Genomic DNA, 61,717 nt, shown 5'->3' on the forward strand with positions numbered 1-61,717 from the left:
CAATTATACATACAAAATGATGGGGTCTAAATTAGCTGTTACCCATCAAGAAAGAGATTTTGGAGTCATTGTGGATAGTTCTCTGAAAATTTCTGCTTAATGTGCAGCAGCAGTCAAGAAAGCTGACAGTATTAGAATCCATTAGGAAAGGGAGAAGTAATAAGACAGAAGATATCATAATGGCACTATATAAAGTGATGGCATACCCACACCTTGAATATCGCAGACTGTTCTGGTCACCCTATCTCAAAAAAGATAGATTAGAATTGGAAAAGGTACAGAGACAGGCAAAATTGATTATGGGGTATGGAACAGCTGCCATATAATGTGAGATTAAACACTGTTAATCTTGTGACTGTTCATCTCGGAAAAGAGAAGACTAAGGGAGGATATGATAGAGGTCTGTAAAATCATGAATGGTGTGGAGAAAGTGAACAGGGAACTGCTATTTACCCCTTCACATAACATAAGAACCAGGGGTCACCTAATGAAATTAATAGCAGGTTGAAAACATACGGGAAGTACTTTTTCATACAACACATAGTCAACCTGTGGAACTCATTGCCAGGGGATGTTGTAAAGGCCAAAACTGTAACTTGGTTCAAAAAAAGAATTAGGTGAGTTCATGGAGAATAGGTCCATGAATGGCTATTAGCAGGGATGCAACCCCATGCTCTGGGTGTCCTAAGCCACTGAGTGCCAGAAGCTGGAATGGGATTACAGACTAGATCATTCAGTAATTGCCCTGTTCCGTTAATTCCCTCTGAAGCATCTGGCATTGACCACTGTTGAAAGGATACTGGGGTAGACAGACAATGGGGCTATCTGATGGTCTTAGGTGTCTGGATTTGAGGCATGATCCTGTAAGGCGGTGAGCACCTGCAGATATTTTCATTATAAGGACCTGGAGAGCACTCAGCACCTTAAATTGAACTTGCATTAAAATCAATAGCAAAACTCATAACTTCTGTGGAAGCAGGTGTGAGGCCTATGAGTGACTAATGTTTCTTGAGAGAGAAAATTAAGGGGGAATAAAGGACAACACTGCTGCTCACCATCTGCAATGTGTTACATGTACCATATATTATCATGATACTGTATTGGAACTTATTTGTTGTAGAATTTTTTGACAGTCACATACAAACTCTACCACAGTGTTGTACTACAACTCTAGTCAGTGTTATTTTGTGAGCAAACATCACTGACTCTGTTTAAGACTGAGTGGTCAGCCTGTTTTCTGCCTGGTCTGCAACAGGGAAGCTGAGTTCCTCCTGGGACTCAGTTTTGCTCAGGTTCTTCTCTAATGCCTCATACATAAAACTAAACTACATTATTATCATAGCATTCCCTCTCAGATCTGAACCTTAGAGTTCAGAAAATGAGATACTAGCACCTGAATCCTCTAAGCTTAATTACCAGCTTAGATCTGATAGCACTACCACCACCCAAAAATATAGTGTTTTGGGGCACTCTGACCTCCCCAACCTTCCCTGGGGACCCCAAGAACCCAGATCCCTTGGGTTCTTAAAACAAGGAGAAATAAACCATTCCCCCACCTTTCCCCCTCTCAGAATTTCTCCCCCTGGGCTATCCTGAGAGATGATGATCCAACCTCTTAAATCACCACAGAGAAGCATCTCCCTTCCCTTCCACGAAGAGGCAAACAGATTCAAGGAAAACAGAAAGAGATTCTATCTTTCCCCCGCCTCCCGTCTCCCCCACCCGTCCTGGTGAGTTATCCCAATCCCCTGGAATAAAACAAGGGAAACAAAAAAAAAATCAATCAGGTTCTCTAAAAATAAATCTTTTAATAAAAGAAAGGAAAAGATCAAGTATCTCTGTAACTTCAAGATGTAAATATTACAGAGTCCTATAGCTTACAGACACCAGCAAGAGATTTTCCCCCCAGTACCAATACAAATCAAAATATTCCCAGCAACTACACATATAAAAGTTAACCAGCCAGATCCACAACTGCAAATAGAGTAAAACAATCAAAAAAGCCTAAACTACCTATTTTAACTTACTATTTGAAAAGAAACTTAGAGAGCCTGTACTAATGTCTGGTTTCTCTCAGACCCTCCAAGAGAAGAACACACACAAAAGTTTCCCTCCACCCAAATTTAAAAGTATTTTGTCTTCTGATTGGTCTTCTGGTCAGGTGTCCAGTTCCCTGCTTGTAACCCTTTACAGGTAGAAGAGACATTAACCCTTAACAATCTGTTTATGACAATTATAATGAATTACAAAATGAGTATTAAATGCCTCCCATTCAGATGAAGTAATCTTGTTTTTATTTCACTGTACTAAAAGCAACCCATATGCTTCTCAGACTTCATAACTCTTTGTACTTTCTCTTTCCTTCAGCCATCTTTTTAGGAAGGGTCTTTGTCCAGAACTCCACTCGGTTCTCTTTCAATTTCTTTGCTGCTTTCTGCTTTATGTCTATTATAAGGTATTGTTCATCCACATTATACACTGGCCACGTCATCAAACCTTCACCATTAGGATTTCTAGAAAAAAAATACAGTGAAGAATCATCTTGCCACTTTTCTGTCATTGCGACCAAAACTGCACAACACAGTGTTTGTTCATTAATTGTCAAGAGTCAGAGTCCTTGGAGATGGGGAAGGACACAGCTGTGGTTAATTCAAGCTTTGCTCACAACCCCACAATCTCTGGATGTTTCTGCTAAAATGATCTGTTATTAGCAGTGAAACAGATAATGTTGACATTTACATTTTCTTCATTAGGCTTTAGCTCTAATGGTTCATTATATGAGTGTGATAGCTGAAATCCTTGAACCTAATTTTTCTGTTTATCTGCAGGTTCAGTGCGATGGTCCTGCAGTAAATCACATTTGGCATGTTTTCTTTGGAATTTAAAACTAGTTTGTTTTGAAATGAAATCTTAAACTCTGCAGAAATATGGGGCCCACCAGAAGAGTGCTGGCATAGTGTTTTCAGTAGCAATGACAAAATCCGTCCCCTAATGAATGTATTATAAGTCTCACCCTTTTCGAGCAAAATTAGCCCAGTATTTCATAATTGTTTTGCTGAGTTTACCCTCTTCTTCTGTAGCATCACCTGCAGGCAAGATATGAAATGTAATGTCAGCACAAAGATTATACTAATATAGGTGCACTCAGAATTGATTCCAATTAAAAAGTATCTATAGTTCACTACTATAAGACAGGAAACAAAGATCACATCTATATTTTTACAGCAGTGAGCCTGCAAACAGGGCTCAAATAATAATAATAATGTCACAGTTACTGGGCAAACTGCACCTCTGACCCTTTCCTGGTTCTCTGCCCAGGTCTCAGGCCTTTAACTGTCACCTGCTAAGGGGGAATCATGCAATTCTCAAACTCTGAGATCAGGTCCTCGGTAGCAGTCCTCTGGTACTAATTATGTTTGCTTCAGCAGGTCTAATCCAGGATCGGACTCTACAGTCCTGTTCCTGCAGGGGCAATTACAGTGGTAATCAATTACCAACCAGGTTCCTTAAAAAAAAACAACTAAGTATCATTAGAACAAAAAGCATTTTGGAGAAAACATACTTTAAAAACAATAAAACAGACTATATGCATACCTAAGTTTACAAGGTACCAAACTGCTTTTCACACTAGGACCCTGGTAGGACTAGTTCCTTCAGCAGAGCCTGACTCTACTAAGCTTGTTTCCTTGTCAGAGCTCACTCCTGAATTTACAGCACAGTTTTTATCATCTCTTTTCAAAGGAATCAAGTCACCTTTGAACTGTTTATAGCCCTTTGATCTGGTAACCTTCACCTCTGGCAAAACCAGGTTTTCAATTTGTTTTGAGACTGAACAGAGTCCGAGAAGCTAACAACTTGCCCCGTTGTCTTTCAAGTATGTGCTTGGGTGTTCTTATTTGGGAAGCCATAGTGCTGCCTTCATGCACAGACTGACCCCTATAAATTTGAGCATTATAGGCTAATAGTAAACATTCCACAACCCCCCCTATAAATTTGATCAATGCAGCCATACAGAAAATTCCAATAACCCAATATACAATAATTTCACCTCACTGACCCAGACACATACAGTGTTCATACAACTGTTACATTTCAGTATTCACAACATTATTAGACATCAGTTCCACGTGTCACAATAATGATGCTTTAATAAGAATTCTTTAGCAAGCATGGAGACATCACCAGCTAAGAAGGGCTTTCCAAAAACATAGCCAATTTCATCGCCGTGATCCCCTTTTACAAAGTCTGTTCTAACACCTTCGTATGAACTTGATCGATGATGAAAATGATAAACGTAGACTGGGTTCCCAGAATCTAATAGAAAACAAAGTTAAGAAGAATTCCAGTAGTAAAAATATATTCCGCACAGAACAATACATTTTAATCAAGAGCGACTTTGATAAGATGCTGGCAAAATGATAGCCATTTTATTGATTATTTATTTGATTATTAATACTAACTGGTATTCAGATGCAAACATACATTACCAAAGATTAATGGAAAATAGTCATCTGCAGCACAGTGAGCCCCCAGAGAGTCATAGAGTTGGTGCCAATAGAAAAAGTTCAGAAGTTCATCTGATACTAAACTATGCACTTGATTGTCCCTTAGACAGGACAATGTGAAGAGCAGTAACCCCCTATATTCACTTCCATGGGCTTTTACTCTGTCATACCTATTGCAGGAGGTATTGGCTTGCACCTTCCCTGCAAACAAGAATGGGGCTCAACCCCCGAAACCTGCTGCTCTTTAGCTTTCCTGTAAGCGACCATTTCTTCTACCGTGTGTTCAGCTCTCCTGGATTACATGGTTCTTTCAGGATCCATGAAAGACAGAGCCATGGTCATGCATTTTTCTAAATAAAGTTTCATGACAGCAGGAGATTCGGGCTGAAAAGCTGTTGAGATGATCCATTACAGACACAGGGATATAGACAGGAACCTACTTCCTGGTCAGGCTTTGAACAAGGATATTGGTAGGATGGAATTTAACCTATGTACTTCATTGGAAACTCACCTCTGTGATATCTAGCTGTTTGAATGCTTGGAACAACAAACATTGCATCTCCCATCAATTCAAAAAGCCTATCTCGTAGCTGGGTAGGCTCCTCTATATTGCTTAGATATTCATTAGTTAATAGATAAGTGAACTCAGCAGGAACATGCTAGAATAAACAATAAAGATATTTGTTATAATGATATTTATTGGAAACAACTGCAACATTTAGCAAGCTTCATTTTCCCTAGAACCCTTCAGCAGTCATAGACTCATAGACTTTAAGGTCACAATCCAGGCCACAGAATCTCACCCACTCACTCTTGTAACAAACCCCTAACCTATGTCTGAGTTATTGAAGTCCTCAAATCGTGGCTTAAAGACCTCAAGGTGCAGAGAATCCTCCAGCAAGTGACTCGTGCCCCACACTGCAGAGAAAGGCGAAAAACTTCCAGGGCCTCTGCCAATCTGCTTTGGAGGAAAATTCCTTTCCTACCCCAAATATGGCAATCAGTTAAACCTTGAACATGTGGTCAAGACTCATCAGCCAGCACCCAGGAAAGAATTCTCTGTAGTAACTCAGATCCCACCCCATCTAACATCCCATCACAGACCACTGGCCATATTTACCTGCTAATAATCAGAGATCAATTGCCAAATTAATTGCCAGAATTAGGCTATCCCATCATACCATCCCCTTACCATATACATTTAGGAGAGTTGGCAACATGGTATCTGCCACACACACACTGGGGACTTCAGAAAACTAAAGACAGACCAAAAATTACTATGTTCTCTTTAAAACAATCTGATGATTTTGGGGCCGATTACATGATTTTTGAACTTTTGATGTTCATGATACTCAATAGGGACCTATTCTCCTCCACATGGGAATAACCTATACAGGTGAGCAGAAATTTCATGAGTTTCCACAGATTTCTCCCACTGGGGAAGGGACCCAAGGTTTACCCCCACTCCTTTCTGTCAGAGGCCAAGAGTTTGAAACTTCAAATCTCTGATGGATGTAGGTGGACCTCAGAGATAAACTGGAGATATACTCCCTCTTCAAGTCCCTCACCTCTGTGCTGCTGCCTGGCTCTCCCAACTCCCTGCAGCCCCATGACAATGCAATACCTGCAGGAGCCATGCTGCCAAGGGCTTTCTGGCCTGCAGCTGCCCATCAAACCCCTGTTAAAGAATGGGACTCCACCTCATGCAAGAGGAGGGGGAGGAAGAAAAGCATAGGTTATAGGAGATTTTGTGGGATGTCTAATCTCAAGAGGGAGCAGGATTGTGCTTCACTTCCCCTTCTGCCTGTTTGGCACATTTCTGTCAGCAGTATGTCTTCCTCTGTTCAGAAGTTTTAGCTCAGAATGAATTCCCACCCCCCATGATATACACTTCTTCCCAAGATGAAGGTCCTAGCCCAGCAATAGAACAGTATGGTGTAAAATGTTCTTGCACACTGTATTGAAAGTTGGGGAGGGAGATCTCACCCAGGACTATACCCATCATATGTGAATTAATTTGAAATAGTCTCTTACTGTAAAGAACTCTGAGGCCAGTAGCAGTGAGGTTACTGTTTCTTTGTCCAACCCTTCAGTGAAAGCAGGATATTTGAACAGCTGCACAGTAAAAAGAACATGACATTGCCCATGAATTCCTCTATTTCTAAAGAGTTAACAGACTGGGCTATAAATAAAGCTATTACAATCACTTACATTAGGAAGTAGCCATCCAAATTCATGGTTATTTACTCCTATTATATATGGGACTGCATTGATTGCTTTTTCAGCCAGTAGCTCCTCAGGGCTCTTAAGAAAAAATACACCATCCAAAACTGCGGAGATTAACAGGGACTGCAGAAGGAAAAAAATTCCTTTGTTATTTATAAGTTACTTTTGCCAGTAGAAGATATTTCAAGATTCCCACTGCAGACCTCAACCAAGCCTAAACAAGTGTCCAGGTGAGCTCATGTGTTATTAGTGAAAGTGTAAGATGTGTACGTAAGAGATGAATACACGTTTCAAGTCATGTTCCGAGTTTCTCCTGCAGATTTTCTATCTGGCTTAACAATGTGTGTTTTGCCCTTTGTATGTCAAATGCTCTTGGCACATAGATAAGTCAGTCAAATTCCATCCTTGCTTAGACCATTCCAACCCTACTGGGTAGGGTGACCATATTTCCCTATGCGGAATATGGGACACCTGGTAAAATGACTCATATTCAAGCGAGTTCAACAACAATCAATCAGAACTATGCAGTACAAACATTCAAATTAACATCAAGTTAACTGAGCCTCCGTTAAAAAGAGACACTGCGTAGTTGGATTCTTTTTATTTGCCTTCTTATCTTTAAGGCTTTAGGGTTCACATAGGGTGGGGTGACACACACACAGGGAGAGGTGACACACACACACACTCCCATACACCTCTCTCACACAGTGGGGGTGATCAACCAACCGACCAGACCCTCCCTGCCTGACGCTCTCCACCCTCCATGTATGGTTGGGCCTCCAGGAGACTCCTCTCTTGGTACCTGGCACTGTGTCTTCCTGAGGTACTGTGTCTTCCGGGGGGGGCATGCATGGTCACATCCCCCACCCCCCTGATTTCTGCCACCACTTACACCAGAATGTGGCCAGCAGCAGCTTTTTGGCACTGTGCAGGAGGGAAGGGACGGGAGCTGCTTCCAGCCACAGGGAAGGAGGAGTGTGGGGAAGGGGTGACCTGGCATTTCTTTGCATAGTTAATCTCTTCTGCATTCCCTCCCCCACCCCTGTGGCTGGAAGCAGCTTGTCCCTTTCTGCCTGCGCAGCGTAAATAGGGAGCTAACACCGCCAGACTGCTGCTGGCCACTGACATAACCCAGCTACCTCCTGACTCCCTGGCTACAGTGCAGGCAGGAATAAGTTAAGCCCTAAAGATACATTGTGCACCAGGGCCCAGGGAACCTGACTGCAGGGGCTTCAGTGAACCTGGCCATAGAGGTGGCTCAGCAGGGAAGGGTGCCTAGGGGATGGAGCAGTCCCACACTCCCTGGAGGCAGGACCCAGAGCTGGGGTGTGAAGAGGATGCTAAGCCCATGTCCCAGGGGCTGCTATGGAGCCTGCAGGTGTTCTGACCAGTGGCTGGTTCTCCACACAGGGCTGGGAGTGGGATGCATCCCACCAGGAGGGATATGGAGGGGCAGTGGGACTGGGTGGGGCGAAGGGGCAAAGCAGGGAGAGGACAGCAAGAGGGGAAGCAGGTAAAGGGCTGATGGGTGGGCAACGCATAACTGGCTGCTGCCTGGCGCCTTCCTGCACTCACCAGCCACTGCAGTGCCCAGCCAGAGATGGCCGGAAATGGGATGGGGGGCAGAGCCTGGTTGGCTGAGAGTCTGCATGCAGCAGAAACTGTGCTGATGGACCAGCCAAGAGAGCGCACTGCATCTTTGCACCAGCCTGGCACACCCACCACCATCATCGGCCACCGGACCTGCCCCCAATCACTGCTGATGGGCGGGCGACTGGCGAGTAGGGATCTGGCCAGCAGCAGGACCCACCAGTAGTGACGAGGTGGGGAGATAGAAAATACGGGACAATTTGTCTTTTTTTAAGAAAAAGTTGGGACACCTGCAGGAGGGCTTAAAAACAGGACTGTCCCTATAAAACAGGACATCTGGTCACCACACTACGGGACATGCATATGTGTAAATAAGGGCAGAATTAACTTATGTTGGGGTACTGCAAAACAGTTCAGTAAGCTAATGTGGTAAACCAGGTAAGTGGGGCAATAAATTGCAATTCTGCAGAAAACAAAAATGTAAGATGTTCTATACTTTGTGCAGTTTTGATTAATCCTTAGTAAGATCCCCAAATATGTGGTGCTTACTTCCTGCATGCCAGGTTAGAAAGCCATCCATCCAGTCCCAGTGGATACATTTGGCTGATGACCATGGTGGCACTGGGAGCTGTGAAAAAATGGGCCATTTTCCTTTTGAACATTTTCTCATTTGCTTGAATTCTCAAGCCTACATTTTTTGTGTTTCTTCTCCCTGGGAAATTGTGAGTTTTGGTACATTCTTGCTATGATTCCATCTCCCTTTTGAAAATGGGTTCATGACAGGACACAAACAGTTCAAAGCCGAAACAGGAAATCAAAAAAAGTGTCACCTTGTCAGAGTCTCCAGATGATGTAGCATTTAACTTTACTGTTGTGAAGTCCTGCAAAAGGCAAGGAAGAGAAGAAAAGGATGAGTTCTGTGATGGCTGCCACTTTTTCTAATGTTACAGCATGCATTTTGTTTATTTTATTTCAGTAAAAGTTGCAGTGTCATTGCAGATACGAGCTACAGTGTCACCAATCATCTTCACCATTTCTGCCTGTCTTTTCCCTATGTCTGCATCTGCTCAACAACAAGCAGGGTTACCCCAGGACAGAGGTCGGCAACCTTTCAGGAGTGGTGTGCCGAGTCGTCATGTATTGACTCTAATTTAAGGTTTCATATGCCAGCAATACATTTTAATGTTTTTAGAAGGTCTCTTTCTATAAGTCTATAACATATAACTAAACTATTGTAAAGTAAATACTGTTTTAAAAATGTTTAAGAAGCTTCATTTAAAACTCAATTAAAATGCTTAGCCCCCCGGACCAGTGGCCAGAACCCGGTCAGTGTGAGTGCCACTGGAAATCAGCTCACGTGTGCCTTCAGCACACGTGCCATAGGTTGCCTACCCCTGCTCTAGGAACTTAGGAGCTGCCAAAGAAGAATAGATCAGTGGTTCCTCTTCTGACCTTCTGTGAGAATTCAATACAATAGAGGAAGATGCAATACATGAGAGGAAGGTGAATATCACTAATAAAGCATCCTATGCAATTATGTTACTTTATGGAGGAGGTGGCAGTTCAGTCCTGATCAGCTGAAGAATAAGGATAGGCAGGCCTTGACACGTTTATATTTTTCATTCTAATTTCAAATGCTACTCTTACTATATTCTAAGTAGGGGCTAGTCGTTTAGCATCACAAATTATATAAAAAAATAGCGTGGTCATGGTAAAACAAAATCTAAGGTCATGAATGTAGAGAAAAATGCCCCGGTCATGTTATTTATAGCCAGATGGTCTTTGTTTTGCAATACAATTTTTTAAAGTCATGCAATAACATTTAACAGATAGCTAGGATTGGGGTTTTTAAAGGAGTCCAAGGGTACCCAAGTTTACTAGGAGTTGGACATTGAACTCCCATAGGGTGATTTGAAAATATCATCCCCAAACTATTTGAAACTGCCATCCTAGTTCCTGCCAGTTCAGTCAAGGAAAGAACCCCTCTCTGGACTGCTTCCATGACTGTCTCTATCACAGCTGCAGGGACAATAGTGCTGCCCTGGTGCATCTCACATGTGCCCCATTACAGAAATCGTAGAGTCTGACACCTTTCCCCAGCACAACAACCTCTAGAGCTCCCACTTCCCATGGTAGGCAGGCTTTAATGTGATGACTCCTAAGATTCTCAGGGAAATGAGGTTAGTTGTTTACTATCATCTCTACCACATGGCAAAAACCTCAAATGTCAAAAGTTGTGAAAAAATCACAGAGGCCTTAATTCTGACAACAGCCATGACAGAAAATGTACCTTTAGTCAGACAAGTCTAATCTTCATTAGAAGCTTATTAAGATACTGTATTTGGCTCTGTGGTTTAATTAATATGCACCATGTAATAGCACTGCTTTTTATCTGTTACATTTGTTACTTTTAATAGCGAGTGCACTCGTGCTCTGGTTATCAGCGAAGGTAAACACAAATGGCCCACTGTCCTCTCTGTCACTTGTCACTTTATAAATGTCTGTCCCATCTCCTTTTACTCATTTTCTTTCCAAGGGCAATAACCCAAGTTATTAGGTATGGTTGATAAGAAGGTAGCACTCGGAGACCCCACTCACAGTCAGGGCTCCATTGTGCCAGGCAATACACATGCAGATGCATGGTTCCCTGTCCCAAAGCACCTATAATCTAGTGTCTTTAATTCCTCCTCTGATGCAAGCAGAAAGGGAAAATAAGCACACTCTTGGACCCAAGGTTGAAATCCTGTTTGTTTGCAGTAAAAGATGAACAGTCGCCACACAGTGAATTACAGTGCCACCTACCATCTTCAGCGTTATTTCCATCATTTCTTCCTCTGTCTTTTCCCTCAGACAATGAACCATTGCAGCAGAGCTGCTTGATTGGCAGCCAGATACCTTAGCAATTTTCTGCAATCAATTTAAAAAAAAAAGTCACTTTTAGTAGCTCTGTATGGAGAATAACAACAACAATATTTAGCTCTTAGATAGCACTTTATCCCTTCAGTGTGCTGTGTACACATTAAGTTTTGGGTGAGTCTGGGATTTTTCTCCACTGTAGGAGAAAGAGCTCTGCTGTACATTCTGGACTTTGTATGTTTCAAAAGCTTTTCAAGGGATGATGCTGCAAATAAATCATACAGCTCTGTGCACTTGCTGGTTTCATTTCCTTTCTTAGAGCTTTACAAACATTAACTCCTCATCACAAAACTCCTCCCTGGAAGGAAGATGGGAAAACAAAGGCACAGAGGTTAAATGACTTGAGCAAGACATGGAAGGTCTGTATCAGAGCCAGGATCACAACATATAAGTGTTTCAGTCAGTCGCGTGCTTAGAAAACTACATTAGCTTTTCTCACATTTTGCAGCAAGAGGTCACACTTGTTGCTCAGCAGTGCAGTCAGCTGAGCCAGGGCAGCGGAGCTATGGGCAGTTAGCTGGGAGGGAACCCATGGAAGTCCCTAAGAGGCCAGTCCCAGAGCACCTCAAACTGGCCTAGTGGAATCCTCCAAAAACTCAAGTGTCTACAAACTATAGATTTCATTGGTTCCAGTATTGGATACTAATTGTATAAGGTGATATTCTCTAGGACATTTCTGCCTCCAATAAGTTCAGTTCCAATTTTGCTGTAAACTCTTTCTAATTTGATTGTTGCAGGATGTAATAATAATACTTTGCATTTTTACAGGGTCTTCCATGTGAGGAAGTCAAATAGCTTCACAGACATTAATCAGCTAAGCCTCACACATATCTGTCAGGCAGTTGAGGAAGCACATGTTTCTTGGGGGGCAGGGCAAATTCCCATTCTGCTCCCTGTCCCTCCCTTCCCAGCAGTGACCCCATTCCAGTCCCCACACCGTCCATAGGGACCAAGTCACTCCCTCAGCTGCGGAGTTTCCCCTCTATTTTATCCGCACAGTGCATGAGGGCTTCCTTCTCAGTGGACGCTCCTACGCTGTGCTGTAGAGGAGCAGACTCCTTGTGTTCTAGGCTGCAACACCATTTGGCCCCACCATCCCTCCGTCTGGATAGAGGGGCAGCCAAGCCAAATTTAAATGGCACTGCAACCCAGCATGTCAGGTTGCAATGCCACCCACTGAAATTTGGCTTGGCTGCCCCGTCATCTTTACAGAGGGGCGATCAAGTCTAATTTCAGCGGTGTTATGACCAGGCATCCCGAGAACCACTCCTAACTGTTCTGGGAGCAGCTGTACTGATTTGGTACAGGTCTAGTGCTTAAAAGTGGTCAGGCCATGCTCCCTCCCAGCTCTGGTCTATGGAACTTGGAGTAAATGCAAAATTCAGTGAGAAGGGGACATTCATCCGTTCTCAAAACTGGTGCCACTGCTGTCAGGTAGGTAGGTATTATCCTCTCCCTTTTTAACAACTGATTAAATGGCACAACTGGGAATAGAACTCAGGTTTCCCACTGGCCAGTCCTGTAATACAGAGGTAATCAATTATTTTTTGACAAGGTCCAAATTTCTTGTTTAAGGTATAGTCAAGGTCCAGACTCCAGAGAAAATAAAACAAAATTAATAGCAGTAATGATAATAAATAAGTTAAAAGATTTTGCAATCTGTTCAAAAGCATCTGGAGGTCCAGATTTGGCCTGCGGTCTGCCTATTGACTACCCATGCTCAGGACCGGCGCCAGGGTTTCTCACGCCCTAGGTGCATGGCCATTTCACCGCCCCCCCGCCCTGATCCCGCCGCTCTGGTGGAGCTGCCGCAGGCATGCCAGTGAGAGGTCCACCGGAGCTATGCGAGCAGCCTACTGTCTGCAGGCACGACTGCGGCAGCTCCACCGGAGCCACGGACCAACGGACCCTCCGCAGGCATGCCTGCGGCAGGTCAACCGGAGCCGCCTGCCACCCTCGTGGCAAAATGCCGCCCCCTTAATAATCCTGGCATCCTAGGCGATTGCCTAGGCTGCCTAAATGGTAGCGCCGGCCCTGCCCCTGTTGTACTCTAATCACAAAAACCACACTAGCTTCCTTTACAATGGGATGCTGGGTGCCACTTTTTTTTAAAAAGTGAGAGTAAGACTAAGCCAAAAATATGTGCGTACATGTGCATCTGTGGGTTTGAACATGCCAATATGATAAGTGCACATATAAACAGGTATTTGAGTATTAAAATATCAAGTATGCACACAAGTTTTCTTATTTTCACACAAAAATGTCTACAGTTACTGTACATTTTTACAGGCGCAAGTCAGGTCCCAGCTTCTACAAATACAGTCTCGATACTACCAAGAACCTACATTAGCTTGTGCTTCAGGATGAGCAGTAAAAAATATCTTGATTGTAACTCCACTCTCTGAGATGGCCTTATGGAACAAGCCCTTTGCCAGAGGAGATAAGACCTGAAAAGCAGGAAAAGAGGGAGAGCACAAACAATCTATTTTGACCACTGAATCACAAACTGCAGTGTCGCAAATTATATTTTAACACCATTATTTCACTTTTAAAAGCAAATATTATTAAACTATATCAAATGCTCTGTAGACTCAAGGGCTGATTTATTTCCAAACTCACAGCCTGGTGCAGATGATTATCCTCTTGATTCCAAATATGCTGAGATAAAATAAAAAAGGGGGGGTATGCAATGCACCCCAAATAAATGTCTATCTGTTATGTGCTGTTACCATGGCTGCTCACCCAGATTGGGTGACTGTATGTGCAAGTGACCCTTAGTGCAGATCTTAAGTGGGGCAGAGGCACTAACTTGGAATTTTTACACCTTGGTTAATTTTACTCTCTCTGACCACAATTTTGTTCCCTACCACAGCTGTTTAAAATAATTCAGTACTCAAGTTAATTAAAGAGGAATCAACACTTGGGCTCCTAAAACAAATAGGCGATTGTATGAAAAGAAGAGTTTCATTATTCAGAAAATTCTTTAATACCAAACTCTCCCCTCAGAGAAGGTTGATGTACCACAGTTCCCAGCTGCTTCGGTCTCCAATTATACTCAATCCTGTCGTTATCTCCCTGACTTTTCGCTCACAAACTCACAATAAAAATAGAGGGGTGTTTTTAAAAACTCATTAGTGATCAGTATAAAACCTACAAGGGCAGAAACGCTGAATCCTCCTGCAGACTCTCCAAATATAGTGACAGATCCTGGATCTCCTCCAAAATGTTCAATATTTTCTTGAATCCACTGGAGAGCTGCCACTTGATCCAAATAACCCCAGTTTCCACGAGCATGTTCATCACCAGAGCTGAAAGCAAGAGCATATAAAGGGAAGTAGATAGCCTGGAGTTTTATAACATACATTGTGTTATATAAAATATAGCCAAGGATTGTATCAAAGCTGGTAATGGAGCAACACCTGAAAATGGAGCCCTTGGCAGTGTCAGAAAACAAGTGAGAAAACTCTGAAAAACTCAGGTCAGGACTAGCATCAGTTATCTAAATAGCACTCTTAGCCCTGGACACTAGTGAAGCACAATCCAAGGCTATGTCTACGCTGCCGTCAGAGGTGTGATTGCAGCTCTTACAGTTATACCTGCATTAGCTTTAATCTAGCTATCAAATTAGCTAAAAAGAACAGTGAAGACACAGCATGACCCTGATGTAGGTTAGCAGCACAAGTATGAGCCCAAGATTCCAAGAAGGGGCTTGTACAGCTGGGTTCCATGTCACCATGTCTTCACTGCTTAGCTGTGCTAGCTAAAATAAAGCTAATGCAGGTACGTCTACCTGAGCTGCTGCAGTCACACCTCCAGCTGCACTATAGATAATGACAATGGCTTTTGGTGCTCAGATACTACAGTGATGAGCACAGAATAAATGACAATAGCTCTAATGCCCCAATTCAGCAAAGAAGTAATGAACTTGGTGGGACTACTCATGGATTTAAAGTTAGGCACAAGCTTAAACATCCTGTTGAACTGAGGCTTGAATACATCAGTGCATAGTGCAAAAATAGATTAGATGAACCTGCCTAAGAATTAACCCAGACTCCTACAAGATGATATTTTTCAGGTCAGATTTTCCTCTCCTCTGAGAGAAGGGCTGATATTTTCTTCAGCCTCACCTGAATTAGAGTATTAAAAGAAAGCAGATAATCAAAGAGATCAGATTATAACTGTGTTCAAGATATAATTGAAAAATGGTAGTTTTCAGAGGGTTATTATTATTATGCTTACTGGTAAATTTCACAAACTTGGGATGCAGGTGTAAAATGTTGAAAAGAAGAATGGACACTGTTAAAGGAGAATTAAGCATGTGGCTTAAGGAGAGGTGGATGTGCGATCAATCACTAAATATCTTTGGAATTTCTGCTGTGTGGATGACATCTTTATAATGATCCTGTCCTATTGTGGCTTTCTGATCTTTTTTCCTTTCATGTACAACCCACTGTCTGAAGCCCTACAGACGGGCATCATGGTGGTTTTGTTTCCAGGTAAATATATCTGTTCTCCAATATTTATTTGGGTGCATTGGTGTTATCCTATACGTGTTTTCCTTGTCTTTGGGAGAGGGTATTTGCAGGTAATTTATTTGTATCCTTGATCTTTGGTACCCAGATCAATCCTATTGTGTAAAGAAACATGAATAGGCTGAAGTGTAAGTTCACACCCAAACTTTCCCAATGTTCAGGTAATGCTTAGCCAGACTATGGATCTGAACTCTCCCACAATTTTAGGGCACTTAGGTCCAGGTTGGTTATGGCCAACTCAAATTAACAATAAAACAAATATAAGTAAGAAACAAAAACGTATAGTCCTTTCTCTTTTAGGCTTCTGCCTATATGCAGCAGAATTCCTGAAACAGCTTATTGGTTAGGTGGCATTAGGTTTTCACTCAGGTTTCCCCACAGGAGGATGAGTTAATTAGTTATGGCTTGTGAGTTAAGACACTTTATACTGGATTGACATATGCTTGTCTTTTTCAGACTCAACCAATGGGAACATTATCCTGTGTGCGTTTAGGGTACAATGTCTTACCTAAAATATCCAAGGATCCCCAGTCTGTACTGAACTGTTACAACCACCACATTTTCAAAGGCTGACAGTGCTGACCCATCATATGTTGAAGCTGCACCAATCACTAATGCACCTCCGTGGATCCATACCATGACCTGAAAAAAGCAGGAAGAGTTAGTCACCTACATCTGTAACACCCTGATATTACCTAAGGTGTAAAATTCAAACCAGAGGGTTGCTACTTTTGCTGTGATAAAGTACTGTTTTGTGCTATTGCACAACACAACAATTCTTGCTCGCTCAGCTGCTTGAGAGTATAGTAAAAAAAGTGGTAAGACTTTTTTGAGTCTGTGCATCTCAGCTTTAAAGAGAAATGATTATTTTATTAAATATATATATTGTTATTATGCTGTTTTGTAGGACTTAAATCTAAAGATACAAACAGACAAAGGGTAGGGGATGGGAATAGAACCTGCAAGCAGAGAAATATGGGGAAAGATTGGCCCAGATTTGTTGGTTACAAATTGTAGGGAGTTTAGGTTTTTTATTTTTAATTGGGGGAAGGGATAGAGAAGAAGGGAGCAGGAAAAGGAAAGAAAAAGAAAGGGAATAGTTACCCCTGTTTCTTCAATTCCAAGTGTCCTTGCAGAGTACTTCATACACTAACAGAGATTCTATTTTCAAAGGACAATAAGGTTTTTCTTAGCTTACTTAGGAGAATAGCATGTACCCCTAGAAACTGGCATGATATAGCAGGCTCTTTGGATCTCAGATCTAAGAAAACTCACATATATGAAATATACAGAATGGCATGAAGAATAAAATAGATGTTCATGAAATGTGGAAAATAATTCTGAGTAACAGAAAATGGGAAATAAAATAAGAAACCACCAAACTGAGGTAGGTGCCTTCAAGTCATCAAGTTATGACAGGGCACATTTTTACTATTTACTTAGGTCCTCTATTTTCAGAGTTTTGTGAAGGAAAAGTGTGTCACATACACACTTATTTAACATTTCAGTAAATTAACTATTTACATAGTTAATTACAAAATATTAGAGGGTTTTTATGTGATAAGTCTTCGGCGGCACTCAAGGACCCATCGCCAAAGACCCAGAGTGAGTGAAGGGCCTGCTGCCGAAATGCCACCGAAGACCTGGAGCGCCGCCAGGTGAGTAAAAATTAAAAAGGCGCCAGCATGAGGCCCTCTTAAGCGCCGGCGCAGGGCCCTCTTAGGTACAGGGCCAGATTCCAGGGAATTGGGCGAATCGGCCTAAAGCCGGCCCGGGAGCCCTGCAGTGTGTAGGCACTGACCTCCCTTACTGGGAGTTGTGCCCACTTACACTAAGGTATAATTTGATCCACGGAGTTACACCAGGGCTGAACTCATGACACCGATTTTGCAGTAATGTTGCTTACAGGTAACATGTCCTTGTCTGAGCTGGCAGGCGTGTACACGTTTAGGAACAAACAGTCTTCGGAAACTTGGAAAGAAAGTTTTTCTTTTCTGTTAGTAAATGCATCCGATAGATGCTGCCCAGCCACTGAGTCCTGTAGGCACCTTAATAATTAAAAATATATCAATAATATTCAACAGAATCATAGTAACAAAAACATCAGATGCTCCATCCACAATAAATACAGCAAAACACCTGTGATTAGTTTCCAGATTGTTGGAAACAGAGACTCATATCACTGTTTTCCATTTTTAACATAAAAGCATTTTCTTCCCTGTGACTGCCAGCCAAAAGTGCATTAAGGAGTCATAGAGACAATGGCCACAGCCTCCAGCAGAACACACTTACTTGCAGACTTTTTTGAAACACCATAGCAGTCTGCCTGCAAATGGGCAGGAGCTAAGACATATAAGAGTCTCCTTGCAGTTGCTGTCATTCAGTGGAAATGCAACTGGATTCTTTTGCACCTTATATACCAAATCATGTAGCATATTATAGCTATTAATCATGTCACTTAATGCACTACTGGAAGGCATGTTGACGCTACAATGATGAGGGCAGAATAAGAACCGCAATAGAATAGACTGCCCTCAGTGTCATATATGTAGCACTGGGAATGTGATTCATACTGCATTTATCAGAAGGGTAGCTGTGTTAGTCTGGATCTATTAAAGCAGCAAAGAGTCCTGTGGCACCTTGTAGACTAACAAACGTTTTGGAGCATGAGCTTTCGTGGGTGAATACCCACTTCGTCGGTTGCATCCGACGAAGTGGGTATTCACCCACGAAAGCTCATGCTCCAATACTGGACTTAGTCCCTCCAATGTTTCTTAGCTCCTTTTCAGTTCTACTCCTGAGGTATATGTTTCAAAAACATTACTAATTGGAGAATCAAAAGCCTCCCAAGGGAAGACATCATTGATGAAGAATGGGAGTGGTACATTGCTAATGCCAAATAAATATCCTGAGATGTACCTTTAAAACTCACCTAAGTTAACAGTCTACAGGCATTAACAGACCCCAGATAAATGGTTCTACCAGAGCTCATTTTGCTAGATTTATTTTGCCGTAAGTGACAGTATTGTGTTCCTCCATATTACACATTCCTACCCATCCATATGTTCATGTCATTGTCTTACATGGGTGGGTAGATAGTTGCATTTCGGAGACCCTTCCACGGCTCAGGTGGCACTGGTGGGGAAAATCTCAAAGGTCCAACAGGCGGCTTGGCAAAGGGAATTCCCAGGAAAACATCTACATGTGTCTCAGCTCCATCCACTTTGATTCGCTGCCCTTGGAGTTTCCCATATTTGGTAACCACTTCTGGGGGTGCAGCATTTTGTCCTGTGAAACATATACGTACAATCAGATTATACATCGAGAGGTTCAAAATGACCTGACAAGTTTCTAAGTGCTTCAGATGTTTATGCATGTACCTTTGATTTCTTTTAAACATTTCATACAGAATATTTCAATAAATATTCACGAGCAAGTAAAAAAAAACCCCAAACTGTATCAACTTTTAAGTCTAACCATACTTATGAGAGCTCTGTGTTAGGGTTGCCAATTTTAGTTGGACGTATTCCTGGAGGTTTCATCACTTGGCATAATCTTTAATAAACTATTAATTTCTAATTCCTCGAGATTTCAGGAGAATCCTGGAAGATTGACAACCCTAGTCTGTATATTGCATTCATTTATTATCAAAATATATGTTGTTCTTAGAGGCAACTTGTTGCATAATAAATGTATGTCTGTAAGGTAGAAAGTTTTTTACTTTAAACTTGACCTCAAGGCATGTGTAATACAGAAATCATGTTGATTAATTGTTCGCTATGTGTTAAAGATATCAGTAGCAAATAGTTGCTTATGTGTCTTTCAATAGTATGACCATTGTGGTATTTTAACAACTGGAAGTATTATTAAGGAAATCCTGGCAGTCATGTTGTCATAAACGGATAGTTAAGAGTTAATGGAACAGAAGTACTTCATATCTCTTTTGCCTGTAAAGGGTTAACAAGATCAGTGAGCCAGGCTGTCACCTGACCAGATGACCAATCAGGGGACAGGATACTTTCAAATCTTGAGGGAGGGAAGTTTTTGTGTGTGCTGTTAGTTTTTGGTTGTTGTTCACTCTGGGGGCTCAGAGGGACCAGACTGCAACCAGGTTTCTCTCCAATCTCTCTGATACAGTCTCTTATATGTCCAGAATAGTGAGTACTAGGTAGATAAAGCGAGTTAGGCTTATGTTTGTTTTCTTTATTTGCAAATGTGTATTTGGCTGAAAGGATTTTAATTTGTACTTGTATACTTAGGCTGGGAGGGTATTCCCAGTGTCTATAGCTGAAAAACCCTGCACCTATTCCATCTTAAATTTACAAAGATAATTTTTACTGTTTTTCTTTCTTTAATTAAAAGCTTTTCTTGTTTAAGAACCTGATTGTTTTTTTATTCTGGTGAGACCCCAGGGGACTGGGTCTGGATCCACCAGGGAATTGGTGGGGAGAAAGGAGGGAAGGGGGAGAGAGAGGTTAATTTTCTCTCTCTGTGTTACGATTACTTTCTCTCTCAGGGACAGTCTGGGAGGAGGAGAGAGGAGGAGGGGGAAGGTGAATTTTCCTCTCTGTCTTAAGATTCAAGGAGTTTGAATCACAATGATCTTCCAGGGTAACCCAGGGAGGGGATGTCTGGGAGAGGCAACAGTGAGGGAAAGGGTTTACTTTCCCTGTGTTAAGATCCAGAGGGACTGGGTCTTGGGGGACCTCGACAAGGTTTTGGGGGGACCAGAGTGTACCAGGCACTGGAATTCCTGGTTGGTGGCAGCGCTACAGGTTCTAAGCTGGTAATTGAGCTTAGAGGAATTCATGCTGGTACCCCATCTCTTGGACGCTAACGTTCAGAGTGGGGGTTTATACCATGACACATGTTGATTGCCATGTAATGGCAACACCGCATTAATATTATTTTAAAAAAACAACAGTGTTTCTTTAATTATCTTGACAAGAAGTGAAGTGCTGGCCCTCTCTCCCCTTTACCCCTTCCTTGGGGCATCCTTTGTGCCTCTTTATCAGCTTTGGGCTGATGGGGGTGAGACATTAACTGACTAAAATAGACCATATAGATCATTGTTGCAACCACTGTTATATATTTGCAGCAAATATTGTACAAAGGTTGTCGAGTAAGGTGTCTATGAAAAGGTTATGATTGGCTGGTTATGATTGGCTGGTTATGATTATGCTATCTGTATGCATGTGTCATTTTTGTATGTGAAATTATAAGTATTGGCTCTATACTTGGATTTCAAATGTTTGCTCCTGGGGTAATGCCCACAAAGTAATTAGCCAGGACATCCTGGAGGGCCTATTCTAATTGGGTGGCCCATCGAAAGAACATTTAACTGACAATGACCCTGGGAGACGCCTATCTACACCTAATGAAATTTCCTGCTGTAACTAGGCGAAATGCATGGGCATGTGACTTTCCCATGTAAGTCCAAACTCCATCTTGTTGCTGTGATTTTCCACAGTAAAAACAGTGGCATGCCCTCCACATGGCAAAAACTATAAAAGGCCCTGGAAACACCTCCATTGCATCTTCAATCCTGCGTCTTACCTCTGGAGAAAACTTGCTACACACTGACGCTCTGAACAATGGACTGAATGACCCATCCAAGCTGTGGATGTACTCCAGAGACTTGACTTAAGCCAGCAGTTTATTCCATCACTGCTACAAGCCTGAACCAAGAACTTTGCCATTACTGTATGTAATTGATTCCTTTAACCAGTTTGAACTCTTTTTCTTTCTTTCTTTCTTTCTATTTATAAATAAAAACTTTTAGATTTTAGATACTAAAGGATTGGCAATGGTGTGATTTTTGGGTAAGATCTAAGTTATTTATTGACCTGTGTGTCTGGTTCTTTGGGATCAGAAGATCCTATTATTTGATGAGACGGGTTGTAAAAAACCACTCATCTCTGAATCCAGTGTTTCTGGTGGTGATACAAGAACTGAATGCCCAAGGAAATTGCCTTTATGTTTTCTTGTTAGCTAGTGTATTTTTAAAGTTTGTGTATTTAATGAAAGGAATTGAGCAGCCTTAAATCCATTTTGAGGCAGGTTTTTTAAAATTTTATTTTGGATAGTAGTTTGGCTAAGGCAGGAATGTTTACATCCATATTCAATGTAGGTTGAGATTTGGGTTAAAGACCAAAATGGAGCTTGGCTTTGAGTTCAGCAGCATTGAAATATCACAAGTTGTTCACATGAGATGTCAGCCCAAAATGGTTTAACATTTGCAAAATCAGTTGCTCGTTTAAGATTTCTGCCACTTTGGATGAACTTAAGTTGGATCCAGAAAATAGGACTCTTCCAGTTTTACATTCCACCTGGAACAGAAACCACAGAGAGAATTTACATCTAGGGATTTGACTCCACACCCTGAACTCCAAAATTGAAGGGACTGGATTTGAGGATTTGTTATACAGTTATATAATTCAGTTTATAGAACATTCCGTAATTATGAAAACTAAGAAATTAGGCTGAATTTTACTATTATTATTATTTATTAGTTATACTGCCATAGCATCTAGGAGCCTGAACATGGATCAGGATCTGATTGCATTCACCCATCCATAAACTGAGTATGGAAAATTTAATCTCCAGAGCCGGACAGCTTTATATACAGTGTAACAGGGAAAATTTAGGCAGTGGTTGGTAATATCAACAGTGAATTAATCACCCAGCATGCCCTGGATGTCACAGTGTCTCACTACGCAAGTTTGATACGCAGCCCTAATACAAATCTTAAATTTTACAAAAGGGTAAAAAGCAGCCAGGGCAGTGCTTAAAGCGAACTGAAAAAAGCGGGGGCAGGGGTGGCGCTATCATAATCTGGGAGCAGCCACTTTGATAAAACAGTGCTTATAGGGCAGGCTTCCGCAATATGGCTTATTTTTTTTCGGAGCCTGTGACCCCTTGCAATCCCTCTCAGTTTAAGCACGGGGCCAGGGAAAGCATTTTTAATGTGTGGGAAAGTGGCAGCAACTGGAAGTACTGCCACTGCAAGTTAGTCTGGTCTCGGGTCTGTTACCCTGAACTGAATCTAAACCAAGAGAATGCAAATGTCAATCCTGTATTGCACTGACGAAACAGAATTCTTTTAACTGTGCACATAGGGCCAGATTCATTTCCAACACAATATCAGTAAGATCCTGCCCGCACTACAAGAAGAACCACTCCTGGGAATTCAGTCACAGCCCTGCTTACACTAGTTGCTATTGCTACCATGGTTGCAGGGTGTTGTGCAGAGTGGACTTTCAAAACCTGCAATCAGACCAGGTTTGCAGTACAGAAAGCCCCGGTTGTGTCATTGTTCCTCCTGCTCCACAATGCCACCTGCCTCTGGCACAAGTGAGGGGAAAAGAACTTTCTGAGCCCTTTGAAAAAGTGCCCAGGGTATAATCCAGATGCAGTTGAAGTCCAGGTTTTTTGGAAAGGAAATGTAGCTCACTGTTTAGAAGGCTCTGTGTACATTTGTAGCACTAAAGAAGTAGTTTTGTTGCTGTTCAAGTAATACTATTTAATGAATATTAACGGAGCTGTACCTGTTCCACTAAGAAGTGTCCTTCACAATCACATGGGAGTAATGCAGACACTATAAGAACTAAAGTTGCAACAAACAGGCACATGCCTGAAAACAGGAAAATGAAAAGCAGTGAAGAACCTTCTGTTATTCAGACTGCCATATTTCTTCCCAACAATGTATGAGTGCCCAGCTCCTATGTTAAAACCACACACACACGCCATGGTGCTCCCAACAAACTGTACTTCAATTGTTCTGTTCGCACAGGAAAGGCAATAGTGTAAAATATTTTAAAATCTTACCGTTAACTGTAAGGGTTGTGAACCAGGCTACAAAAATCAGGGACAGCAGCAAGATATTCTCACCAGTTGACATTTTGCAGGGTGCTCTCATAGTCAAGGGGCCAGTTTCTTACTTTAAATAGTCAGTAACGTGCAAAGATTACATAAGAGTAACATCTGACATCTAACACAATTTCAGACATGGAAAATTTCCTGTTTAAAGTACACTGAAGTCACTAACCAGTAGCACTCTGGGGTTGTCCTGAAATAATGGCTTCACCTTCTTTGACAGTCAAGATAGAACTTGCTTGGATTATAAACTCAAACATTACAGTATAAAAAGGCGTGACATTCTGTAGACTGCCGGGATCATTTAACCCTATATAGAGATTAAGCGGCAAATTGATTTGGATGTTTTGCTTAAAAACTGGCAGCTATAACAGTCAAAAATTTTCTGATGGAACAGTTTTCCATTAGAAAATTTTGATTCAACTAAATCAAAACATTTTGCAGGGATGTATCAATTTAATTGAAATTTGCAGTGGGTAATTATGGAAATATTTTGTTTTATTGTCTAAAAGTATAGTTAATCATTAATTATTATGAATGTTTAAGAGACCAACTAATCAAACATAGCCAGTTTTTTTGTCTAGAGACCAACCAGTACAATACAAAAAACAGACACATGTACCCTCTTTCCAGAAAGCATGGTTTATTTTGTAATATGTTCACCACACAGAAGGTGTGCTTCCAAATACACCCCCACCCCCCATAAATTTATACCACAGTTGCTTATAGGTTAGAAAGCACTTTATAGTCAACTAAGAATACTTGAATATTGTTTCCCATGCTGGTTGCCCCATCTCATAAAGGAACTGGAAAAGGTTCAGAGAAGGGCAACAGAGATGATTAAGGGTATGGAACAATTTCCATACAAGGAGAGACTACAAAGATTAGGGTTGTTCAACTTAAAAAAGAGCTGACTAAGGGGTGGGGGAATATGATAAAGGTCTATAATATTATGGATGATGTGAAAAAAACGACTAGATACGTGTCATTTCCCCTTTCACACAATTAAAAAATCAGAGGTCACCCAATTCAATTAATTGACAGCAGGTTTAATATAAACAAAAGAAAGTATTTTTTTTACCCAATGCACAATTCACCTGGGGAACTCTTTGCCATGGGAAACTGGGATGGTCAAAAGTATAACTGGGTTCAAAAGAGAACTGGATAAGCTCGTGAAGGACAGGTCCATCAATGGCTATTAGCCAAGATGGTCAGGGACAAAAAGCCTCTGACTACCAGAAGCAGGGAGTGGACGACAGAGGTGGCTCATTCCATAGCTGCTTGTTCTGTACATTCCTCACAAAAAGCTAGATGGGCCAATCTTTGAGACAGAATACTGGGCAAGCTGGACCATGGCCTATCCAATATGGCAGTTCTTATGATCTTATGTTCCAAGAGCCAGCCCACCAATTGGTACTAGTCCCTTAACTTGTTTTATTATCTCTGTTTTGGCTACTACATTTTAAACCAGTTGCCTGGGAAGGCACCTGTATCAGGACATCGAACATATCTTGCCTTTGACAAGCTTTATATTCACTAATGCCAAAAGCTACAATTAACTTTGCAGACAATTGTGGGATAAATAAGTGAGCAAAGTGGACAGAGTTGTGGGAAGGACATAGTATAATTTGGTAAACATACCTGCCCATATAATGGTTATAATACAATATTAATATGGTAAGCCCTATGCCTAACATATGTATTGGCTAACAGTTTCAACGTTATTTTGACTTATGTTATATTGTATTATAATTTATAATATACATTAGACCCTCAGAGTTATGAACACCAGAGTTATGAAATGACTAGTTAACCACATACCTCATTTGGAACTGGAAGGCGCAGCGGCTCCAGCTGTTGCAGGCACAGAGGGTGCCTGAGGCAAGCAACAGTGGTTCGTGCCCGGAGTGCTTAGTGCCAATGAGCACACAGCAGGCTGGAGAAGCAAGCAAAGTTTATTTGAGATCCCAAAGTGGTGCTGGGAGACTTGACATGCCTCAGATCCAGCACAGCTACACAAGCGGCTTTTCCCTTTTTATAAGTTTTTTTTTTCATCTTTCTCCCCTCCCCCTCCCCGTAGCAGTTACGTAAGCGCAGGTGCACTAAGTAATCTTGGCCGCGGCAGCTCATTACTAAGTTTTCCTTCTGCAAGTTATCTTGTCCTTCTGCTAAAGGTGCACAGGCCTCATTATTTCTGCTTTAGACCAGTTAGAACTGTTGCAACTGATAACAGCTGTTACACCTGGCCTTTTAGGTCGATTCAAGTTCAAACATGGAGGGACTCTTGTCTGCTGAGGCCTAAAACCAGGAAGGCTCCATACCCTTGTGGTCTTCCACCCTCCCGAGTTACTTAGGGTTATGCTTAGTGACACCAACACAGCCACCAGCGCTCCAATGTCCCCAGCCAGGGCCAGCTCTACCATTTTTGCCACCCAAAGCTAAAAAAAAAAGTGGCCCGAACTGCCGAAGCTCGGGCTGTGTCACCCCCAAAATGGATGGAATGGTGCTTCTTAGCATGTGCCGCCCCAGGCACATGCTTCTTCCGCTGGTGCCTGGAGCCAGCCCTGTCCCCTGCTCCTTCTGCTTGCACCCCCTAGCACAGCCACAAGTTGCTGCTTCTGGTGTTTTATCCTGTTCAGGCTCCTAAATGAGAGGTGAGCAGTGAAGCCAGGTAGGAAAGGCGGGTCAGCATGTGCAGGAGACCCCCTTACAGATGGCCATAGCACACTTTAAGTTGACATAACATGCAGTCAGAAAGCAAGATGTTTCCATTTTCTTTACTTGGTTCCTAACAAATAAATCAGGCGTAACTTTCAGCCATACTAGCTGGCTGTATTCAGGGGGGATGTGTGTTGGGGAGGGGGCGGGACAAGAGGTCATGTTCATATTTGTTCAAAGTCCCTGTCATCCTTTGCAGTGTTTTGTGATCTCATGAGGACTGGAGTGCCTGGCGCCAGCTTACTGATGGCTAAGTACTAATTTCCTCCTGGAATATTTAGTATTTCCGTAGCTAATACTGGTTTCTAACATGGAGACATAGATAACCATGTATCAAGAGCTGGGTGAACAAGTGCACAGTATTGCGCAAATGGCTTGAAAACTTTGCACTATTGCTGAACAAGTATTATGCAAGCAGCTCTGGTCAGATCTCATCTCTGACTTGTTTGTGACATTTCACCCTGAGGTTATCGGATTGACTGATATAGTGGGACTACAGGACACTCAGCACTTTGCAGAGTTGGGCTTTGAGTGAACATTCAGCATAGTTTAGACCATTCCAGTCCTATAAGTGTATTATTAGAGAAATAACCGGGGTGAGGGGGAGAGAGAAGAAAGCAACGTGGCAATTTTCTTTGCATTAGTGGTGGCAGCACATTCCATCAACTAAGAGCTGCTTTTAGTTTGTTTAGTAGTTTTCAGTAGCTCATTTTGGGGTGTACAATAATTCCATGATATCAAAAACCCTCTTAAGACCAGTGAAATCAACAGTTGCTTCTGGCTTTGATTTTGTCCTCCAAGATAGTCTTTCCTCCTCACTAATTGTTGCGGCAGTGATTCATCAGGCCTTATCTCTAAAAGATCATTCATTCTGGAGCACTGATGTCAACAGATAATTTTCTACTTCCCAGGGCAGGCTTTCCATAAATGATTTGACTTCATGCACTTGTGTTTATTTAAGTGGGCCATCTCTTTCAGTACACTAGGAGAAGTAGATTCAGGTATTTTGAGAAGTTGGCAAACTGCCCTTGACTTTCTTTTGCCTTTCCCTAGATGGAATGGACTGATCCAGTGAGATTCCTCCTCAGGTACATTTAACAATTTAAAGGCCCAGTTTTCAAACACGTGTGCCCTGAGTTCATGGCCTACATCAGTACTTAGCTTCAAGTGCTGGGTCAGAAGTCAAAAGTTCCCCAGGCAAGGCACTTCAGCATGTGTATAAAATTAAACACAGAACTAGTCCTACGGATTATGTACCTACTCATATTTGTGCTGAATTGTGCCCTTAACCCACTGTTGCTCAGGCTCATTTAGATTTGCTGATTCATGTATTTTCCCAAATGTTCTTACAAAGGTTAGTACGCATGGTACATTTTTAGAATGGAAAAACACTGTAGATTTGAACTTTTGGAAAATAATGTTTTTGCATAATAGCTCAGTTATAGCAGATTTTTATGGTTATGTACACATTCTCCCTGAGAATTTTATTCCTCAGACTTTTGGAGAGGATTCTTGCTGACTTTGACAGTGGTGAAAATGATAAAGTTGCAATTAAGAAAACAGAGGGGTGATGTCCTTTTCTACTATTTCTGGATGGGCAAATAGACTGAACAGAGACGGTTGCCTTGAATAGCAGTAATAAATCAAGTTGCTATACCAGGCTATGGTGGCAAACAGAAAATATATGTATTGTTAGATTAGAAATTGTAAATAAACCTCAATGAATAATTCTTCTTTTATTTAAATGTCTCAAGTTCTGGCAGAGTTTTAGATTTTCAGTCATCAGCTTTTCCATTTTTTCTGGGATTGCATGCATCTATTATTGTTATCAAAGTTGTGCCCAGAGGTCCCAATGGAGACATGAGCCACATTGTGCTAGATCTGAAGGTTGATTTTATAGGGCGACTGTTCTCATTTACTTTACACATCTCATCTTGAGGGTCCCTCACTGAGTGCTATACAGTAAAGGTGGCCTCTCACAGCCCTGCATAGTATATAATAAAATCCTCCACCTCAATTTTACACAGCTGAATAAAAGCATCTCATGGTACCAATCCCTGCACTCACATTTTCAATACAGTGGCAGAAAGGAGAGGAGAGGGGCGTTACTTCCCCTACTCTGCACTGGACCCAAGAGCAGGACTGGTGAACAAAGAGGAGCAATCTGTTCCATCTTGATGCATGGAGCAGACTGTGCAGGTCCTGTGTGTCACATGCATCCTAGGAAAAATTGTGCGTCTAGCCTTGCACAGCTTAGTGCAAAAGAGCAAATTGGTGGAATGACTCAGCAGAAACAACACACAGTCAAACAAGTCTTTGCTCTGAACGGATGTTTGTAATCTGAAAAGGTGAACAAAAACATAAACGAAAATGAAATAAAATGCCCCCAAGATAGGGGTCCACCCATTTCCCAAGCACCCAATGTACTGTCCTTCCCAGGGGCAAGGGGAGGAGCTGAACTGATGTTAAGTCCTCCTCTACTGGGGACTCTGCACCATAGTTCACTCTTGAGCACCTTTGGTGATCCTCCTTCAGTGAGTTATTTTTCCAAAGAATGACTTTGAGGTCAAAAATCTATATTAGTGCCTTGTTTAACTTACCTGGAAGATCTCCCTGCTGGAGTGAGCAATGAATCCTATGGGTGTCAAAGCATTCTGCAAACTGATCCCTTCCACCAGATACATGAAACAGTATAAAAATAATCTCTGGATAAGACTCCAGAATTTGTTAGTTTTTCACATTTAAACCAATTGTATCTGATTTTATTTTGTGACACACATACATGCCCTTTCTGCCCCCACATTATGAATTATAATTCTGCATGCTCTCTCTTTTCCTTCATTTTCTTGATTTTTTCAGGCAGAGTCTTTGTCCAGAACTCCACTCTGTTCCCTTTCAGTTTCTTTGCTTCCTTCCGCTGTAAATTCAACTCCAGATATTGTTCATTCATGTCATATGCTGGCCATTCCACCAAACCTGCGCCATTGGGATTTCTACACACAATTGAATGAAAAGGTGATACAGAGGTGATATAGACTGGGAATGGGATAGTCCCTAACGTCTAGGCCTTCAGTTTTAATCCTGCCCAGACTAACAATGCCTCTTTCTTCTGACCGCTGTTCATTACCATGTGAAATAAGTTAATGGGCTCAGGTTAGTTTCTAATACAAACCCTTCCATAGCAAAGAAGTCATCACAATAATAGGCACTAAGAGGTGGTAGTGTGGTGTGTAGGATAGTGTGTAGAACTGGGACGCAGGAGACTTTGGGTATGTCTAAGCTACTGCAGCTATGATGCTGTAGCAAAGACACTTGCTATAGTCACAGAAGGGTTTTTTCCATTGATGTAGATATTCCACCTCTTTGAGAGGCAGTAGTTATGTCAAGGGAAGAATTCTTTCATTGAGCTAGCGGCGTCTACTTTGGGGATTAGGTTGACATAACTACGTCATATAGGGCACTAGTGTGAGATGTAAATTAGGCCATGGGTTCCATTCCCAGCTCTCAAGATGGTACCAGGTCATTATTGCGACACATTTTAGTGAGGCTCTGGGCGGCAGCTTGCACTGTCACTACATATGCTGTACCTGTTCTGTAATTAAGCAGAGGACTGAAGTCACTAGGGCTGTCCAGGAAGCTCCTTCAGAAACATGACAGGTTCTGCATAACTGGGCTTTTTAATTGGCTATACTTTCTAAAGGGCAAATTCTCTATTTGAAAACAAGCCATGAATCTCACCCATTTCGAGCAAAGTTAGCCCAATATTTCATTATTGTCCTGCTGAGGTGTTCCTCTTCCTCTGTAGCATCTCTGAAAGCTGGAAATATCAAAGGAGACTTTGTTTGCGTAGTGAAAACAGGTAGTAGATGTCGATTCAGAACCACCTTGCACCAACTACAGTTAACCTTTTGAATCTCAATATTTTATAGACTGCCAGTTAAACTATTACTTTGAGGGTCAATGTGAGTGTGTGGGGAGTGGATGCTAGAGAAAGGGAATGTATATGTCTATAGCCTCCAAAAAAGGGTTAAATCCATATATTGCTGGACAAAAAGGAATCCTGATGTAAATCCATGTTGTCAGGTGAGGACTGGGAAAAGTAGTGTCACAGACAAAAACTACCCATTACTTTCCTATGCCAAACAACCATCTTTACTTTGGGGAATCAAACAGAATAATCTGTGATGAGGGGAGCGAGAAGGAAATATATGTTTTTAATTTTACAAGTAGAATTTTGCAAGGCTGATTTAAATATGGTCAAATTCTACCTTCTCATACACCCACTTGTGCAAATCTACTGATTTTAGCATGTACCTGTTGGCCCATGATACCAAAGAGAACAACATATGGCTAATCTAGGGGTTCTCATAACAAAGTTTTTGGTTTTTTTGGGGGTGGGGTGGGGTGGGGTGGGGAAAGGGACTCAGAATGCGGCCACCATCTCTTGCTGGTGGCCACTCTGACAATTTTTCCTAAAATATTTAATTAACTTTAGGAGAAACTAATAAATATGCACATATCTATGCCCAAATCATTATTTATGTAGGATTTTTTTTCCAGACTAATAAAAATAATGTACAGTTGTCTCCACTCTTTACTGGACCTAAAGAGAATAGAAACACAAATAAGGTGCTTTGTACGTTCTTGGCTTTTCCTTTTTTTGGCTGCTTCCCCCTGCTCCCCCCAAAGACATGCTAGTTACTAAGTCTTCTGTAAAAAGCAATATTAACAAACATACAAATATATCACTTTTCACAGCAGACCTACTCAGCCACGGCAAGCCCTGGATGGGGAGATGGATATGGAAGCAGCGGGGGCCAGGGACACTGGAAGTGGAGGTGTGTGACCCTGGGGCCAGAGTCTGCCACCGTATGGCTGGGGAATGGAGCCTGAAGCCCCATGGCTGGAGCCTGCCACTCACCACCTAAGGGCTGAAGCCTGACCCCACCAGCCCTGGGAAGGTGGGGAACTCACTATCTGCCTGCTCCTCCAGCTTTTGTGTCTCCAGAGGTGGCAGGGCCCAACCACTGCTGGTAACCCTGAGAGAGGGGGGCCGCTTCTTTGCGCCCCCTATTACTGCTCAGGAGGCTGTGGCTGCAAGAAAAATCCCTGGTGGCTGCATGTGGCCACGGTGGCTGCATTTGAAAAACACTGGGCTAACCTGCAGTTCTACTGGAACAATAAACATACATCAGATTACAAAATTCCTTACCAAACAGTGACGTCTCATCAGTAAGAAATGCCCCTCCAAAGACAAAACTCATTTCATCTCCATGATCTGCTTTTACAAGATCTGGTTTGAAACTTGCTGAACTTGGACGATGTTGAAATTCATAAAAGTAGACAGGAGATCCAGAGGCTAACAGAAAACACCATTAAAATAAATAGAAAAACCTCTACAACACACAAAGGTACCAAGCCTATTCAGTGCTGCATGGGAATGAAAGCTGTCCTTTCTTAAAATTTTATTTTTTTAAATCTACAACATATTACATTTTATAGTGAGGAACTAAAACTGGAGACTGGAATCAACAGTTTCTGACTTGAGTTTCAGATGAGATATGATCTCCAAACATAAAAGGAAGGATATCAGGTTCAAAGCAGTTAATGGATCAAGCCCCAGATACATTAAAGACTTCATTTTGATCTATGAACCGTTAAGAAAGTTGTTCTCGTTTGGGACAATGCAGATGACAAACCAAAGGACAAAGAACATGAGCATTTAGAGCAACGCATTTTCAATCCCCCAGTCTTGCTATGGAACCAACTTCCAGAAGAAATCAGCTGAATCTAGAATCGGATCGCCTTTAGGTGACACTGTAGAACCTCTTGAAAAAGATTTTCCACCATAGTAAAAATGACACCACCAAAATCCCATTGACACAACTTCCCACTGAAATAAAACCAACCAAACAAAACAAACCACATATTCCAATAAGAGTTTTTACCCCACAAAAGGAGAACTAATGATGCCATGAAGTCCACTAGGGAGTTTGCTGTTGCTCTCCATTTTACATGGAAGACATTCAAATACTATGCTGGCAAGTGGCAGTGTAAAATCCTAAAATAGCTAAATCGGTAATGAGAGGGACCTGCTTTTCGGCTGCATCCACTACCAAAGCGGGAACAGTCTGGGCACAGTGACTGAAAAAGGTTAGGGAGATATTACAGAAGAAATAATTAAAGCCTGCTTAACACAAGGAATACTTGAGTTCTGTCTTTGAGAGTCAAAGTGCTTATACAAGTGAAAAGCGGAAATACACTCCCAGAAGTGCCCTGTCCCCAGTCCACTATTCAGTCACCAAGATTAGGAAGAGCGCTGTGGCATTACACCCCATATTCTTCATAGTAATAGTATAACATGATTATGGTATAACTATGATATATTTTATGCAAGATAGATGATGTGAGAGATCACTCAAAATGTTATGATTCACTGAATACAATTTTCCTACTTGTATGCATGTATCATTTTGGTATCTGAAGTTAGGAATATTGTCTATGCATTTATTACAAATGTGTTTACACCTGGGGAATGCCCACTAGACAGAATGCAAGCAGTCTAGATGGCTGCCTGAGAACGGACATTAGGGAGAACAACAGGTCTTAGAAGAAGCTAATCTCCCACCAGGAAGCCTTCCTGAGGACACTACAAACAGCCTCTTTATTATGGCTGCTATGACCCTACAGCAGGGGTAGGCAACCTATGGCACAGGTGCCGAAGGCAGCACGCGAGCTGATTTTCAGTGCCACTCACACTGTCTGGGTCCTGGCCATGGTCTGGGGGGCTCTGCATTTTAATTTAATTTTAAATTAAGTTTTTTAACATTTTAAAAACCTTATTTACTTTACATACAACAATCGTTTAGTTCTGTATTATAGACTTATAGAAAGAGATCTTGTAAAAACATTAAAATGTGTTACTGGCATGCAAAACCTTAAACTAGAGTAAATAAATGAAGACTTGGCACAGCACTTCCTGAAAAGTTGCCGACCCCTGCTCTACAGGGACATGTGACCAAGTCACCTGGTACTGGACTCCATCTTGGAATACCAGTGTTTTTCCACTGAAAAGCATAGGAACTAAGCCTGGAGACAAAGGGTTCCCACATAAGCAAAAGCTATTTAAGGCAGGAAAGTAACAACATCATGGTTTTTCACTGACTCCCTGCCCAAAGAGACTCCTGTAAATACCTGAGAAAGAAGGACTGAATTTCGGGGAGGAGGATTTCTAGCCTGTGAAAGGACTACCCGGGTTTTTAAACTGCAAGCTAGTGCAGTCTGCCCTTTAAGAATCTCTGCAACTAGCTTAAATGATCATTTAGGGTGAGAATTTGCTACTCATATCCAGTCTCTTGGTAGATTAAGTTTAGATTTCATTTTGTTTATTTGCTAGGTACTCTGCTTTTATCTGTTTGCTATCCCTTATAATCACTTAAAATCTATCTTTTGCTGTTAATAAACTTGTCTTTGTTTTGTCTAAAACTAGTTGTGTGGCAATCATAACTTGGGGCAGAAAGCTGTTGCATATCTCTCTCCACATTGCGGGAGAGGGTGAATTTTATGAGTTTACACTGTATAGTTCTCTGTGCAGAGCAAGACAGTAAAAATCCAGAGGGGTGTGTATGCCTGAAAAGCTGGTAAGTGTCCTAGCTGCATAGATTTCCCATGCAGGGGCTGGTCAGAAAGCCTGTCTGCATGTTATTACAGCTGGGTGTGTCCCTATCTGTGTGCTGGTTAAAGTGTGAGACCGGGAGCATTTCTGCAGCTTGTGACAGCATTATAGGGTGAGTGGGACCCCAAGCTGATGGGTCAGAGGACTCAGTGGTACTCCAGTTCCAGGCAGCGCCTTGGGGGAGACCTGTCACAAAGCACATTAAAAAGTGACCCAATAATCTTCAGTAATTAATACAACTGAGACTGCTTGGCTGCCACCTAACTAGAAAGAGCAGTGACCAAACTGAAGTCAGATCATGTGCGTATTAAGTGTGCCATCCGTAGTCAAGTGAGAATTGAGTCTTGGTAGGTTTGAACTTGTGACCTTTTATTTAACAAATGTTAAGTAGAAACTAACCTCTGTGATAATTAGATGTTTTTATAGCTGGAACTAAAAAGATTGCATCTTCCATCAAATCCAGAAACTGGTCCCGCAGGGCGACAGGGTTGTTTGTGTCTCCCAGATACTCATCTGTTATCAGAGACACAAATTCAGCTGGCACAGACTGGAAGGAGAAGGAGAAAAAATTAATCAAAAACCATTAAAAAGAAGTGCCAATCTCTAGAATTCCATGTCAGCAATTAGCTTGTAAATACTTTTTTTTTTATACCAGAACCTGACAGCCCAGCAATAAATGCAGCTTTTGAGAACACTACCTATTTGTGCCCAGCTTTGTGTTAAGTACATGCAGACAAGTAGGTGCCCAGCTGTCAAAAATGCACATAGGGCCTTCAACATCTGTGTGATTTTATAAAAAATGTATGTACTAAAACCCCCCCAAAACTCCTCCAAGTCCTAAATATTCAACACATCTGAAAAGAAAGAGAGAGACATGGGAAAATCTGTAGGTCTCTTACCAAGAGTGGGTGCAGCATTTGTAAGGTAGAGAGGATGGTTTCTTTATGCATGCCCTCCTTCAAGCCAGGTATGCTGGATGACTACACAGGAACATATTACAAATAATCGTTTATGTTTATATAGCCCAAGAGCCTTAACAACTACACAGAGATTTACATATAAACCCACAAACGAATGGTTCTGTATAACACAGGAACTGCCATTCTGGATCAGACCCAAGGTCCATCTACTACACTAGTAGGTCTTAAACAGTGGTAAAGACCATGTGATTCAGAAGAAGGTGTAGGAACCACACAATAGGCAGATATAGGTAATCTGCCCCCAACCTCCTGCTGCAAATCAAGTCTCATCCTGATCTCTAATAGTTAGAGACTGAATTAAGGCGTGAAGCATGAGATTTCATATACCTTCCAAAATGATGACAACAACTCTGGATACTCTTATCATATGTGTGTCCAATCCCTTGTTGAGTCTTGTTAGTTAAGGTTAGAAAAGTTGATACAAAATGTAGAATAAGTAAAGCTTTTGCCAAGTTTTTAGGGAAGGCAGATCTAGATATAAATCCCTAAAGTTCTGACTATAAGGTAAATCAAACTCAAGCTATGAGATTTCTCCTAGTACAGGAGGCTCTCAGTTTGGAGAAACCTGCAGCTGGTGATGTGGAGGGAGTGAGGTTGTAAACTCCTGAAGTTGAATTGCAAAGCAAAAAAAGTTGGTTTCTTTGTGTCACTACTCCTTTGTGATGTATGGATGCCTCAAAAGTTTTATTAATTAATTACAAAGACAGTGGTTTCCCCTGCTTGATTTAACATTTGAATATCAGCCTAAATTTACAAGAGAGGCTAGTGAGTTGGGGTGCCTTAATTTATTTTTGGATGTCCAGTCTGAGGTGGCCCCTTAAAGGCGTCTGATTGCCAGAGAGTGGCACTCAGTGCTTTCTAACAAACAAACAATCTGGGCATCCAAAATCACAAGTCAGTTATCAAAATTCAGACTATCAGATCTTCATTTCCCTCTCTTTGCTGGAGGACCATGGCAAAATACTTAGAGGACTTCTGCGGTGACATCAGATAGTCCTATAATCCGAGCTGCAGCTCCCACTGACCAGGTGTGTGTGTGTGTGTCAGGGGGGAGCCAGGTGAGGAATGTTGATCATTATTTCAATTTCCAGTCTTTTCTGATTCTTAGACTTAACTTTCCTCTACTCTACCCTCCATCCCAGAGGTGGTCTGTAATGACTTTGGGATCCTTCAGAATGAAAGGCCCTCTGTGAATGTAAAGTTATTTTTTGGAAAAGGTGAAAACTCCCATAAAATGTTCAGGGGGAGCCTGGGGAAGGGGGTGGGGGTAGGCCTAGCCTAGCCAAGCCAAAAATGGGTGACCAAACTTTGTTTTTAATAGAAGAGGAGGCTGGTGTCTTGCTATAAAAAGGTTTGAGAAACGTGCCACTAATATGCAGTTAATGCTGTAGAAGAGCCACTAGAAATTACTTACGAATGGAAGTATCCAGCCATATTCATGATTATTTATTCCTATTATATATGGGACAGCACTGAAGTCTTTGCCAGCCATTAGCTCTTCAGGGTTCTTCTGAATAAACACACCATCTGTAACTGCTGGGATAATTGAGACTTGCTGGAGGAGAAGAAAAGAACGCATTTTTAGAGCCCTGTGCAGATACAAAATTTGTATCTGATCTGCGACCTGCAAGAATGGTCCACGGATATCTGTGGATGTGCAGGGCTCTACACATTTTCAATTGTTATGCAGACTTACTGGATTTCCTGCAGATGGTATTGCAAAGTTTCAACTGAGACCAGACTAAGAAATCACACAAATATTAGCAACAGTGTGATGGGGTGGACTAGGTCCTGGGGCCCGCTGCTGGAGGCCTTATGGCCCAGCCACACCTCGCCCCAGAAAAGGGCAATGGAGAGGGTCCTCCGAGCTGCCTAGAGTGGCTGTGTGTGAAGCAACCAAGCAGAGCCCAGCAGCTAGTATAAGAAGAACTGCAGGGCTAGACTAAGAGCAGTTCGTTGCTTAAGTTGGAGGAGAGTGGATTGTAGTCTGAGCTGGCTGCTGGCACTCCACCAGGACATGCCCAGAGATAAGGGTGAAGAATGTGCTGGAACCACAGGGAAGTGGCCCAGGGAATTAAAGCAATAATGCAGATTATTTAAAGAGTACCTCGAGTAGAGGGCGGGCCCAGGTTCCCCCGGCCCAACCACTGGGAAAGCAGCCTGGACTGTGAGGCACCCCAAAAGGGGAACTGAGCTGTAGTGGCCCAGCTGAAGAGCTGGGGCCAGAAAGGCCCTGAGAGGGCAAACACACTGCCTCCAGGGGAGGAGTCCTGGGGCACTGCTCTATTCTGGAGCAGGGAAAACTTGAAGGTGAGTGCGACCCCATTACAAACAGTTATAAGAAAACAGAAAAAAATAGATTACGATGCTGGGCCCAGTTCAGCCCAGAGACACCTCTGTGGATGTCAGTGCTATTATAACTGTGCACTGTGGCTGCATTTGATATCTCACAGTTAGCCTCACCCACCTGTTGTAGTTGAAAGTTCAAAATCATTTCTTCTTCTGGTTTTTTCCTTAGGCAAAGAACCATGGCAGCCGAACTGGAGGAGTCGCAGCCAGTTATGTTAGTGACTACCTGCAATTATTTACAAAAAAAAGTTAGAACTTTTAAAATCTTTTAGGTTCCAGGGAGATTATGTTAAACAGTAAAAATAAAGTGTTACAAGGAATAGAATGTGGAATTTGTGAAGCTAACATAGCACACACACTTACAAGTCCATCTTTAATGAGCACCAATTTTTCCATGATAACATGCACTTGAAGACATAGGGTGGGACTGTCAAAACTGCTCATTGTTAGCCCAACTAATTTAGTCCTAGGCTGGATGCTTTTGAAAAATCTCACCCATAGCATAGAATACTAGCTGAATGTGCTTACAAATCAGCTCAGTAGGTCTGGAATCTAAACAAGAGACCAAATGATAAGTGTAAAAACATGTTATTTTAAAGGGACATTTATAAACCTCACAAGAAATGAACAAAGCCAAGACCATTACTCTAGTTTCACATAACTGATCATCTTGTCTAATCACTGACATGAGTTCAGAACAAAGTATCACACATCTCTTTCTGAACTTCTTGGTTGCTTTTGGTTTATGGAACATATTCAAAAAAATATTTTAGTTTGGGCCAATAAAACAGCAATCAATCTCTAGAGTTCTCATATTCCACTGAAGCAGACTCACTTTCCCCAGCATGAGCCCTCCATGAGCACATATGTAGGGGTATAAGGAAAAAGGAAGACACAAAAAGTTTTAAGTCAAAAACAGAATCTGAGTGGGAATCATCGATTCAATAGAATCACTGAATATCAGGGTTGGAAGGGACCTCAGCAGGTCATCTAGTCCAACCCCCTGCTCAAAGCAGGACCAGTCCCCAACTAAATCATCCAGGAAGGGAAGGAGGAAACTTGCAAAAGAGGCAGATGACAGTTTCCACCTAGGAAAAACACTATGTAACATTTGAAGGATGAAATCTGATCAATGCACATGCCCCATGATGAAGCTTCAAAGAATCTAGCTGAACAAAGAAAACAATGTTAACTCCTCTGCAATGAGACACAGAACCGAGAGAGCAGATGATGTGTCATCATAACTTTGCTGCTCCATTAACATAGCCAGTAAGAATGGGTATATCAGAACCTTAGCAATCACTTCAGGATGTGAACTGAACATGGCAGAAAGAAGTGCAACTCCACTCTCAGAGATGGCTTTATGGAACAAGCCTTTGGCCAAGGGAGATAGAACCTGGAAGAGATGGAAAAAAAGTAGAATTCAAACATTATAGTCAGTTTACAGTAGAGATGGACCCAAGCTTCCAATTTCAGGTGGACATGCAACCTTTCCCAGAGTTTGGGGTGGTTGTTCCTATTGGGAGACTGGTTCAGTTGTCAGACTTAATGCGATATAGGACTGATACTCATTGTTATTCCCAACATAAAGTAAAACCAGGAGTTTGAGATTATGTGGGGGTGGGGTGGGGTTCAAAGCCTCATCAATATCCATTAAAGCATTTGAGGGGAAGGGTGGCCTTGTGACTAAAGGGAAGTCAGGAGACAGGAGCTCTGTTTTTGGCTCTGCCACTGGCCTGCTATGTCCCTCAACCTTTCTATAACTCAGTTACCCCATCTGTAGAATAGGGATAATACTTCCCAATTTCTTAGCAGCATTATGAGACTCAATCAATCAATGTTTGTAACACGCACTGAAACCCATAGCTGGAAGGCAGCATAGAAATGCAAAGTATTGTATTAGTCACTATAAAACCTACTAGGACAGAAACGCTGACTCCTCCTGCAGACTCTCCAAATATAGTGACAGATCCTGGATCTCCTCCAAAATGTTTGATATTCTCTTGAATCCACTGGAGAGCTGCCACTTGATCCAAAAAGCCCCAGTTTCCATGAGCATGTTCATCACCAGTACTGAAAGCAAGAGGATTCTAAGTAAGTTCCAACAGATTTTATTTTGCTGTTATTAAGTTTATGGTTCTATCTCCAGAAAACAAAAATAATCACATATGTACATGGTTTAGAATAACCTTACTGAAGATATGTATTTCTACAAACCTACCTCTACAAATACCTCCAGAGAATGCGCCTAATTCGACCCTGGGGTAACTTCACCTTAGGTGAGTAGAGTAACTTCTGGTATGAATTTGGCCCAAGTTAACTAAGATACGTAAACTTTTCCCTGTTTGTGGTCTGACTTTTGGCTATAGGTTTCTATGCATTTCTGGGTGATAAAAACAAAGAGACAAAATAGTAAATAATTCCCCAGAAATGCAGAACTTGAAAGGGTTTATGGCAGGTCTATACTTAAAAAGTTGCACAGATGCAACTGCGCCTCTGTAGCTCTAAAGTGAGGATGTGCCTACCCTGACTGGAGAGAGGTCTCCCATCATTGGTGTAGTTAATCCACTTCCCCGAAAGGTAGTAGCTCTCCCACCAACATAGTGCTGTCTACACGGAGGGATTAAGGTTAGTGTAACTATGCTGGTCAGGTGTGTGGATTTTTCACATTTCCGAGCAGCCTAGTTATACTCGACCTTAGTGCTGTCATTCAAGGGAATCTCTGATGGTTAGGACCACATTCCAGCCATGCATTAAATGTACATTATAAACACTGGCTATCAGCATCACCCACTGTCAATGCACTATTTGTCTCCCAAAAGCTAAAGCTGTTTCAGCAGATATAATTACATTTGCTGTGGGTTTAAAACCTTCAGATTAATGATAATGGTACCAAACCTACTATGTACAATAAGCCAGTCAAGTGAAGAAAGTCACTATGTAGTGGGACCCCATGACTATAAATAGAGGTACTTGAAAGAATGAACCTATAAACAAGCTCCTGTATCTCACATCAGCTGTGTGTTTTAGGACTTCATGGAGGGTCATTTGAAGAAGCAGGCATGTAAAATAGTTCTTTTAAACAAATATTTAGAGGAATGCAGCAGAACAGTGCTCCTACTGTTGATATTTAATATATTATATCATTAAAATGTTTCACCAATTATATCCTTGTATACAAACTTTGTATTTTAAGCAGGATGTGATGATACAAAGACTCACCTAAAGAATCCAGTGATACCTAATCGATATTGTATGGTTACCACTACCAAATTCTCATAGGCAGATAATGCAGACCCATCATACATTGAAGCTCCACCCATCAACAGAGCTCCTCCATGGATCCACACCAAAACCTGAAAACAACAAATCTGGTTACAGCTCTCTCTAGCTGTGACATCTCTGATCTCATATGTAAAAACCCAAATCAGTACATTACAGATTGAAGTTCTAATGCAGATGCACAAGCTGAATATTGGACATAAGCTAGTGCTCATGTTACACAGACTGTCCTGGAGACTAAAATCCATCCAATAGGCAAAGCAAGGGCAGAGGCAGTGCCACTCCTCTTCAGGTGTGGTGAGTTACATAAAGCTTAGATAAACATTGGCTACACTGAGCCCTATTCTGAGATTTAGACTGCTAAAATGCAGACATGAATTATACAAAAGAGAGGTATGGTCCAATAGAGCTAGGGATGCTGGCTCTCATACAGATTCCCTTTGTGCCCATAGGCAAGTCATTTAACCCCTTCTGCCTTATCTGTAAAATGGGAATAATGACAAATAGCAAGCCAATCCCCCCATTACTCCTAGGAGTTCATTACTGCTTGTGAAGCGCTATGTAAGGCCTGGTCTACACTACACATTTAAACCGATTTTAGCAGCGTTAAACCGATTTAACGCTGTACCTGTCCACACTACGAGGCCCTTTATATCGCTATAAGGGGCTCTTTAAATCGATTTCTGTACTCTTCCCTGATGAGAGGAGTAGCGCTAAAATCGGTATTACCATACCGGATTAGGGTTAGTGTGGCCGCAAATCGACGGTATTGGCCTCCGGGTGGTATCCCACAGTGCACCACTGTGACCGCTCTGGACAGCAATCTGAACTTGGATGCAGTGACCAGGTAAACAGGAAAAGCCCCGTGAAATTTTGATTTTAATTTCCTGTTTGCCCAGGGTGGAGCTCTGATCAGCATGGGTGGCAATGCAGTCCCAAATCCAAAAAGAGCTCCAGCATGGACCGTATGGGAGATACTGGATCTGATCGCTGTATGGGAAAACAAATCTGTTCTATCAAAGCTCAGTTACAGAAGATGAAATGCCAAGGTGTTTGAAAAAAAAATCTACAGGCTACACAGTGCTGTGTGACAAGAGTAACGGGAAGCCAGAGACTCAAATGGACGCTCACGGAGGGAGGGACGGGGTACTGAGGACTCCAGCTACCCCACAGTCCACAGCAGTCTCCGAAAAGTATTTGCATTCTTGGCTGAGTTCCCATTGTCTGTAGGTTCAAACACATTGTCCAGCATAGTTCAGGGAATAGCTCGTCAATTTACTCCCCACCCCGCATGTGAAAGAAAAGGGAAAGAAATCATTTCTTGACTTCTTTCAATGTCACCCTGTGTCTACTGAATGCTGCTGGTAGATGCGATGCTGCAGCAGTGAAGAGAAGTATCCGCTCCTCTCCCCTGCCCGGTGGCAGATGGTGCAGTAGGACTGGTAACCAACCCGTGAGTGCTCCTGGCTGGCTTCAGGTGAGGCTGGCCGACAGCGCCTTGGTGAAAATAGGAATGATTCTCGGTCATTCCCAGTAGATGGTACAGAACGGCTGGTAACCGTTCTCATCATAGCAACTGGGGGCTGAGTTCCATCAGCCCCTTCTGTTTCCTGTGTAAAGAAAAGATTCTGTCCTGCCTGGACTATCATAGCAGCGGCATGCTGGCTTTCTCCCTGCACCGCTTAATGTCCTGCCTGGACTGTCATAGCACTGGGAGGCTGCCTCCCCCTCATTTTATCTCACTAACAAGTCACTGTTTCTTATTCCTGCATTCTTTATTACTTCATCACACAAATGGGGGGACACTGCCACGGTGGCCCAGGAAAGTTGGGGGAGGAGGAAAGCAATGGGTGGGGTTGTTGCAGGGGCACCCCCCATGACTGGCATGTAGCTCATCATTTCTGCAGGATCTGACATGGAGCAGCTGTGCTCTCTGATACACTGGTTCTCTAGTACCCTTGCCCCATATTCTAGGCAGGACTGACTCTGTTTTTAGAAACCATAAAGGAGGGATTGACTCGGGGAGTCATTCCCAGTTTTGCTTTTGCGCCCCCAGCTGATCTCAGCCAGGGGCACCCATGATAGCAGCAGACAGTACAGAAGGACAGATAACCATCATCTCATTGCCAGTTTACACCGGCAGCAGATGGTACAGAACAACTGATAACCGTCTCTGCTATCATGCAAAAGCAAATGAATGCTGCTGTGTAGCACTGGAGTATCGCCTCTGTGCACGGCATCCAGTACACTTACTGTGACTGTAAAAAAAAAATGCTGAACGGGCTCCATGGTTGCCGTGCTATGGCGTCTGCCAGGGAAATCTAGGGAAAAAGGGCGCGAAATGATTGTCTGCTGTTGCTTTCCCGGAGGAAGGAATGACTGACGACATTTACCCAGAACCACCCGTCACAATGATTTTTGCCCCATCAGCCACTGGGCTCTCAACCCAGGATTCTAAGGGGCAGGGGAGACTGCGGGAACTATGGGATAGCTACGGAATAGCTACCCACAGTGCAACGCTCCGGAAATCGATGCTAACCTCGGACCATGGACGCACACCACCAAATTAATGTGCCCACGTGCACTCGACTTTATACAATCTGTTTTATAAAATCGGTTTATGTAAAATCGGAATAATCCCGTAATGCAGACATACCCCAAGTGATATGGCAGGATGCCGAAAGGCTTTTGAAAGACATTAAGAAGGAACCTGTGAAAGTTTAGAGCAATGGTTCCCAAACTTGTTCCGCCACTTGTGCAGGGAAAGGCCCTGGCAGGCCAGGCCAGTTTGTTTACCTGCTGTGTCCGCAGGTTCAGTCGATTTCAGCTCCCGGTGGCCACGGTTCACTGCTCCAGGCCAATGGGAGCTGCTGGAAGCAGCAGCTAGTACATCCCTCAGCCCGCGCCACTTCCAGCAGCTCCCATTGGCCTGGAGCCGCGAACTACGGCCACCGGGAGCCGCAATCGGCCAAACATGTGGGCGCAGCAGGTAAACAAACCAGCCCGGCCCACCAGGGGCATTTCCTGCACAAACAGCAGAACAAATTTGGGAACCACTGGTGGAGATATATCTCTCAATTATGTCTTTCCAACAAAAACACACTTCCCTCCCCAACTCTTAAATAACGAAGGATATGTAAACAGCTTGGAGGGGTAGATCTAGGGAAAGGACCTCTGTCTCCTCATCTGGAGAGCTGCCAGAAAAATTACTTCCAAAATGCCTTTCTTAAAAACTACTCTGTAGCTTGGATTTTGGCTTCAGTGAGCACTTCCAGTTCTACAAAATTAAAGGAATACAGACATTGTCTTGGCTGCTGCCCAGGACGATTGGAGGAGATCAATGAGCACTTGTAATAATTGCCCATGGTTTAGAAACATTACTTTTGTACAGGAGCTTTGCTTACAGGTAACTTGGCTTTCTCATTAGAATGGGCAGGGGTATAAATATTCAGGTACAAACAGTCTTCAGAAATTGAGAAGTTAAGTTGTTTAGTTGAAAAAATTTCTTCAAATTTTTCCAGCATCGCCTGGTCTTGTAAGCACCTTAAAGAACAGAAAGGAGAAGAATATTTTTTACTGTTATGGTGACAAAAATATCCATTATCAGTTTCACTAGAGGATGTTACAGTTCATCATACATTAAAAAAAATAATTAACAAAATTCAAATCCTGATTCTTTTTATTTAAATCAGATTTTTAAAAAAAGTTTACATGCTGCGAGTTCTTTCTTCCCATTTTAGTCTCAAATTGCTAATATGGATGTTTTGTACTTGTTTCAGCAACTAGACTGCTGATTAGCAGAATTTCAGTTTTTACATGGAGATTTTTTTCTTGTAAAAAGTTTCATGCTGAGGTCCTGATTCAGCAAATACACAGGTGGTTAACTTCACTATTTAGGTAGTCTAACTGAAACCAACTGAGCTACTTATGGGAATATGTTAGTGTTTGGCAGGGTCAGGGCATTAAAATGCTCATCTCTTTTGAAAAAGTCAAACACAGGGCCTCATTAATATCCTTATTGTGATAACTCCACAAACCCAACCCCAAAACTGATAGCAAATAGCACGTGCTATATTTTCAACCAACACTATTTTCCAATATATGGAACTTCTACAAATCAAGAAGGCTGAAATTCTTCAAGGCTATACTCCTCCATTATAGTTTGCACTCTGAAGTCAAAGGGACATTTGCTCACTTATGTCTAAAACGGTCTTCTATTTTTAAGGATTTTGTGTGTGTATAAAAAAAGTTCACAATAACTTGGTTCATGCAGTGAAAGTCTCTGCAACTTTTGAAAGTCTCTGCAACATTGTTAACACAGGAGGAATTTTGTTTTAAGCCACTAATAGATTTTTTAAAAATAAAAATACAGTTTTAGCTGCTAATGTTGCAAACACTGTTGCACATGCTTAACTATAAACACATGATTAGTCCCCTAAAGTCAATGGAACTATTAATGTGAGTCAAGTTATGTTACCACTTAAATATTTGCAGAATCAGGATGTTAATTTTTCAGATATCTGGGTTTTTTTGCTTATAGCAATTTTGTAAAATTCAAATAAGGTACCCTACCAGTAGTACCATTGTTTTTAAAACAGCACTTAGAATTTAGTTCATCATAAATTTAAATCTAAAATTGCAATTGCACAGGTTTTCAAATGAGTTTGACAAAGCCTCAACCCGCTTTAAATCAATGATTTAAAAAAAAATCAAGTGATTTAAATTTCACCACCCTGTTTCATCAGCAGCTCAATTTTCCATTATAAAAGTGGTATAAAAATTTGACATCAGTTAGGTCATTTTAGAAATTTAGGTATTTGTAATTCTTCCTTCATCATATTACTTATTGCTAAATACAACAGTAAAGAAGAAAAGAAAAAAGTGCCATACCAGTTTCTCTGCTCTTCCTGTGAGCAGTAATAGTTATTATATACTGCATTTCACAAGACCCCACCAACAATGCGGTCTAAAAATTAACTGTTTGAGGTGTTAACATCTAGCAATGGTAATAGTTTAAACTTGTATTGCACCTTCTATCCAAGAATCTCAAGCAAATACTTATTCATTTCAGCTGAGTTTCCTAGTTAGCATTTAGGTGTGGAGGACTTCTATGAAACTGTCTATATGTTCTCCAGTCACATTCCATAGGATTATCACATCTGTAACTGTGTGTCCCATTAAGACCAGCGTACCTTAGAAAGCTAGGAACCCCAGCACTGTTGTTTGAGGGGTTTAGCGCAAGAGCTGTGCAAACAGCTCTTGCTAATAAAACAGTATTAAACCTACACCAGTCTGTGTGACTAGATTTACCATCAGGGCAGTTTTTCTTTATTGTGAAAGTACCCTCATTGGGCCAAAGTTCTCCTCTAGGATAAACGCCTTTACACAGTGAATAAATTCAGTTTATTTCAGCCAGTAATGCTACATTTAAAAAAAGTAAACGATGCATAATTTGGATCACAAGGATTCTTACGCTGGTGGAAAAGAAGTTGCGTCTCTCACACTGATCCATGGTTCAGCTGGTTGTGGTGGGGAAAATCTCAGGGCTCCCACAGGCGGTTTTGCAGAAGAAATTCCAAGAAACACATTTGTAAGTCTGTCAGTTCCCTTGACAGTAACCCATTTTCCTTTCAGTCGCCCATATTTGGTAGCCACTTCTGGTTGTTCGATTTGTTGTCCTGTATAACATAAAATAAATAAATAACCAGACAAGTTAATGGCCTGATTCAAATTCCTGCTGACTTAATGGGCTTCGAATCAGGCCCTACTAGCACCAAACACTAGTACCCATAAAATTTGCTTTTTTTCCCTAGGGCTGTCATTAACTGCAGTTAACTCATGCAATTAACTCAAAAAAATTAATCATGATTTAAAAAATTAATTCGATTAATCACACTTATAACAATAGAATACCAACTGAAATTTATTAAATATTTTGGCTGTTTTTCTACATTTTCAATATTGATTTTAATTACAACACAGAATACAAAGTGCACAGTGCTCACTTTATATTATTATTTTTTATTACAAATACATGCACTGTAAAAACGATAAACAAAAGAAATAGTATTTTTCAGTTCACCTCATACAAGTACTGAAGTGCAATCTCTTTATTGTGAAAGTGTAACTTACAAATGCAGATTTTTTTTTGGTTACATAACTGCAGTCAAAAACAAAACAGTATAAAACTTTTAGCGCCTACAAATCCACTCAATCCTACTTCTTGGTCAACCAATTCCTAAGACAAACAAGTTTGTTTACATTTATAGGAGATACTGCTGCCTGCTTCTTATTTACAATGTCACCTGAAAGTGAGAACAGGCATTCGCATGGCACTTTTGTAGCCAGCGTTGCAAGTTATTTAAATGCCAGATATGCTAAACATTCGTATGACCCTCCATGCTTCGGCCACCATTCCAGAGGACGTGCTTCCATGATTATGATGCTTGTTAAAAAAATAATGCATGAATTAAATTTGTGACAGTACTCCTTGGGGGCAGAAGTGTATGTCTCCTGCTCTATTTTACCCGCATTCTGCATGCATTTCATGTTATAGCAGTCTTGGATGATGACCCAGCACATGTTAATTTTAAGAACACTTTCACAGCAGATTTGACAAAAAGCAAAGAAGGTACCAATGTGAGATTTCTTAAAATAGCTACAGTACTTGACCCAAGCGCTTTCCAAAATCTCAGCAGAACGATGTGTGGAACATGCTTTCAGAAATCTTAAAAGAGTAATGCTCTGATGTGGAAACTACAGAACCCAAACCACCAAAAAAGAAAATGAACCTTCTGCTGGTGGCATCTGACTCAGGCGATGAAAATGAACATGCGCCAGTTCGCACTGCTCTGGATCTTTATCAAACAGAACCCATCATCAGCATGGAAGCATGCATGTCCCCTGGAACGGTGGTGAAGCACGAAGGGACATATGAATCTTTAGCACATCTGGCACGTAAACATCTTGCAACGCCAGCTACAATAGTGCCATGCGAATGCCTGTTCTCCCTTTCAGGTGACACTGTAAACAAGAAGCAGGCAACATTATCTCCTGCAAATTGTAACCAACCTTGTTTGTCTGAGTGATTGGCTGACCAAGAAGTAGGACTGAGTGGACTTCTAGGCTCTAAAGTTTTACATTGTTTTATTTTTGAATGCAGTTTTTTTTGTACATAATTCTACATTTGTAAATTTAACTTTCATGATAAAGAGATTGCACTACATTGAAAAATACATTTTTGTTTTTTACAGTGCAAATATTTGTAATAAAAAATAAATATAAAGTGAGCAGTGTACACACTTTGTATTGTGTCGTAACTGAAATTAATATATTTGAAAGTGTAGTAAACATCCAAAAATATTTAATAAATGTTATTCTATTGTTAAGAGTGCAATTAATCACATGATTAACTCTTTTAATCACTTGACAACACTACTTTTTCTTCTTCTCTTCAAAGCTTTCCATTGTTTTAATTGGCTACAGTTAAGTGTAGCTATCACAAACGCTGATTTCTTCCATTGCAGTGTATATTCCCCCCAATATCAGATATTTTCCCATCATTAGCTTTCTCAGTAGCTAGGAAGAAAGAACCTTGAAGGCCACAATTTTGCAGTGAGATCCAGAGATGGGCCCCAATGAAAAGCGCTGATCCAAACCATCACCAAACTTTTGAGTGTTTGAAATCTGGATCCAGTGAGAATTTTGTGACTTAAGTCTTGAGTCCATCCCTATCTACAGCATATGACTAAAAGCAGGCTCTAAAAGTTAACTAGAGTACAGTTGTTATCCTATCAATCATTATATTCAGTCCTGCCCCTGAGCAGCCTAGCACACAGTACAAAGTTCAGTATCTTGTATAATCTGGTAAATTTCCCCTGTCTTTGAAAGCTCTAATATTTAGAGCTAACATTTAAAGAAGTGCAGCAAAAATATTTTATGGCTCTGGTCAGTACTAGCCACACTCTCCCCAGACTGTCAGCAAAAGAAACACTCCTTATTTTCCTTGAAAAGAACCTGCTCTGAAATATAGGAATGTCAGGATTTTTTTATTTTTAATTTTTTTTGGCACTCCCTCCATTCTACTACCTTCAGCTCTCATAAGCAGTGAGGTGCTGTAAAAGCACAGCAAAAACAACCCTGGAGTATGTATACAAAAACGACTAGATTTAAAAAGAAAAAAAAAATCTAAAGCTGTGTGCAGAACACAGCCAGCCTAAGCACTGGAGATCAGAAATGAGCCTGCAAACACAAGATAAACTCAGATCTGATGTAAGCAAGTGAAACTCTGTCATAACTTAGTGGATAAACTTTTTAACTGGAGCTACAGCAAATAGGAATTTGACCCAAGACCTCTGCTGTAAAACAACAATTAGATAAAAGCTGAAGTAATTTAGACTGCTGATCCAACAGAGTTAACCATCTAATGAGCAGCCTTCATGTGTGCTCTGGATAGATTTTGATAGTCAACTTAACATTTTGATTTCAGACCATGCAGATTTCCTTTCAAATATTTTATGTACTAAAATTAAAATTGGTCTTAAGAAAGACTGTGGTGACAAATGACCAGGAAATTTACATACTCCGTCACACATTGTCTCTGTAGAAGTGAAACAGATCAATTCCTGAGAATAATACGCCTTTGTGCCCAGTGCAAACTAGGTCTTGCAAACTCTCTGCCAACTTCATTTGGGGGGAAAATTAAAATAAAATAGGATTTTGGGTAAAAAACCCAACACCACAGAACCAGACAGAACCTGACTGGTGGAATCCCTGAATCCCACTCAGTGATTGCCTTTAGAGTAAGACATTTTATTCCTTACCCTCAGCTAGAATTGCAATCACCCATGCTGCACAAATCAGGAATGAAAGCAGGGAACTCCGACCAGGAAATGACACTTTCTTCTTCACTTGAACACTGTGTTATCTTCCTTGTTTTAACTGCTGAAAAAGCAAGCCCAAAAGTCACACTACAAGGGCCCAACTATGAGCTCACAATTACATTCTCTTTCAAACACATGGTAGAAATGTGTTGAAATCTGTTTTTAAAACTCAGTTTTGACCTAAACCCTGACTGAAAATGAGCTAGTAATTTTGGGGGGAAGTCAATATGGTATCTGTCACAGAAAATCACTTGGGAGTAATGATCACACTCCCTGCCCCGCCCCCATTTTGAACCTGCGTCACAATCATTCTGAGTTTTTCTTTGCCTTCTGAAATGCAGGGTAGAAGGGAAGATGAAGCAGTTCTACAAACTATTTGAAATTAGTTCAGCATGGAAAAACTGATAGAACTCACTACAAAATTAAGTTGGTGCACTGGGAGAGTGTGTTTCAATAAACCTGCACTTCTTACTGGAGAGGGGATATTGTTCAATATAATAGTTGCAATACAGATCTGTGAGAGGAGTGCACATGTGGCTGCTTACACTCCACAGACCCAGACTCAGAGTGGCGGACAAGGCAGGCAACCTGAACCCCCCAGGTCCAAATGCCTGTTGTGTACCATCACTTCCCCCCAAGTTGGCAGCACTTGATTCTCTAAGGTAGAGAGTCGACTCCTCCTCTTCTCTTCCCCTTGCAAGGGATGAGGATCTGTCTGGAAAGAGGGTCAGTCTCTCAGACAGCCCCAGGACATTCAGTTTGAAGGGCTTGGTCTCCCAGAGTCTATTGCCTCTTCACAGGGTTTACCTGCAGTGTACTGCCTCACTATAAGTCAGGGTGGCTTTGGGAGCGGTGCATCTTGCGGCTGACTCCTCGTCAGCTGGACGACCTGTGTTACCAGCAGTCTCTGGATGAAGCAGCCTTCTTCCCGTTCACCACCCCTTCCTGTAGTAATTTCCCCCTTTTAGGCTCCTTCTCCACCAGGCTGAACAAGCCTAGCAGATAGGTCTCCTTAGTGTGGGACAGGCCCAGAAGAGCCTGTTAGCCTCTTCCATACCAGTGTGAATGTTTTTGACCCTTCACATATCCAACCGCTCAGGATGGGAAGGCCGTTCGTGTTGGGTTGAAGCCGTCCCTGATTTCCCATAAAAAGAAGTCAGCGTTAGTATGGTCCTTTCCTGTTTGGTATTGTACTCGGAAACTATACCATGGTTGTAGTGCAAGATACCATTCTATTACATGAGGGTTTGTATCCCTCATGGTCTGGATACAATGTAGCTGTGTGTGATTGGTGATCAGGGAAAAGGGTCTACCCAAAAGGGTATCTACTGCCCATTTGATAGCTAATGCCTCTTTTTCAATAATTGACTACAACTTTTCCCTAGGAAATAGCTTCCTACTTAGGTATAGGACCAGGTGTTCCTCTCCTTTGAAGTCTCCTGAGATGACTGTGCCGAGACAGGCAGGTATCCATGTGTAGCATGAATTCTTAGGAAAAATCAGGACAAGGCCACCTCCTAACTGGTACCCCAGATAAGTTACTTCATTCACAGTCAACTTACATTTCCCTGGATTGGTCATAAATCCCACCTCTTGAAGGGCTTTTAACTCCACTCTTAAATGCCATAGGTGGGCTTTCCTAATGGGACTATAGACGATGGTGTTATCAAGATAGGCCACTGCATATTGATGGTGTAGGTTGAGGAGGTTATAAATAAGTCCTTAGAAGATAGCCACAGCCTCATGGAGGCTGAAAGACATGGTCTTAAACTGGAAGTCTCCAAAAGGGATGGAGAAAGTGGTTCTCTCTTGCAAGGAAGGGGAAAGGGGATCTGCCAATAACCTATTGTCAGATTGATGGTGCTCAGGTGCTTTTCCAGTCCCAACCATTCTAATAACTCCTCCACCCTTGGGACTGGGTATTGAATTTCGTGATGGCATTGGCCTTCCTGAAGTTGATGCAGAAAACAATGGTACCGCCTGGTTTGGGGACAAGAACCATGAGGCTTCTCCATTTACTTTTGCATTCCATCATCACCCACATCTCCAGCATCACTTGTACCTCCTCTTGGACCATATCCCACATCCTTCATGGCGACGATCCAGCATTCTCTCAGAGTGCCTGCCCTGGGGTAGTCTCTAGGGGATGTGGGAGCTTGGCAGCTGGAGAACACCCTTGTAACATTCCCAATTAGATGGCAAAGTTATTTCCTTTGTGTAGTGGAGCGCTCTTCATCCCTTGGTACCACTGCTGGAGCTTCATCGCTGAGCACCTGAGGCACCTGGTTCTGCCGGAACAGAGGTTATCAACAGGGGGTCCTGTGCCCTCCAAAGTTTGAGAAGGTTCACATGCTTTCTTTCCTCATCCTGGGTAGTCTTATCTCTAGACTATACATCCTACCTGCCTGACAATCTTGAACAGACCTTGTCAACAGGCTATTAATTTAGATTTGATTGAGGGCAATAGCTGAAAAACATTGTCACCCATGTGAAAAGTCCATAGTCGTACTTCCCTCATTGTAATTTTGTTCCTGGGTATGTTGGGCCTTCCTCAAATTCTCGCTGGTGAACATCCCTACACTTCTGAGTTGCTCACTTAACTGTATGATATACTGGATTGCGCTTAAGGCCCCCACATCTTGTTCTTCCCATTCTTCTCATCACAGATCCAACTAAGATGCTTTGCAGTTGGGAACCATAGAACAACTCAAGTGGGGAAAATCCTGTACAGGCTTGTAGGACCTCCTTTATGGCAAACAGGAGTGGTAGTGTTACCCCGAAAAATGGATTTTGGGGCACCCTTAGAATAACCTGCATATTTCCCCTTTAGCCTGTCCTTCCCAAGATATGGGTTTCCAGGGCAGTTAAGGAAACACCAAAGGGCGTGGCTATAACCTTCCAATAAAATGACTGACAGAGGCAGTATTTTTTCCTAAATAAAGTATCTTTTATTAATGTAACTAATAATCCCTACCACTGTATAATCTACAAATAAAAATCAGGCACAAATCCCTTATTGCAAGCTAAAGAGCAATTAAACCGCAATAACATACAGTTTAATGATACTGAGTGGATGCACTCTGTAACGGCCAGTCCATTGCAGATCACTGACAGCAGTTCTTAAATGTACTTCAAATTTTACATAGATAATTTGTGATTAACAACAGAATTTTATGCATCTTTATTAACACTCATAATACTATACACTATGCTATACTATGCCATACTTAAATTTATACTATAATTAAAACTAACGGGCTTACTCTATCCACTGACTTTAGCCGCTACTGCTGCTGTTGCTGGTTTTCCAGATTGTTCTGTTCTGCTCCTTCAGGTCAATTCTCTGCTTGATCGTGCCGTCTGTTCTGCTCCAGCAGCAGCTCTCCTAACTCCTCACTTCTTCTCTCTCAGCTGTTCTAACCCATTGGCCTTTTATACTGTGCTCTCAGCTATCAGAGCTTTACTGCACAAGCTTATCGCTAGTTGTATGCCACAGAGTTATGCTGCACATATTTGGCTTTGTGACAATTCTATAGAGTGTTTTATTTATTTTTTTCCTTTTCAGCTGAACTTTAAACTTTCTGGCCTACTGTCAGCAATGAAGTATTATGTGACCTGCAGCTTCTAATAGTGGACTGACTTTTACCTATTCAAAATGGGAGCTAGGGACACAAAATGGAGTCCAGGGAACCTCTCCAGTATCAGTGGAAGTAGCTGGTCCCACTGCCTGGGTTTGTCACTTCAACACTCCATTCAGGGTCTTATTAAACCACTCTACCAGACCATCAGTCTGCAGGTGGTACACTGACATCTTCCGAGACTTGACCTTCAGAAGGGAGCATAATTCCTGTATCAGTTGGGAAGTGAAGTTAGTCCTGTGGGCTGTTAATATTTCACAGGGAAACCTTCTGAGCTCTGGAGCTATAGCTGTTGCTTTTGGGAAGCGGAGAGGCAGAGCGTCTGGATACCTGGTTGCATAGTCTACAATCACTAGTATGTACTGATGCCCTGCTGCAGTTTTTTCTAAGGGTCTGACCATGTCTACTGCGATCCTCTCAAAAGAGGTGTAAATCAGGGCAGAAGCACAAGCACTGACTCCGTTGGTGCTCTGGGGCTGGAGCACCCACAGGGAAAAATGAGTGAGTGCTCTGCACCCACCCGCCTCACCTCCACCTCCTCCCCTAAGCGCACTGCATCCCCGCCTCTCCACCTAGCTCCCGGTGCTTGTTGCCGTGAAACAAGCTCTGGGAGGGAGCGGGGAGGAGTGGCAATGCGGCATGCTCAGAGGAGGAGGTGGGGCCAGGGGCAGGGATTCAGGGAAGGAGTTCAATAGGTGTAGGGAGGGGGCGGAGTTGGGGCGGGGACTTTGGAGGAAGGGGTTGGAATGGGGGTGGGGCAGGGGAAGGAGGGGGCGGGGCAGGGTGGAGTCAGAGTGGGGCTAAGGACAGAGGGGGGTCGAACACCCCTGGCACCAGGATAAGTTGGCGCCTATGAGCAGAAGGACCAACGGTGCCATGGGAATCCCTGTGCTTCTAGCTAGTTGACACTCTGGGCAGGAGGAACAGTATTCTCTCACTTCATGGTGTATGCCTGGCCAATAGACTTAAACTAATATCCTGGCCAATATCTTCTCTCTCCCCAGGGGACCCATGCACGTACCAACTGCAACACGGCCTGGCAGTACCAGCACGGTACCAGCAGCTGGTCTCTCACCAATCCAGTTTGCTGAGTCTTCTCAATTTGGTATAAGTGCTCCTTCCTGAGTGCAAAGTGGGGGTACCATTCACCTTCCTCAGACTCTGTTTTAATGGGGACTAGTTGCTCATATGCACAACTTAACATAGGGTTGCTCCTCTATTCTAACAAGAAATTCCCATTCCGTAAGAGGACTTCCAGGTCCTGGTGGCCTGCTTCTTTCTTCCGGTGAGGGTCTGCAGCTGTGTTGCTCAGGATGTCCCTTCCCTGGGGTCACTGGTTTCCCCAAGGTTTGCCAAGCTCTGGTGAGCTGGTGTCAACACTTGACCCCTATTGCAGCGCAGGCCAGAGTATTAATAACCTGCCATAAAAAGGACCAGTCTAGGCCTATAACCATGGGGTAGGCCAATTTTTCTGCTAAGGCTGCAGTTATTATGCAGTATGGGCTCCCACCATCAGATGTAGCTGCTGGCTGAGGTAGGTCTTGACATTGCCATGGATATGCTGAAAGTAGATTGTGGTTTTGGGAGTGGTGTTACTTCCCACCAGGAAGCATAGACCACTGTCTGGCTCAGCTTCCCTTGGACCATCACTGGTGCCATCAACTTGGGGAGAGGAGTGTTTCCATGCCCAGGTTTCCACCATCCATGTACTCTCACGCCATCAGTGGGCACTCCCCCTATATGTGTCATCTCCCCATAAGAATAGCATGTTAATGGGTTGGGGTTGCCAGCCTCTTTCCTAGACTGAGGACGTAGGATGTTGGCCAGACCTTCATCTATGAGCCAGGCTTCAGTTGTCTGGGGTGCCTGGCAGCCTACTGGCAGCGCTGCACTCGTCCTCGGCCTCCTTGCCCCCCTTGGGATGACCCAGGCATAAGGGATGTCCTGCCCATTTGGTAGCAGGGCTGGCCTTAGGCATGGACAAACGGGGCTGCTGGTAAGAGGTCAGTATTTCCGGAACCTGTGGCTGAAAAGCTGACCTGGAGACATAGGCACTGACTCCGTGGGTGCTCCGGGGCTGAAGCACCCACAGGAAAAAATTGGTGGGTGCTCTGCACCCACCGGCAGCTCCCTGACTTGCCCTCCCCACCTCACCTCCTCCATATCCTCCCCTGAGTGCGCCACCGCATCCTGCTTCTCCTCCCTCCCAGAGCTTGCACCGCGAAACAGCTGTTTCGCACGGCAAGTGGTGGGAGAGAGGGGGGGAATAGGAGGGATGTGATGCGCTCGGGGAAGAGGCGAGGCGGGGCCAGGGGGATGCGAGCCCCCACCGGGGTCAAGGGAAGTTGGTACCTATGCCTGGAGACAAGACCCAGTAGGCAGCCAAGACTCAGCAGAGAAGTCTGGGCCAGCATCAGGTCCACAGCAGTGGACATCGAATACAGCAAAAATCCATATTCTGCACTCCGAGCTCACACTGTAGAGAGACTGGGGCTAGGGAGTTTTGGACTCAGAATCCATCTGTGGTTGATCAAGTGGTTAAAACTGAGTGTTTGTCCTGATAATGGCACTAACGTGATTTGTGGGTAAATTCCTGCCTCCCCAAAGGGTAGTAGGAGGGTTCTCCACTCCAAGGCAAGGGGTAGGAGTCTGGAACCCACTACTAGCCAGGGAACCCCCACTTTAATGACATAATATTAAAAACCAACATTGGAAAAACCATCCTACTACCCTTTGGGTTGCTCCAGGTGATCCCCATAAGAAAAAAAGGAAAAGAAATCTTGCATATTAGAAAATGAGAAAACGCAGTGTTAAGGCTGAATTCTAGCATTATCATTACACTGTTTTTTGGTCAGAATATTTAAAAAACTGTAGCCATTGACAACTGCTCCTAGGTCATTTGCGGAAGTGGGAATCTACAGACAGAACATTCTCTTAATTCATTTATTTTCATGACCAACATTTCTCTATCTACTACGCTATGTCACTTTATACTAATGTAGCAGTTCTCAATCTAACGGTCATTACTACTGTTGGGAGAAGGGAGCAGAATGGGGGTGTAAACCTGCATCTGTCTGAAGGAATAATTTCATTGCAGACTTGCCCCCTAAAGCAGAGAACTTCTCAGAGGGAACCACTGGCAGCCACACTGCCCCCCCAGTACAGTAGATCAAGAGCTTTGACTGGAGGCTGCATAAAAGCTATGAGAAATGCTCCTCCCTGTCTTTCATAGGATTACATGTAGAGAGATCTTCTGTCTTGATGATGAATTAGGGCAGATCTCAGGGTAATTACTTACTTTTCTGGTATTTCTTGTGGGCTGAGTACCAGCATGTTTGAAAAAGCCCGGAGGTGGGTCAGACCCTAGGAATGTCAAAACTCCGACAAAGTGCCTTACATTCCATAGCAAATCAAGATTAAGAAAGAGTAGACAAGAAAGCTGAGAGAGAAATGGAGAGGATCGGAATTCACTCCATGTAACTCTGTACATTACAGAGTGGCAGCTGGCTCGTTGGAAAATTCTATGAAATCATGGGGAAGAGAGAGAGGCCTGAGTTTGTGCATGGCCACAGGCTGTGAGAAGGGGTTGCTTCCTGAGCGATGACAGAACCAGCAATTATCAGAGTCTGTAAAATGTCCATTGCAGACTTGAGATCAGACTAACTGCCAAAGGGGTTTAAGCGGTCAGAGGACTAAAGTATATGACATCGATGGGTGTCATGGTGTAATGGATATTTTGTACAGCAGCTTTGGATGGATGGCCTGAGTCTCATACAAGTGCATGTTGAGAAGTAGTTTAAATGTTTCCTTGTTCCTACATGGAGCCCCTAGTTACTGTCTCTAGGTTATATTAAAACACATTCATGCCTGGGATTCATTCACAGTTTTGGAGGCCTCTGGGTAAGGCTAGAGCTGATTGGAACATAAAATAAAAGATATTGTGAAGATATATCTGAACATGGTTGAACGGGAGATTTTTAATTGGAATTTAAAATGTTGAGAAAAAATAAACTGCAAAATCAATTTTTGGAAAATTGCAATGAGGTTCAGGAAAGACCAAATGTGAATTCTGCAGACAGCTGGAACCTAAGTTTCACAATTCTGTAATTGCACTTCTGCTGCCATTTGGTAACAGGATATGTTATAACTACATGGAAGAAAACTTTCACCTTCCTGTCTTGTAGCACTAAAGAGGATCTTCTCCTCTGCCTTGTCCCTTAAGCCATTGCAGCTGAACTGGTTGCTGAACAGCCATATAAACTGGCAATTTCCTGCAAATTATTTAAAGACATGAACTTTGTCAGTATGTTATATAAACTCCACGAAGTCTGCCTAACAAAAAACTACTCTGCATGCAGTGCTGTAGAAGATCGTCTCAATGAGCTGATATGGCAGCTGGATCGGCACAACAATTGCTGATAAGTCTATCCAGTGTATAATACCGTAGTTAAAAATAAAGAAGCATTGAACAGTTAACACTGTCAACTCAAAAATCACATTTGTCTGAAAAATGTGTGATTTCTATTGTTTCTTGTAACATCTGAGGTTACTGTACACTGAAAGGAGTGGGGGTGGGGAAGAAAGCATCTCATTTGTTTACTTTATGCATATGATAATGCTTTGGGAATGGTCTGTGTCACTATTTCCCCTGTACAGCTAGTTGGCTACTGATGTCTGCTCCCTTGCTGAAAAGGAAAGTAGAAAACCCTCAGGGATTAGAAAACCTTCTTTAATATAAATAAATGTAATAAAAATAAATAAATAAAAAATCTCAATGCAGGCTGCTCTGTCAGAAACTTTTTTTTAAATTAGTCAATTAAACAAAACTGAAGTTGGAGTACAGTTTTACTTTACTTGTATGAAATGACGTGTCCAGTCAGAGAGATGAGATGGGTGAGGTAATATCTTTTATTGCTCCAACTTCTGTTGGTGAAAGAGAGAAGCTTTCAAGCCTACATAAGTCCTGAAGACCTGTAGAAGAGCTCTGTGTAAACTCACACGTTTGTCTCCTTCACCAACAGAAGTTGGTCCAATACAAGGTATTTCCTCACCCACCTTTTCCCTCTAATATCCTGAGACCCACACAGCTGCAACAATATTGCAAATGTCCAGTCAGTGACAGATCTGGGAGTAGAACCCAAAAGTCAATCAGTTTATCCATCAGAGAAAGTGAATAAGGAAAAATTATTTACTTGTTCCCATAATATAAGAACTAGGGGTCACCAAATGAAATTAATGGGCAGCAGGTTTAAAACAAATTAAAAGAAGTTCTTCTTCACACAGCGCACAGTCAACCTGTGGAATCCCTTGCCTGAGGAGGTTGTGAAGGCTAGGACTATAACAGGGTTAAAAGAGAACTAGATACATTCATGGAGGTTAAGTCCATTAATGGCTATTAGCCAGGTGGGTAAGGAATGGTGTCCTTAGCCTCTGTTTGTCAGAGGGTGGCGATGGACAGCAGGAAAGAGATCACTTGATCATTACCTGTTAGGTTCACTCCCTCTGGGGCACCTGGCATTGGCCACTGTCGGTAGACAGGATACTGGGCTGGATGGACCTTTGGTCTGTCCCAGTATGGCCATGCTTATGTATCAGCTTTAGGTTTTCTACAGTTCCCATCACCATAAGATCTAAGCAGTACTGATTTCTTGTCCCTGCTGTGAAGATGAAATTTACCCAGGTGCAAAGGGGTCCCTGGTCCTTTATAAGTCCTGATACCTTGCTTTGGGTGAAGGTGGATTAACAGTGCCTCTAGGAAATAGGCTGCAAAGGGATCCCCTACAACCCATTCTGTACAATGGAGAAATGCTCTGACCAGTCCCAAACAGCATCTTAATTGGGGGTTGCAATGAACTGGTGGTGCAAACAGTAGAATTTAACAGCAGGACCATCAGCTGGTATAAACTAGTAGCTATTCTGACTTTGATGCAGTTGTGCTGATTTACACCAGCTGGGTGAGCCGGCCCTGAAAGTTCAACTAATTGACCAATCAATGTTTTGAATATGTTATGAATATTCAGTAAAGAATAAAACAGAATGTCTTACCAAAAGAATCCAAGGAGACCTATTCTGTACTGAGTAATTACCACGACCACATTCTCATAAACTGACAATGCTGACCCATCAAACCAAGACGCTCCACCAAATATAAAATTGCCTCCATGAATCGACACCATCACTTTGGAAAGCACAGGAGGAGAAATGCTTTTATGTATTGCTCTGCAGATTTTGTTTGATATGAATACTTTGTAAATTGTAATTTTTTTTATAAATGACAAACATTATTATATATACATTTATTCATCTGAAAATTATTGAAGGATGTCAAAGATTTAATCAAAGCCATTTGCAATCTAAAGGAGCATAAACCAAGACTCATATTCTTGTAAATTGATGAAAATATTAAAGGAGCCTATAGAAATATTTAAAAGACCCTAAGAGAGTTAGGCACTCAAATTCAATGGGAGGTGAGTGTCTGACTCCATTAGGTTGCTGTGAAAATCTCATCATACAGTTCTTAATATCAAAATAACACTTTTAGTTTGTGTTAATTTTTTTGCTGACTCATTTCTGAAAAATTATCAATTTAAAGTCATCATTTACATTAGGCAATGAAGCTTCATAATACTCACATGAGGTAGAGAAAGATACATGGGAAATTCCTCACTCACCACTGTAACAGAGACATCTCTGGAGTGGAACACAACAGCTGTGAAGCACCTAGTTTCAGCAGACAGAATACAAGGAATTGGAGATTGTCCATGGGCAAAATTTTCATTAAGTGCTATGATGGGGTCAGGCCAGACAGCTACAGTAGAGTGGAGGAAGACAAGTATATTAGACCCAGAATAAGCAGGTCCCTTGGTAAGGGAACAGGGGAAGCTCTGTCACAGTGCCCAGGTTACTTAGCAGCCTAAGTCCCATTTTCAGAACTTACTTGGGAGCATAAGGGCCAGATATACAAAGATATTTAGGTGTCTAACAATGCAGATAGTGCCTAATGGGATTTTCAGAGCGTCTACGCATGTTACACACCTAACCTGACATAAATGTAGACTCCTAAGTCACTTTTGAATACTTTACCCCACATCACCAGAAGTAATACTCCTTTTCTTATGCAAAGTTCTGAGACAGTCAAGAGTACCACCAAGCCCTGCAGCTACAATGATTTTCTAATAGCACCAACGTTTGTACAACAGATTTGCTTACAGGTAAGTTGGCCTTCTTGTCTGTCTAGGCAAGAGTGTAAACATTCAGGTAGAAAAAGGCTTTGGAAATTCTGAAGACATGGTGTTTTTCTTTCCTATTTTTCTTATTTCTTTTCACTGTGGCCAGGTCCTCTGGGCACCTACACAAACAAAAGGAAAATATAAACAATAGATAGTATAACTGTAGCAGTAACAATACATTAGCTGAGGGGAAACAGTCTCCCCTTGGGCTGAAATTCCATAGAGTCTTGCACATGAACAGCAGAGAGCATGTCCCCTAACTTGTAAACACTTTGAATGATCAATTCTAGGCTGGAGCAGCATGGACCAACAATGCTGGCTTGAATTACAGTGGAAAAGGTCACTTGCATGTTCTATACCACCTGTAATACAATGACCTGGGCTGCTCTAAATAGCAGCCGGGACTGGTCCAATGACTAGGATGAGTGGCCCAGGAACAGGATGCTATAAACAACTTTACAGACATCCCTCAGCTGCAGCCAGTGGTTAGAGTGGAGATGAGAATCTAGGCCTAAGCATCCTTAGCCCGATTTCAGATGGGTCAAACAAAACATTTTGTTTAGATAATTCTAAATTTGTATGAAATATTGACTCCTGCATCTAGGAAAAACGCAGTGGCAGTGTGCTTCCCCCACCAAGGCCTTGACCTCTGAAGCTAGAGCCGTTACTAGACCGATGAGCAAACAGGAAGTATGCTCCAGTAATAAATTCTGACTGTGTTTTGTCTTCAAGTGACAATTGGGAGAAGAGCAAGAAGAGAATATCACTGGTGAAAAGTGGGCGCAATTTATTGCCAGTGACCAAAAAATACACAGAGATTCATATTTTAAATGTGGATAATATAAAGTATTGAACAGTCTGTAAAATAGCCCAACTAAAAGCATCAGGGGTTTCTTGCTACTGACTTCAGTTACAAAGATGCTGCTGACCTAATTGACAAATTGCCCCATGTCCTTTGCGGTGGCCCCATGCTCATCCGAGTTTACTGGACATCAGAGCACCTTAGTTACATATAATACCCAGTACATGTGTGGAGGGTCATTCTACATATATGATAGTGATTGTGAGGCCTTCACATAATACTTATGATATGGAGAGCAAAGAACTCAGTGAAGAGGACAGGTGCACTTTGCTAGTTAGGAGAAAAGCTCAGACAAAAGCCATGGCTAAACTTGGAAAACGTGTCACCTCTGGGACCCTTGTTTTGTGCTCTGCAGAAGTTACTTACATGGAGCTAGAGAACCAAGTGCAGAAGTATGGCTTTCCCTGCACTGTTGCAGTAAAAGAAAGGATTTTAGGAAGAATTCTTTGTATCTTTCC

The 61,717-nt window shown here is 42.2% G+C and overlaps 2 protein-coding genes across 3 annotated transcripts; both read right to left on the minus strand.

The window, feature by feature from the left end:
* Window positions 1–2,169: 2,169 nt before the first annotated feature.
* LOC115660192 (fatty acyl-CoA hydrolase precursor, medium chain-like) lies at window positions 2,170–23,744 on the minus strand. 2 transcript variants are annotated; one of them, XM_030581277.1, is made up of 14 exons: window positions 23,597–23,744; window positions 18,853–19,057; window positions 17,676–17,817; window positions 16,278–16,411; window positions 14,392–14,545; window positions 13,583–13,684; window positions 11,124–11,228; window positions 9,152–9,202; window positions 6,717–6,854; window positions 6,540–6,620; window positions 5,017–5,164; window positions 4,183–4,314; window positions 3,014–3,086; window positions 2,170–2,513 (listed from the first exon to the last, which is right to left on the minus strand). In XM_030581277.1, the coding sequence occupies exons 1-14, from the start codon at window positions 23,685–23,687 to the stop codon at window positions 2,336–2,338; spliced, it is 1,734 nt and encodes a 577-aa protein (XP_030437137.1). In that variant the 5' UTR covers window positions 23,688–23,744; the 3' UTR covers window positions 2,170–2,335. The 2 variants fall into 2 exon arrangements, with proteins under 2 accessions (XP_030437137.1, XP_030437136.1); XM_030581276.1 differs by lacking the exon at window positions 23,597–23,744 and having other exon boundaries at window positions 18,853–19,481.
* Window positions 23,745–29,088: 5,344 nt separating this feature from the next.
* On the minus strand, window positions 29,089–51,623 carry LOC115660511 (fatty acyl-CoA hydrolase precursor, medium chain-like). Its single transcript, XM_030581984.1, is given in 16 exon segments — window positions 29,089–29,120; window positions 29,157–29,355; window positions 30,101–30,179; window positions 31,575–31,721; window positions 34,437–34,584; window positions 34,937–35,017; window positions 36,432–36,572; window positions 37,485–37,592; window positions 38,658–38,762; window positions 39,286–39,439; window positions 40,589–40,722; window positions 44,053–44,191; window positions 46,122–46,326; window positions 49,471–49,556; window positions 49,558–49,617; window positions 51,550–51,623. Coding segments are annotated over 15 exon segments (1,845 nt in total). The 3' UTR covers window positions 29,089–29,120; window positions 29,157–29,171.
* Between the last annotated feature and the right edge of the window lie 10,094 nt (window positions 51,624–61,717).

This window comes from Gopherus evgoodei, chromosome 12 (assembly GCF_007399415.2).
Source record: "Gopherus evgoodei ecotype Sinaloan lineage chromosome 12, rGopEvg1_v1.p, whole genome shotgun sequence".
Classification (NCBI taxonomy): Eukaryota; Metazoa; Chordata; order Testudines; family Testudinidae; genus Gopherus; species Gopherus evgoodei.

What these genes read in the sequence shown, in the direction of transcription:
- LOC115660192 (XM_030581276.1), bottom strand. Translation starts at nt 19,169, where the DNA reads ATGTTTAAAAGAAATCAAAGGTACATGCATAAACATCTGAAGCACTTA. An exon ending in GGGATCCTTGGATATTTTAG is followed by an intron (nt 14,546 to 16,277) that starts GTAAGACATTGT and finishes TCTTGCTTTCAG; the next exon opens with CTCTGGTGATGAACATGCTC. An exon ending in CATCTGGAGACTCTGACAAG is followed by an intron (nt 6,855 to 9,151) that starts GTGACACTTTTT and finishes TTCCTTCTGCAG; the next exon opens with TCCCTGTTAATCTCCGCAGT.